At 39.6% G+C, this 53,339-nt stretch overlaps 4 protein-coding genes and 3 long non-coding RNA genes across 9 annotated transcripts; 3 read left to right on the forward strand and 4 right to left on the reverse strand.

Moving 5' to 3' along the window:
- The first annotated feature begins 5,507 nt into the window (after positions 1 to 5,507).
- Positions 5,508 to 6,626, forward strand: LOC104447281 (UPF0481 protein At3g47200). Its single transcript, XM_010061041.2, has one exon. The coding sequence runs from the start codon at positions 5,508 to 5,510 to the stop codon at positions 6,624 to 6,626; it is 1,119 nt and encodes a 372-aa protein (XP_010059343.2).
- A 3,087-nt stretch (positions 6,627 to 9,713) lies between these two features.
- Positions 9,714 to 11,259, forward strand: LOC104447282 (zingipain-2). 2 transcript variants are annotated; one of them, XM_039314092.1, is made up of 3 exons: positions 9,714 to 9,824; positions 9,966 to 10,328; positions 10,493 to 11,259. In XM_039314092.1, the coding sequence occupies exons 1-3, from the start codon at positions 9,812 to 9,814 to the stop codon at positions 11,071 to 11,073; spliced, it is 957 nt and encodes a 318-aa protein (XP_039170026.1). In that variant the 5' UTR covers positions 9,714 to 9,811; the 3' UTR covers positions 11,074 to 11,259. The 2 variants fall into 2 exon arrangements, with proteins under 2 accessions (XP_039170026.1, XP_010059344.1); XM_010061042.3 differs by lacking the exon at positions 9,714 to 9,824 and having other exon boundaries at positions 9,839 to 10,328.
- A 5,681-nt stretch (positions 11,260 to 16,940) lies between these two features.
- On the forward strand, positions 16,941 to 18,290 carry LOC120294121. Its single transcript, XM_039314083.1, has 2 exons — positions 16,941 to 17,682; positions 18,112 to 18,290. Exons 1-2 carry the CDS (start codon positions 17,032 to 17,034, stop codon positions 18,211 to 18,213), a joined length of 753 nt encoding a protein of 250 aa, XP_039170017.1. The 5' UTR covers positions 16,941 to 17,031; the 3' UTR covers positions 18,214 to 18,290.
- A 1,923-nt stretch (positions 18,291 to 20,213) lies between these two features.
- On the reverse strand, positions 20,214 to 21,178 carry LOC120293157. Its single transcript, XR_005550857.1, has 2 exons — positions 20,655 to 21,178; positions 20,214 to 20,576 (listed from the first exon to the last, which is right to left on the reverse strand). It is a non-coding gene; the product is annotated as an uncharacterized LOC120293157 (long non-coding RNA).
- A 42-nt stretch (positions 21,179 to 21,220) lies between these two features.
- On the reverse strand, positions 21,221 to 24,991 carry LOC104453865. Of its 2 annotated transcripts, XR_727183.2 has the most exons (5): positions 24,265 to 24,991; positions 23,009 to 23,130; positions 22,278 to 22,362; positions 21,950 to 22,042; positions 21,221 to 21,497 (listed from the first exon to the last, which is right to left on the reverse strand). It is a non-coding gene; the product is annotated as an uncharacterized LOC104453865 (long non-coding RNA). The 2 variants fall into 2 exon arrangements; XR_727181.2 differs by lacking the exon at positions 23,009 to 23,130.
- Positions 24,992 to 31,458: 6,467 nt separating this feature from the next.
- LOC120293980 lies at positions 31,459 to 43,729 on the reverse strand. Its single transcript, XM_039313816.1, has 4 exons — positions 43,475 to 43,729; positions 43,200 to 43,237; positions 38,693 to 38,948; positions 31,459 to 31,888 (listed from the first exon to the last, which is right to left on the reverse strand). The coding sequence occupies exons 1-4, from the start codon at positions 43,727 to 43,729 to the stop codon at positions 31,757 to 31,759; spliced, it is 681 nt and encodes a 226-aa protein (XP_039169750.1). The 3' UTR covers positions 31,459 to 31,756.
- Positions 43,730 to 45,351: 1,622 nt separating this feature from the next.
- LOC120293176 lies at positions 45,352 to 46,973 on the reverse strand. Its single transcript, XR_005550878.1, has 3 exons — positions 46,922 to 46,973; positions 45,644 to 45,736; positions 45,352 to 45,471 (listed from the first exon to the last, which is right to left on the reverse strand). It is a non-coding gene; the product is annotated as an uncharacterized LOC120293176 (long non-coding RNA).
- Positions 46,974 to 53,339: the final 6,366 nt, after the last annotated feature.

The following is a 53,339-nucleotide window of genomic DNA, read 5'->3' on the forward strand; positions in this document are numbered from 1 at the left end:
TGCTCTCCATATTTTTTGCGGCACAAATGTTCTTCAAAGCTAGATTAAGGATGTGCACCACACAAGGCATTCACATTATGGATGGAAATTCTTGCTCAATGAGTTGTCCCGCGCCCTTACAATTTGAAGCATTATCCGTAATTACTTGGACCACATTCTCATGCTCAATTTCATTGATAACTCATTTCAGCAAGTTAAAAATGAAATGCATATCTTTTGTTTCTCCCGAGCAATCAACCGATTTTATAAACATTGGTTTTCCATCCGATACCACTATGAAATTAATAAGCGGTCTTCTATGTGAGTTGCTCCATCCATCACTCACAATACTTACACCCTTCTCCTTCCACATGATTTTGATATGTGTACACAACCTATCAATATTTACTTTCTCCTTTTGCAACAAAGTGGTCCTCAACAAATTATATTTCGGTGGTACATAACTTACAATATTATGATTAGCAGCATAAGTGAAAGTGGATTGAAAATAATGATTCCTTGCTAGGTTAAACGACAAGCCTGCCGAATAAAACATCCTAGCAATCTCACAATCTAGACGTTCTCGTTGAGTCATATTAAATGCATTTTCAAGTGATTTTCCACTCCCACTTTCACCTTTCCTTTTTTTGGAGTTCAATGATAAATCCATTATGTCACTACCACCACCACTAAGTGAATAACTAGCAGGAGACAAAGGTACATTTCTAGGTGCAATACTCATTAATTTAGTATTGACCTCTTCCTCTAATGTTTCCATCTCCAAAATATCTTTTTTTTTTTCTACTTTTTTGCACTTTCCAATTCCTTTTCCACTTATCATCATTAAATGACACCTCACTCTCGTATATGAACTCTTAAAATCTTTTTCACAAAAGTTGCATCTCCAAGACAAATTTCCCCCCGCATCAGTATGATTAACTAACTTAGTAACATACATAAATAATGGTTGTTTTACAACTTCATTGCTAGAGGTAGCTTGTGTGCTTGAAGTACTACTAGCCATGTTTGAACTTGAAGACATTCTGCAAAAGAAAAAGAAAAAGAAGAAGAAGATAAAATAAACATGTTATTATCAATTGCTATAAGGTTTCAAGTCGAAAGCAAGTGAACCAACATCAACGCCAGTCAAACACCTAAGAAGAAAGAAATCAGAACAGAGCACAATCCATATCGCCTTAAAAATCGAGCTAATATGGTTGAAATCTCAACAGGATAAGACTCATGAACTTGAGACTTGGGAGTTTGACAAGACCTCTAACCCTAAGCTAGACTCTGCGCTTGAGCTCGGTTGGAATCAAGCTCGGCTGGAATCAATATACCCAAGATTGACTCAACCCATATAATTTCTTAACAGGATGAGTTCAAAGCACTTTGAAGCTCGACCAATCATACAAATCAGACAAGGATAAAAACCACTAAACTCATAGTTTCTCACTGTCTACCTCGTGTGGCCCCCTTTTCTAAACCAACATTCAGAACCTAGATCATAGATTGCACTAATTGTATGAATGATAATGCTTTAATATCAATTACAAATTAGTAACTCGCCCAAAAAATAAAAGAACTCTGTAAAGGGGAGAAACACATTCGAGCGCTACAGAAACAAAAGAATGAAATTTGAAACTATCCCCTCATGCGTTAGCAGTAAAAGCAGGCCAATCAACCACATAAGCGCAAAAGACGGGTACCCACCTCGGAATCAATACTTCAAATTCGAAAGGCCACACAGATTTACGGCGATGGTCGCAATGGTAGAGAGAGAGAGAGTTTCCAAGCAACAATTGACAGAAAAGACAATTCACGGAAAATCACACAATCAAGTGAAAAAACAGAACGGATGGAGCACCAAAATCTGAAAAAAAAAAAAAAAAAAAAAAGAAAGAGAACGTGAAGCATTAGTCCGCGAGCAGTCCACCGAACAAAAACAACAACAACCTAGGGAGCAAAATTGGCAAAAGAATGGCACAAGAGCACCGGAGACAGAGACGGAAAGAGGGTCCGAAAAATCCCCCTTTCCCCGAACTAGGGTTTGCCAAAAAATCCCAAATTGCAAGATGCTAACTTGAGGCGCGGGGGCTACGGCTAGTCGGCGACTGGTGGGGTGGGCCACGTGGCCAGCAAAGCAACACTGGCGACACTCATGGTGAAAGAAGAGAACCAAAGTGGTATGCTCATTGCTCGGGCTCGTTCGCTGCGACTAAAGAAGACAAAGAAGACTGAAGAGAAGACTCAAGTGAAGAACCCGTGCGTGCGAGTGTGACTGACGTTTTAACTTTTATTTTTTTTTTTATTTTCATATATTTATATTTAGAGCCTAGAAGTTTTGAAAATTTATAAAAATAATCCCGTGCATGTCGGAGTCACATGTCAGAATTTTCGACTTGCGTGTCGGAGCGTGTTAGAAATAGTTGACCGCGTATCGATTTTCCCGACACGCGTTGATCGCGTGTCGGACACGTGTCGAACTGTCGGACACGACACGAAGGGTCCCGGAGAGTGTTTGTGCTTCATAGCAAATCAGTAGTGCAGGCGATACCTCAATATACGATGTCAATTTTCAAAATCCCATTAGCCATTATTAAAGCCATTGAGAAGAAAATTGCAAACTTCTGGTGGAGAAATAGCAACAAGATAGTTGGCCTACATGGAGAAAATGGGAACTCCTCAAGCTTCGTAAGGAGGAAGGCGGTATTGGCTTTAAGGACCTACTTGCCTTTAACACTGCTATGTTAGGAAAACAAGCTTGGCGGATTTCTCAACATCTGGACACACTTTGGAGTCAAATTATGAAATGACTATATTTCCCAAACTGTGGCTTTTGGTAGGCAAGGAAAAGTTCACATCTATCGTGGGGTTGGCAAAGCTTAATAGCAGAAGAGACGCAATTGCTCCTCAAGTTATGTAAGTAGTGGGTAATGGGAAAAAAATTTCAATTCGAGAGGATAAATGGCTAAAGAATGAACCAATTAGAGGATCCGCGAGATTGAATGAACCACGCAAAGTGGCGGACTTGATAGATTTTGAAGTTACAACATGGGAGGAAAACCTCTTGCGGTCCCTATTTGATGATTCCCTAGTGACGGAAATTAGAGCTATCTCTATCGGCCTCCCAACTACAGAAGACAAATTGGTTTGGGCAAATAACAAATCGAGAATGTATACGGTGAAGAGTGGATACTTTTTTATGAGAAAACCCACAAGGAATCATCGAGAGCCAATGCCAACAACATCCCACTAGTTTAATCTAGACCTATGGAAGCATATCTGAAACTCCGCCGTACAACCTAAAATAAAGTTTTTCCTTTAGAGTGCCTGTCAAAATGCATTGCCTACATTGGATAATCTTTATAGGAGGAAGATAGTACCTGTACCAATGTGCCCAATATGAACTCTTGAACCAGAGACGATCGAGCACACACTGCTGCTTTACTCCTGGACATAACAACTATGGAATGAGCCACCCCTACAAGTCCAAAATAAATCGAGTGGGTCTGACCTGATTTGATGATTGGCTGTGCAAATTTCACACAGGACCAAGGAGCTCACATAGATTTGAACTGGTTGCGACAATCTTATGGTGCAAATAGAAAGATCAAAACCATTTCATCTTCAAGAAAAGTCCCCTTAACCCACATGAAACCCTGTTCAAAGCTGCAATGTTACAAGAAAGCTTCACAATTTGGAATCAAAAGTCACAGGTTGGGAAGCAAGGCCATGTTCTACCTAGCAAGTGGCAACCCCCGACCCCAGGCGTACCCAAAATCAACAATGATGCTTCATTCGACAGTGCTTGTACAGCCAACACATCGCCTAATTTAAGCCAAGAAAATTCGGTGCATAGCAATGAAATACTTTCAGACTCTGACCTGGGTTTACGCTCAACTTGTGAAGATGCACTGGCCATGCAAAGTGCCCCCCCCAACCTCCATTTCAATGTGGAATGCAGACACGGCTGAGAGCGCCTTCGACACACCGCATAACCCAAACACAGCAAGGCTCAGAAGGATAAAATACATAGAGCGGCAACGCCTCGAGCTGAAACGAGAGGTAAAGTCTAGGCCCGATCAGCACGGAACACGGGGTAGGTCTGCTGCTTACCTATTCTAAATAGAGAGGAGAGCCGAGAAATACCCATCTCGAACCAAAGGTGCATTAGCACAGGCCCACCTGAGATGCCCAGTAGATGCCAAGCGCAAGATCATGGAAAGCGTCCCTTATGTAGCGGCACCAATGACGATGACCCTGCAGCACCTATAGACCTTGACCACAACATTAGATTTGCCGATTTTAACTCCCGAGCACAGCATTAGGATTGGAGGTGCATCAACATGGGCTACCTTGCTTTGAATAGCAGATTGGACGAGTCACAGAGGGATCGGACTTACCCGATCAGCAGAGACAACAATGATGGATTTGACTCACCTCCCGGCCCTGATCTCACCGAAAGACAAGTTGAATGCAGCCCCGACTGTGATCCCCTTCCCTTGTACAACATAGAAATGCCCAAATCAAACCAAAGGCGCATCAGCACTGAGTTGCACAGTAGTTGCGCTGCGTGAGATTGCAGCAAGCTCCCCTTGACTAGCGGCACCAATGATGAAGGATCTGCCGTGGCACTAATGACGAAGGATCTGCAGCGGCACCAATGACGAAGGATCTGCAGCACCTACGATCCTAACCACGACATCAAATCTGCCAATTTTAATTCCCAAGCTTAGTAACAGGAAAGGAGACGCAACAACATAGCTCACCCTGTAAGGAAATGCATATCGTAAGAGAGGAATAGGGGTAGGACTTACCCGAACAGCAGTGAGAGCGAGGAGGGATCTAACTCACCTCCTAGCCCTGATCTCACCGAACGACACGCCAAATGCAGCCCCGAACAGGCACTGAGCCTCACTACAACCAAAGGGAAGAACGGAAGTCACTTCGGAGCTCACCAGTGACGACCCCCCTCTTGGTCAGCTGTTGCTTGCATCTGTAGAGACTCCTTTGGCAGGATACAGGATGGGTTTGCTAAAAACATTGAGGTGAGTTCAGTTGAACAAGCGGAGGCCATAGCTTTGGTTGAAACCCTATATTGTATCTCCTCTAAGCTTACCCCAAATATTTTAGAGAAAGAAATAATAGTTCTGTCTAATTGTAGTATGTTGGTGGAGAGTGTTCTCTCTTTAGCTACTATAAGTTGGGCAATGCAGCCCCTAGTGGACCAGGCCAAGCAAAAAATGGAGAATTTTTTTAGACTCACACTAGCTCACTGTAATTGCGCTACTAACAAAGTAGCCGATTGGCTAGCCAAAGCCCAATGTATGGGCTGTCTCTCTAGGAATTCGGTTACTAACCCCCCGTCTGCTCTTTTGGATTTACTTTATACTGATGCTCATGTTGTATTTGCTCAGAACTTAACCGGGTAATGAAATCTCGCTTCTTAGTTAAAAAAAAAAATTGGCGTGGACAAAAGCCGAGGAGGTCATCAAGCAACCACCCAAAAACATGAGATCGAGCTCATGAAGCAGCAGCTATTGCCTTCCATGTCACAAGATATTGAGGCAACGCCGAAATTGTTGACTGAATCAGCTGGCAAAAGCAGATGTAGCGTCTTCAGAGTGCCCCGGGCACTTGCTGGAGGAAACGCCGAGGTGTGCCGGCCTCGCATCGTCTCTATTGGCCCATACCACCATGGGGAAGTGCAGCTGGGAATGCTTCAGGAACACAAGTGGAGATACCTTCAAAGCATGTTGGACCAAACTCAATCGCACGGTGTCGGACTTGAGGATCTCATCGATATATTGGCGCCAAAAGTGGAAATGATTCGGAAGTGCTACTCGGAAAGCACCGACCGTTTCAGTGGACCTGATCTTGTGAAAATGATGGTTCTTGACGGATGCTTCATCATTCGATTCCTCCGTCAAATGGCAGGGGTCATCCAGATTGATCCCTCATTAAAAAATTTGTACGTGTTAGCTTCTGTTATGCAGGACCTTCATCGGCTTGAGAACCAGGTCCCGTACTTTGTTCTCGAGGATTTGTTTGAAACGGCAAATGTTCCAAAAGGAACCTTGTCCTTGGCTGATCTTGCCTTCCATTTCTTCAGCCGCTTTCCAGAAGTATTTGGCAATGTATGGGAAAGACGGAGCAACCTAAAAGGAGTGCATTTACTTGATTCATTTTGTCTGAGTTTAATACCTTGGGATCAACGAGACATTTATCCATTAAATAAGAGGTCGTCTCATCATCTGATCAAATCTGCCTCCGAGCTTCATCGTGTGGGAATTGGATTCAAGCAAAGGGAAGCTAGCACCTTTCTGGAGATCAAGTTTGACCGCGAGCGCAGAATCATTCGAATTCCAAAAGTAACAATAGATGATCTCAATTGGATCCTCCCCAACATGGTTGCTTTTGAACAGTGTAGTGGCCAAGGGGATGGGCACATAACTAGCTATGCCGCGTTCATGGGATACCGATACCTCATTCATACAGCCGATGATGTACAACTTTTACGTGATCGTAAAGTCATCTCGAATCACAGCAGCATGAGCAACGAGGATCTTGCACATTTCTTCAGTGACGTGTGCAAGGATGCTACTTTCTATGTCAAGGGGAGCTATCTAGAGTCACACTTCTGAGTCTCTCAAGTGTGAACGGACGTATCTTTGCTGCGCACAACTCCTAAATGCTTTTTATGACAACCCATGGTCAGTTCTTTCGGCCTAGCTATTGTAGCGACACTTGCAAGCATGATTCAAATAGTCTATGCTTTATTGCAATCATATCATCCCTCGTAAGAGGAAGCATGTAGAAGCTCTATCTTCCATATCGATTTCATCACGCGTATTGACTCTGTTTTGAATGAATATTTCAAGTTATTAGTACTTTCTTTGTGGCCAAATCAATCTTGAATAAGTGACAGAACAGTTATCATCACTAAAGTGATAGTCACTAGGGAAGTGCATGAACCAGGCCCCCACGTTGACCGCCTCTGGTCATCAACCACCCCCGTCAACCACCGCCTAACGGGACCGTCGACCATCAATCTCCACCTCAATCATCAACCGTTTATTATTCATAAATATACAGCATGATTAAAGCAGGCAGGGGCACAAGAAGCAAACTGGTGCAGATGTATGTAATGGTCAAGACTCAGGCCATGGATTCAGCATCATCACCTCGCCAACAACCACCATTGATAACCGTGGGAATATATAACACAAGATAGAGAACAGCGATTCAGCAGTATGTCCAGCAAATGTAAAATACGCATGTAATCATGTCAAATGGTTACCGACTCAGATTGCTCCAGGCGAACAACGCTAACAAGTTTCCAAGTCGAACGATTACAGGGAGTTCTTTATCACCTCTAGAGACAGTTTATCAAATACATCACGTGCGTTCAGCGGAGGAGCCAAGCAAAGTGTATTAAGCTCGAATTTGATGCTAAATTCATAGAAAAGTGATTATGCATGTGCGCAATCAATGAAATTAACTCCTCAGAGCTGATTTGATCTTAACAGAAATCATGCCATTTCAGTCTTTTTCCTTCATCAGAACAGAGCAAGATCTAGTTGAAGTGTTAACATAGTAAGGAAAAATTCTTGATTGCGATAACTGATCAAGCTAGCACAAGGAAGATCTGGGAAGCGTTGACTGTGAAGATGAACAACGGCTATGAAGCTTCAAACACAAATAACCTGCTTCGAGTCCTCGCGGCCAAAGAACAGGGCAAACAGAGCTTCCCGTGGCGGTCGAACTGACAGTGACGAGAAGCGATCCGATGATTGCAACGATTGGCAACGCAGAGGAAGGAGAGGATTCAGTGGAAATCACTGAGAGAATGACTTCTAGACGCTCAAAATTTTCTCAAATCTATGCAACGAATGTTCTCTGCTCTAGCTATAGGTCTCTTTCGGTGGATCTGGGCTGAAATCCAAGCAAAGAAAGTGGGCATTTCGGACTCTCCAACTAAAACTCCTTTTTTTGTCATTTTTTATTCATCTCATTTTTTTTCATTCATTTTTATTTAATCATTTAATTAATTCTCTCCTCCTCTTTTTTTTCCCCCCTCTTTTCTCGCCTTTTATTGCCCGACAGAAGCCATGCTTCCCAAATGTTTGTCTATGAATAGGTCTCCAAGAGGCATTTATTTCGAGAGAAATGCTTTCCCTTCAATTTGCTTCCCTATCCTATGAAACAGCTCTGCTGAAAATTTCTGTTGCCTTTCCGTGATCTATTTCCGAAATTCGCATTTAAATTATATCCTAGGAAAGAAGAAAACTGAGCTTTTATGCGATTAGAAAAAGGGACAGTGAATGACAACTTAAAACTGAGCCTTTATGCGATTAGAAAAAGGGACAGTGAATGACAACTTCCAATTTCTTCTTCTTCTTTTTCGGTCAAAGGAAGTTTTATTGAGTCAAAAGGTTCTCATGGAGGCTCACACCAGGAGTGTTAAGACAAAGTCCCATAATGGCTGAGGGATGTGCTATCCAATTAGGAAGGAAGATGTTAAGTATAAAGTAGTACAAATTTACCCCAAACTGGTACACTTGTGACAAATGGAGCGTAAAATCCCACATATGTATATTAGTCAACTGTCACGTGTTATTTAACTTAATAATTTGACAGAAAATTTAACGAAAACTAACAGAGGTAAATTTGTTAAAAGTGTATCAGTTTGAAGTAAATTTGTCAAAGGTATACCAGTTTGGGGTTTTAGTAGTCAAAAAAATAATTTTAGGTAAATTTGTCACAAGTGTACCAGTTTGAAGTTTTTCAGAGTATAACCCATTTTCAATTAAGAATCTCATAAATAAATTATACTTTCATGTCACATGTGACATGTGACAGTTTTTCGATAAGTGATTTCAAATTGCAAAGTTGATTTAGATTTTTTGCTAAAATTTAAAACTTATCTATCAAAATCTTGTACTATGATGTAAAAAGAAAAGAGGACTCGTAGAAAAAGGACTTGGAAAAGTCTTATTATAATATTAATTAGTGTGTTTTATGTGATGTATGTCCTAGTCTTTCAGCAGTTGTTTGTCCTGGGAGTTGTTTATTCACATTTTTGCATGTGCATGATAACAAGATAAAAAGAATCGGGATGTCGACGAGCCTGAGATGTCGCGAAAATAACTCTTGTCGCTTGCGACCCTAGAGATGGAGTCGGGGTTGTGACAAGATAGTAATAGTCTTTTCTCTTCATCATTATATCTCATTCAATTCTAACATATGAAATTATTTGCAGTCGACATGCATAGAGTTTGTTCAACCGGAAGAAATGTTACATTTAGGCACTTAGGTGAGAAGAAAAATCTCTAGATTCAGTCGACTAGAATTAACAGTAAACATTTGTTTCCAAGATCAAGCAAGTCTAAGTAGATAGTACATAATACATCATAATGGCGCTCATTTTCATGACTTTTGCAAAAGGAGAAATGGAGGATTGGGGTTAAAAAAGAAAAGAAAAAAGAAATGGAGTGCTCAAAACAGCACGACTTGCTAGATATGAATCCCACTGAAGATATCACGGAGGAGATTATGGGGGGGAGAATGACATAGTGTGAGTTGATTGAGGCAATCTGATAAATTCTAGTACAGCACCGGTTATCCAATGTGGTGGCGGTGGATGATGTACAGGAAGCACTCGTGCTCTCCACGGCTGTCCCTAAAGTTTCGCATGTTCGGACAAGAACGGCTTTTTTAGTTGTATCTCCGCAGAGTATGGAACCAAATTTTCCACCTGACAATTAACGTAGACTTTTTGCATGCCTTATGCAGTACGGCTATCACATGCAAGACTCTATATATATTCATGTCCAGCGCAGGTATCTTATCATCCACTTCTTAGTATTACACTGAGAAACACACTCACTCTTACAATTGTGCAATGGCATTTTCTCTCAAGAGTGAATTCATCGTTGCCCTTGCTCTAATTCTTAACGCTTGGGCATGGCATGCCACTTCAGTCCGCACATTGCATGAATCCAACATTGCCGAGCAGCACGAGCAATGGATGGCCCAATATGGTCGGACATACAAGGACCAAGGGGAGAAGGAGAAACGCCGGGCGATTTTCAAGAAACACTTGCAGTTCATTGAGGATTTCAATGCATCCGGGAATCGGACTTTCAAGTTAGGCATCAATCAATTCTCGGATTTGACTGATGACGAATTCATTCAGAGCCACACGGGATACTTGGCGTCCAAGCAAGTGAAGTCCCGCAGAAATGCGTCATTGAGCCAACAATATCCGAGTGGGGATGTTCCTGAGAGCATCGATTGGGTGGAGAAAGGCGCCGCAAATCCAATCAAGGACCAAGGCCAATGTGGTAAGAATCTAAACGTCCTGTATGCATCCAATTGTGATATCAAGTTTGACCTCTATTTAGAAATAAGTTTTGGAGCCTAGCTTTGTCGAGAATTCAGATACCAACGGTAACAAAATGTGAAAAATACTTTGTACTTACCATGTCGACAAATTTTATGAATTCAGGATCCTGTTGGGCATTCTCAGCAGTCGCAGCAGTAGAAGGAATCACGCAGATCAAAAGCGGTAAACTGCCGGTACTGTCCGAGCAACAACTAATCGATTGCGATACCAAAAACAATGGCTGCGAGGGCGGTCTTCCTGACGATGCTTTCCAGTACATCATCCAAAACCAAGGAATCACCTCTGAGGATACATACACGTACCAAGAGATGGAAGGGACTTGTGACTCAACGAAAGAGGCCCAACAGGCCGCGCAGATCACAGATTTTGCAGACGTGCAGCCTGGTGAGGACGAGCTCCTGAAGGCAGTTGCACTACAGCCGGTCTCAGTCGGAATCGCCGCAGGTGGGCAGGAGTTCCGACGCTACAGCGGCGGAGTGTTCAATGGGGATTGTGGCGAGCAGTTGGACCATGCAGTCGTTGTGGTCGGGTATGGGACGAGTGAGGAAGGAAAGTTCTGGAAGATCCGAAACTCCTGGGGCGAGAGTTGGGGTGAAGATGGTTATATGAGGATTCAAAGAGGTGGTGAAAGTTCTTACGGATTATGCGGGATCGCATCGCAAGCTTCTTATCCGATTGCATGAGAATAATTAAAAGATATATACACAAAGTACGACCATCGTGAGCCTACGAGTTGCTCCTTTTCTCCTAATTATATATTCGTGTGTCTGTCTTCATTGTTTAGCTATATAGTGTGGTACTTGTAAGGAGGCAATTATGTAGCCACTAAGTTATGTGAAGGATCACATATTAATTCCCCGTTTTGGAAAGATCTTGATGCCATCAGTACAATTACCCAATATTAAATTATTAACGTCACCTTATCATGAGTTCTAACCCCTCATATAAATTTCTCATACCTATAATCTCATATTAATTAGATTTTGATATTTCATTTTAATCCTTGGAATTAGTTAGATTAGATTCGAAAAAACAAATAATAATACTATTATGTGAAATACTCCTCATTTATGGCCAAAATATTTAATATAATAATGATGATGATGAAGATATTAAGAAGATAATTTAATGGTAAGTGTTGTGACCTAAATTTTCTGTGACATGCGTTGAGGCAAAAAAAAAAAAATCACATCCGAAAAAGGTCTATAGGTATTGCTTAAAAATGGCGAGCCCATAGGCCATCGGTTTAATTACGGGATTTCCTAAGCTCATACTTCGTGAGACATTTGAATTTCTCATTTTAACATTCTTTAACAACCCAAGTATGTGTAGGAGTCATTATTAGCCTGTTGGGGTTAGTTAGAACCCAATTAAGATTCGAGAGCGTTGTCTCAATTCTTATGCAACTAGAGATTCTCAATTCTATGCAACTAGATCTTCTAAGCATAGGGAATTGATTACATTAATGTTACTATTAATATCTTTTCGGTACCTAACTAGCTGGTTGTTTAGTCTAAGTGATCATACACTGTTGGTTATGTTGATTTAAATCCAAAAAGGTCTTTCAAAGCCGCTATATGAGCATGCAAACATCTTTGTTTTCATTAGGATTCTAAACTAACCCTAACCTATTCAAGAAAAGGAAATAACACTCAATTTATTATAAAGTGGTGCGATAAGTAAACATCTAGATATTGAAAGCAGCTAGATTGGTAAACACTCAAGCAAACTGACAACTTTTGAGTAAAGTATGAGAAAATAAAGCCGATGCAACATCGGACAAAGAATACCACACGACCTTGTTATGAGCCTCAGGAATGTTACCCCATGAGCTTAACATTAAAAACTAATTTCAAGAGTTGGGCTAGACTAAGGCGAGCCTAACTCTACTAATTTTAATCCATGATTAGACTAACCTAAGCTAAATAACCATTATTCTAAAAGAGTGATTATTAGTCTTGTTTAAAGTCTAATCTAATTAGGGACTAAAGTTGTGAGTCTAACCATACTGAACTAAGCTAAACTAAGCTAAACTAGGCTACATCTGCCTTGGACCGCCATGGGTTGGCCTTCAATCATCGAGCTATCGGCCATCTCTCGAGATGTCGCTTCTCGTCCATTCATTCATCATCAATTAGAATATGTCATAAATCAAAGTAAGCAATCACCAAAGTTCATTCAATCCCCAATTGCCTCAGGATTGGCTTTGAAGGCAAACATGCGTTTCGATTTTCCCCAATACCACAACTATGAATCCAATAAACATTCATCGCCATTTGCGTTAGCAAAACATTAGGATAAGATAATCAACCCTAACTAAACTCTAATTACCTTCCAAATTGCCCACCGAAAGACACGCATCGAGCTTCTAACGTGTATCTAATCATTCACATACAAAATTAAATTTAAACATGCAATTTAGACGAACCAACCAATCAACATGCAACCAAGCTTGGGGACTAATTACAATAAAAGACAAGAAATTGTATTTTCCTAATATAATTTCTAATTTCTATTTTTTAATAAAAGAAGTCGAAGAAGCCTTCATTTAATTTTTTATTTTATTTAATAACCCTCTCGCCTGTATTTTTTTTTAAATAACTTTTATCTTTTCATATTTTTAATCTAATATAATTTAAATTTAAATTTAAAATGTGTTTGGATGAAAATATCTATGCTTGGTCGGAATATTTTGCTAGCCGAGGAGCTAGTGAGATTAAACTCTTATTTGAAATAGTTAAAATTCATTCAAATTCTTATTTGAGAAAATGAGGACAGTTCATGCCTTTATCTGGAATTTACTCTATGGTAGAGTGTCTTCATCATGTTTGAGTTTTATAAGTTTATTTTGGAGTCAATATGTAGCAGTAGCGATGTGTACATCCATTAACTAGTTCGATCCTATTTTTGGAGTATGCGGGCATCTGTAAAAATAATATTGAAACCACTTGAAGATACATGATTGCTTCATGTCGACATTTTAATTGAAATTTCGAACTTTCTCTTTCCTTGAAATTGAATTATTGATTTCACCAACCTACGTTTTGTCTTTTGTGGCGCTACTTGTCCTTGCCAAGCATGCACTTCCTTTAAAATGTCTTTATCTCAGCAACTCCTTCGACGACTGGGCTATGGAAAGACCGATGTTCAGATTCACTTATTTTATGAAATTCAGATTTTTTTTGTTTTATCTTTCTTTCTGTCCTAAATCATGGACTTCAACTGCTTACATTTTGTCTTTTGTGAGGTCTTTAGGTTTTCGATCCGGTCGCAGTTCCTTTAAAAATGTGCACCTCAGCACCTCCTAAAACTTTGGAATGTTGCTCTACAAGTGCAATTCGTGACTTTTCCGTCTCATCTCTCATTTTTCCATGGTCCAACCGACGCACTTTGTACGACTCCTTTTGCTCAATGGGCATTCGAGAATTTGAGGGAAATAAAGATTTGACATCACCAAATTGATACATGTACTAATTTAAAAAAAAAATTATTATAAAAAAGTTAATTTTGAATAAATTTATCATAAATATATTAATTTAGGATTTTTCAGATATTAATTCTTTAAAATCTCTACATGTGTAATTTTTTATCTAGTCAATGATGGGGCCCACAAGAAGAAAAATAAAAAGAAAAGGAAGATCATCGTGAGATAAAAGGAAAGAAAGGGAGAAAGAGCACTTCGCCTGGTGAATAGGGAGGAGAAGGAGGAGGAGGAGAAGAAGAATATTTTGATCTAATCAAAGGACGGGGCCCACAAGAAGAAAAAGAAAGAGAAGACCATCACGAGATAAAAGGGAAGAAAGGGAGAAAGAGCATTTCGCCCAGTGAATAGAGGGAAGGAGGAGGAGAAGAACGAGAAGCGGAAGGAGAAGAAGAAAAAGATTCCACATACTCGCATTAGACGCCTCACCAAGCCAAATTTACTTTAATTTGCAATGCCCGGGTGAGTGCTTATGCCCTTGATTCTTCCAATCAGAAAAGTTTTTGGAATTAGGAGTTAAATTTGGGATTAAGCAAAATTTGAACTACAAGCACTGGATAGATACAAGCAATGTTTGGGACATGGTTATCGACATTTTATGACACTCGATCTTAACGATACGTATCCGTTGGGTTAAATCGATGAAATACCGAATTGTAAGCAAATAATGGGTAGTCATTTTGGAAACCATCGATTCGATACATCCCTATTCATTTTGTCGATTCACAGTTCATTATATTTCACACATTAAATGATTATTTTTTATCTTAGTTCATTTTTATCATAATTTCACAACAAATAGTTGAGAATCTATAAACTACAGACCTGCCAAACATAATGCATAGACATTCTTTCTTTTCTCTCTGTTTTTCTTTTATAATTCGAATCATTTACTTATCATTGAGATATATTTACCTTTGATCATGGGCACTTGAAATCCAGATACATTTACCCCAGAGCTTTTTGTTTTGCAGTTATTCATGAAATTACGGGGCTACGAGTAGTTAATGCTGTTGCACACCATCAAATTCACTTTGAATATCATCCTCATCATTTCATGTATATCTCAATCGGTAACGTCATATACCTTTTTGCTAAATCGTGTTCGGTAAAAAAAAATTCATACACGATATTTCAATATAGGATGCAAGTTTAAAGTAGGAGATTATTTCTACTTGATAAATCTTTCAACTAATAGCCTTTGGTAATTGTCATATTCCTCAAAATTTGCAAATTATGCAAGCATATAAGCACATGTCATGACTTTTTATTGATTTCAAGCCTTCTCGGAATGCATAAAACGCAGCAACGCACAAACTTAGGTTTTCACTTTATCGATGTAAATTCAAATTGTGTTGTTATAATTACCGTATATCAACATTTTCAAGGCATATACTATAAAATACCATTGACCGCCCACGTTCTAATAGTTTAAACTTTTAGGAAAATATGGTTTGTCTCACAAAGGTTATTTTTACATACAATGACTACTGGAATATGTGAAAAACGGACATTAACTGAAGCAGAAATCAGGAACAAAATAAATGAGAAAGAAAAAGAAAAAAGAATTTTACTCTATCATAAAATGAAGAAAAGATGACCGGCATAGTTGACGATTCCTTCTCCGATAATAATGGAAATGGATAATTTGGTGGCTTATCCCAGATACGAAGAAAGCCCATATTGAGCTGATTTGACTTATTCCTTCTCAGGGTAATTTTTTTTTGCCTCCCCACCAAAAATATCGCTGAGACCGATCGAATTTCACATGGGTCGAGTTCCAATTTCACCACAGTTGTCATCATTTTGTCTAAATCTGATTTTGGCTGGCAGACGACATTCCACGATGAGAAAATGATACCCTGGCAAGAAAATCCAGTCGGGGAGAGCAAGGGTACATCAGAATGGCACGTAATGTGGGTGGTACCCCCACCCATTGGCAAATGTGGTATAGCGATGGAGTCCTCGTACCCCGGTCGAGAGGAACCAAAATCCATTACTTCATTATCCGCATGTAATTTTACATTTCTTTCACTCAAAACAGTGTGGCTTTGGCGAAGGCTTTTCATATTGAGGATGCATTTGACTTGACCTTGAACATATGAAAGTTAATTCTAACAAGTCCTGTGTCGTTCTTTCTAATTTGTGTTTGTGCAACAGAGCAAAGACAATCCACTAGGAGTCGTCAAGGCAGAAAAGCAGTGCGCTCGAGCTCTGCTGAACCAGGTGAGCCTGAACTCCTCGTCGGCCTGTGGTGAGGCGAGGCAGGCAAGGCTCCACCTCGCCCAAGGCTAAATCCAGTAACAGCAAGGCTCGAGAAAAAGTAAAAAAGAAAAACAAAAGAAAAAGGAAAATTTAAAAATAATAAAAATTAGATTTTTAAATATAAAAATTAAAATTCAATTTTTTTATAAAAAATAACAATTAAGATTAAAAATTTAGTCGATTAAAAAAATTAAAATTCATTTTCTTTGGTAGTTTTTTTTCCAAAAAAATCAAATCAAATACTGGACAGTGGAAAATATTTTATACTCAATTTTCAGTCTTAATTGAATACCGAAAAATATAGTTATTTTTTTAAATTAATTAATTGCATAGCATATAAGTTTAAGTGCATTTGCATTGGACCAGCGACGGATAAGTTCGACTTGATGGTTCAGAACTTTAATTTGATGAGTTGGGTTAAACCCACGAAGAGAGCAAAGTCTATCCTCAAGGGATTTTACGGATTTATTTTTGTGAGTTTTCAATCAAAAAATAAATATTGCGTTTGGAATAGCAAATATTGCATTTGAAAAAAATCTTTGTGGATATGAATTTAGAAAATTAAAACCCTAATTCATGGTTTAAACGGGTAGGTTTTTTTTTTTTTTGGGGGAGGGGGACCGGTGAGTGGGGAGAAAATATTGGATAGGTTTTACCCTCCACGTAGGCAGTGGGTAAGACCACTCAGGAGTCGACACGTGGCTCCACGTAGGCAACGACGTCAGAGGTTCAAAATTTGCGCGCGCCGCTCCTGGGGCCCGAGAAAATATTGGGTGGTCCGGGACCACCACGTCAGCGTGGTCCCCGGCCACTCACGAGATGCCATGTGGAGGTTTGGGCCCCACTTGTGTCTTCTGCCTTCTTCCCCTCTCTCTCTCCTCTTCCTAGCCTGCCGATGCCCTCTCTCCTCCTAGCCTGCACGCTCTCTCTCTCTTGTCAGAGCATTTATTGCGGACGTTTTCTCTTTCCTTCGTTTGAGAAAGAAAACGCCGTTCGGACGCACGTCCCTCTCCATTTCTTTCCTTTCGAATTTTTGAATCTGAAATTCTCTCTCCGCGCTCGTTCCCCTGCCATCGCCGAGCATCAAGCGGCCGTTCCCCTGCCGTCGCCGACGAACCACAGTACGGCCGCTGCTACTCCGGTGCTCGCTCGCTTCTCTCTTCGGGCTCGTTGCTGCTCCGTCGTTCGTTCCGCCGTTCCCGGGGTCGCAGATGCAGCACGCGTAGGAGAAGCAGGCCTCTTCGAGCTCCCCTCAACGTCGGCGAGCGTCGCCCGCCGAGCGAGACCCCCACGCACCGGAAGGCTCGGAGGCGAGGTTGCTGGAAAAGCTGGTGCCGTACGCGAAACGCGACGCCGACGGCCCTCCACCTCCGCCGGTTGCCTCCATCGGCGTCGGAGTCCGTCGCCCCCGACTCCGACGCCAACGCCCCTTCGCCTCCCTCTCGCGACCTCCGCTCCGCTCTGTCCCTCTTTCCTCTGCGGAGCGCCCCTACTGGCCAACCCCGCGAGCAACCTCTTTCCGAGTCTCCGTCTCCTTCGCAACCAGGTAGACGTCGTCCATCTCTCTCTCTCTCTCTCTCTCTCTCTCTCTCTCTCTCTCTCTCTCTTTCTGGTGTCACGGATTCTTCTTTCTTATTTCTGTTCCATGGTGATGAGCAAGTGTACTCTAGCTTGATGATGCATTATGGGTAGGTTCGTTTCATGAGATTGAGATTAAGCTACACTGGTGCGGAGGTTGTTCGTAATGGGATGTGCGTCTCTTGTGCCGAATAGAGTGTTGGGTCGTGCCTTAGAAGCTCAAAAGATGAACTTTAGTCGTTTCCTTGTTCTGATTATTCTATTAGTCTGTGATATCACAAGTTCATTCGATGTCGTGATTGAAGTTTCGGTGTCGGGTTATGTTAATATTGGGAAGGTTCATGCTCTGTGTTAGTTTTTGTTCACACAATGGATTCTCTCTGTGGTGGGTTTGCAGCTTCGGTTTGACCAATCGGCTGGGGCGTGCTCGAGGGGCCTTGATCAACTCGATTCTTGCTTTGCTGGCCATCCTCTTAGAAAAAAGGCGGCTCGTGATTAGTTGTGTCTTGGCTTTGTAATGGACCAAGAGTCCCGAGTGGATGAGGACTTCCCCCTCTTCCAGAAATGCTCCAAACAACCTAATGCCGAAGACTTTGTACCCAAGAGATTCGCCAACAATGGAATAGACGCGAAAGGGCATCATTTCGAGCTGCTTCCTTTCGGTTTAGGATGTAGGGGTGCCCCGAATTCTGTTAGGCTCAATACAAGTGAAGCTTGCTCTGGCTCAATTAGTGCATTGCTTCAAGTGAGAACTACTCGAGCATGGTACCGAACAAATTAAAGCTTTCGGCAATAAATTCATACGTGTTCCTGTATTCTAAATTAATTCATCAAATTTTGTATGCACTTAGTTTAAAAACCTCATTGTGTTATTGAGCCAAAAAAATTTGGCGTCCAAACCCAATACCTCAATTATTTCTCCATTTTTTGTCGAACAACCCTTTTCCAACTTTTTTTTTTTTTGTTAAAGCTTTCGGAAATAAACTCGTACGTGTTTCTGTACTCAAAATTAATCCATCAAACTTTGCAGGCACTTACTTTAAAACCTCATTGTGTTATTGAGCAAAAAAAATTTGGCATCCAAACCCGATACCTCAATTTTTTCTCCATTTTTTGCCGAATAACCCTTTTGCAACTCTTTTTTTTTTTGTTAAAGCTTGCGGAAATAAATTCGTACATGTTTCTGTACTCAAAATTAATCTATCAAACTTTGCACGCACTTTGTTTAAAATCTCATTGTGTTATTGAGCAAAAAAAATTTGCTATCCAAACCCGATACCTCAATTTTTTCTCCATTTTTGCCGAACAACTCTTTTCCAACTTTTTTTTTTTCTTGGTTAAAGCTTTCCGAAATAAATTTGTACGTGTTTCCGTACTCAAAATTAATCTATCAAATTTTGCACGCACTTAGTTTAAAATCTCATCGTGTTATTGAGTAAAAAAAAAATTCGGTATCCAAACCCGATACTTCATTTTTTTTTCTATTTCTTGCCTAATAACCCTTTTCCAACTTTTTTTTTTTTTGTTAAAGCTTTCGGAAATAATTTGTACGTGTTTCCGTACTCAAAATTAATCTATCAAATTTTGCACGCACTTAGTTTAAAATCTCATCGTGTTATTGAGTAAAAAAAATTTGGCGTCCAAACCCGACGCCTCATTTTTTTCTCTATTTCTTACCCAACAACCCTTTTCCAACTTTTTTTTTCTTTAAAGCTTTCGAAAATAAATTCGTACGTGCTCCCGTGCTTAAAATTAATCCATCGAATTTTGCACGCACCTAGTTTACAACCTCGTAGTGTTGTTGAGAAAAAAAAAATTGGCGTCCAAACCCGACACTCAATTTTTTTTTCTATTTCTTGCCCAACAACCATTTTTCAACTTTTTTTTTTCTTTAAAGCTTTCGAAAATAAATTCGTACGTGCTCTTGTGCTCAAAATTAATCAATCAAATTTTGCACGTACCTAGTTTACAACCTCATAGTGTTGTTGAGCAAAAAAAAAATAAGCATATGAACCCGACACCATTTTTTTTTTCTATTTCTTGGCCAACAACCAATTTCCAACTTCTTTTTTTCTTTAAAGTTTTCAAAAATAAATTCATACGTGCTCCCGTACTCAAAATTAATCGATCAAACTTTACACGCACCTACTTTACAACCTCATTGTGTTGTTGAGCTAAAAAAATTTGGCATCCAAACCCGACACCCCATTTTTTTCTATTTTCTTGTCCAACCACCCTTTTGGAAATAATATTGGGTTGTGTTGGATGGCATATCATACGACTAGTGAAGATAAAAGGAAATATAGGTCAGTTAATCAAGACGTCCAATACGAGTCTTCATCAATACAAACATTAGACGCGTGGGATGTCTTTGGGAAACATCACAACATTTAAGCACAGAAATTGCACATTCCATGTAAAGAACAATGATCAGGAGATACGCACAATCAAAATTAATCGAACATTATAAAAACGAGAAAAACTAGTTGCATCACAACATCAAACATCCCTCCGACAAATTCTGTAGTCGAAGAACGTTTCTTATTTATCAGAACATCTCTGTAGCATACATGGAACATAAGTAAAAACTAAAGTAAACATAGCCATCAACTAGTATTTCGAGTGCCTGTGACCAAAACCATCCAAAAAATGAACCTCCTCAGAATCAGAGGTAGACGCCAAAGCCGACTTTAACTGCCAGTATAATGTGCCGAAAGATACTTGTACCAAAGCGCTCTGCATCATCGGCTCATGATACTTGAACAAACTTGTCTAAAGCGGATGTATCCAAAGCTGCAAACTCCTTAACAGCCCGAAGCACGGCAAGTCCAAGTTTTACAGCGTCATCGTGAGTTCGTGCCTCTAGCAGGTAAATTTTGAATTGAATTCTTAATCCAATAAAATCATTTTTATGGTAGCTTGTGTAAGAGATTCCTCTACTTCAATGTTAAGAGGAAGAACAGGATCATGAAGCGAGAGCCTCAGAAGGAACCATCCTCCAAACCCAGATACCCGGACCTGTTTAAGCAGCAATCAGACTAGAGATCAGCATCACATGCAAAATGCAAAGCTCACCCAGTGTCTTGCGCTATTCAGGGAGAAAAGAAGAGAGGAATTAACTAGATAGCATGATGGACCTGCATTTTCTTTATAGTAAAATACTCCTCTGAGGTCACTAGTTCAGATATTATTTTGGTAAGCCCACAGCATTTTGCTCAACTCATTGTGGACTATAATTTTGACTCCTCTTGTAGATACAAATCAAGAACCAACATGGACTCCATTGCGACGTTTAACTCTCCTTCTTGCTCCCATCCCCAGGAGCATTCAGAACGTATGTACTTTAATTGAGAATTAGAGCATTAACTTGTCTCCTTAGCATACGAACAAGATAATACACAATATAAATAGCTGCTGAAATGATGAGGTCCAATCTATTAAGAATAACTTCATCGATTCAAAACTTACTATAATTTACTGGAGCTTTCTTTTGGGTCAAATCAAATTTACTCCAAGAGCTTCAACACTGCCTCTCCATAGTCTCGGAAAGATCTGTAACCTCTACACTATCAGGATCTTAGAGAAGGAAAAAGAAAACGACATTGCTAGAAACCAAGAAACCAAGTACCCTCCCTTTAAGTCCGGATGACTCTGGTTGATCTTCAACCTCAATTCTACAGCAACAGCTGCTTCTTCTAGACCCTCTACCAAATCTGTTAAGACTCTGCTGCCGCTACCTGCTCCTGAAGCTCGAGCTGAAGCAAGTTTGTTGAGAACTTTGACCTATAACAAAATGCTTAATAATTATGACTCAAAGCTTTAAGCTCGTGCATTGCAGTTGGGGGCATTTAGAATTCATCTCTGCAACGCTCATCTATTTCAAAAATTTTAATAGCAATTTCCATCTGAAATTGTACTTTATACAATTAAATCACAGAGATCATGCAATTCGAAATAACATTAGAATTAAGGATACCACTTCAAAAATGTTTTAGAACAAAATGCTGCCATAGAAAAGAGTGATCAACTTTCTGGCGACTCAATGATTCTAACAATCATCTCATTCAACTAACCAAATCATTTCGTTCAACTAACCAAAAGAACTATACACAGAAATTTAAATTAGCAAATGGTAGCAACCAAAGAACTAAAAAGTGAGCATCTATTATCAGCAAATTTTACAAACAAAAGAAGACCAGGAATCATCAAAAAGCACAATTGTAAAAGCTTAATACCTTAATTGTCCAATTTGCAGAGCCAGTGCAGAATCATTAATTGCTAGGATCAAATGCGATAGATCTCACCTATCCCAAATGCCCACTTATGACCTTGCACATACAAAAAGGAGAAAACAAAACACATAACAATCCAAGTAAGTTTCACCAAAAAAAAAAAAAAAACAATCCAAGTAAGCGAGCAAATAACTGCAGATACAATAACATGGACAAGACACAGCTGTATGATCAATTCAAATGTATAATTATCAAATGACACCATAACTATTACTGAAACAAAACAAGAACTTTCTTCTAGCTGCCAGAAAAATTAGGCCACAATTCTCACCCTGTAGTTCTTCCATGGAGGATGCCACACAGGACATGGTCACCTGCTTGGAATTCTTTCCATAATGGCTGAGGTAGACAAATTCCTAAAAACAGAGTGAGAGCATGAGGCCAAAGCAGATTAAGTACCTTAGAGCAGAACTTAAGATGACTCAGTGATCCTTGAATGCATGAGTCGAATTATGAGAATCCATGAAACAACTTTTCAGAAACCATTAAGAAATGTTCTGATGTTATGAAAACCAAAACACAACTTCCCTCGAGAAAGAGACGCTTTAATGTGATGAAAACCATATAAAATCTTCCAAGCAATTTTCCCTTGGCGTGAAAGATTTAATCTGATGATCAACATACTGAAACTTCAGGAATTCCTAAGTGGGGTGATAATAGTATCTATGGTCACCACTTAGGAGACATAAGTCACTATGACATTGGATTGGATGAATCTTCAGGTCATCAAACAACAATGCAACGTAGTAACAAGCCAAACTGTAGGAACTTTTTCAACTTTTGGAGGAAAAAATACCTTTTCATATCACCAAAGACGGTTAAATGTGAGAGATGAACCATACTTTTTAAACGTGAACGGCACAGCAGAGAGTCACCCAGGCATTCAAGAATTCATTGAAGGAGCAAAAATGCAGGTGCATCACCTCTCTCTCTCTCTCTCTCTCTCTCTCTGACTAATAAATGAAACGCCGGACTGAACTGAAGACAGGTCAAGAAGGGTACCCAGTTGGGAAAACATTGCCATGGAGTGGAAAGACAACGGATGACCCGACCCGATTGAGAACCAGCGACGACGACGCCGACCCAAAAGTCAAAGGCGCCTTTTGCCTTTGCTCAGATCACCTCTGAAAGAAGAAGAAGAGGAGTAGGAGGACGACGATACACACCAGCTCGACACAATTATCAGCAACGCGACCAAACCCGCTTTCTCTTTCCCCATTCTTCCTGCCTCTCTCTCCCTCTGTCTGTATTACAACTGACAAATAAGCAAGAAGGAAATGTTCTTGGCGAAACTCAAACCCGTCCCTGTTCTTGTCCGATTATTCAGACATAGCAGCAGAAAGACCAGGTCGAGGGCAATTATAGGGCCGGTTTCTTGCATGATGGAGCAAATGATTGGCGAGGATTTATGCTGATGTCTGTAGTAATTGAGGAACCATTTTCTCCAGGAAATCCAGGCTCCTACCTTAACTCGATAATCAATGGTAAACAGCTTTCGTTGGTTGTCAAACTTGGACTCGCAAATGAACAATCAGCCACCAAGCGACATGCCTCTACAACTTTATAAACTCCCAGTACTGAGTTGCATTTTCTGTTTACTGACCAATATCATAACAATGCACGTAAAGCCTCCAAATCGCACTTTCACAATGCATAATTGACCAAAAATTCTATACTGTTCTGATCAAAATTATTGGTCAATGTAGCTTTACCGGTCCTGTTGAGCCAATGATTTCATCTTGTGATAAGCACTTACCAAATAGGGAAAAAAAATAGTCAATTGTATTTATCACTTTGTTTCACTGGATCGACAAAATTGAATGCAAAGTGACAGCATGAGTTCACAGCAAGCGCTCGTTCAGAAACTGAAAAGACAAAACATCCGCACCATTTGAATGTATAGCGATTAACTAATCCAACATTGTCAGAAAAACCAAAAAACTCTCCCATTCAAACATTTAGAAGTGCCTATAACCGCAGTCTTCTGACTTGAACGTCTCGACAATATGGAAAGGAACTCATCAGCGTGAAGATCCATATATAAACATCAAACGCGAGACGTTACTGTAGCGCATCAAACGAACAATGATTACATAATAAGTAAAATACAACTATCAAAAGCAGCATGAGACCAATAATGCACTCCAAGTGTAAACAGATCAGTCTATAGACACAAACAATCACATCTCATAGTAAGAACACATGTCGAAGAGATAAAATGCACATCTCGGATTCGCAATCCACTCTATGAGGCTAACCTTCGTGCCGAAAGGACCGACAGGATAGTTGGCCGCGTTCTTCGGCAGGTCGTCGACGTCCCTCGCGGAGGCGGAGGTGGAGGCGTCCGTGTCGGAGTCGGGGCGACGGAGGCAACCTGTGGAGGCGGAGGCGGAGGCGGAGGGGCGTCGGCGTCGGAGTCGGGGTCGACGGAGGGGCGTCGGAGTCAGGGGCGGCCGTAATGTGGTTTGTCGGCGACGGTAGGGGAACGGCCGCTTGATGCACGGCGGAGCAGCAACGGGGAGAGAGAAATTCTCAGATTCAAATTTTCAGTTTGTCGGCGACGGACTCCGACGCCGACGGAGGCAACCGGCGGAGGGGCGTCGGCCTCGCGTTTCGCGTACGGCACCAGCTTCTCCAGCAACCTCGCCTGCTTCTCCTTCCGCGTGCTGCATCTGCGACCCCGGGAACGGCGGAACGAACGACGGAGCAGCAACGAGCCCGAAGAGAGAAGCGAGCGAGCACCGGAGTAGCAGCGGCCGTACTGTGGTTCGTCGGCGACGGCAGGGGAACGGCCGCTTGATGCTCGACGACGGCAGGGGAACGAGCGCGGAGAGAGAATTTCAGATTCAAAAAATCGAAAGGAAAGAAATGTTCCGAGTCTCCGTCCGAACGGCGTTTTCTTTCTCAAACGAAGGAAAGAGAAAAACGTCCGCAATAAATGCTCTGACAGGAGAGAGAGAGCGTGCAGGCTAGGAGGAGAGAGGGCATCGGCAGGCTAGGAAGAGGAGAGAGAGAGAGGGGAAGAAGGCAGAAGACACAAGTGGGGCCCAGACCTCCACATGGCATCTCGTGAGTGGCCGGGGACCACGCTGACGTGGTGGTCCCGGACCACCCAATATTTTCTCGGGGGAAGGTGGGGGACCGCGTCCCGTTGCCGAATATGCCCTTTGCTTTTTTTTTTTGTTTTGGTTTGGTTTTTTTCTTTTCGCGTATTTTAAGGAAGGTGTCGAGGGGCGCCCCCGTTACTGGCACGGTTTTGGAAAAAGGGGTCTCGGGCGCCTCAAATCCCCTTACGTGGCTTTCAACGTTTTCGGCAAGCATCTTTTCAGGATTAATAAAAAAAATTCTATTTACTTTTTCTTAGGATTGTGCGACTAGACCTATTCTATCCATAAACCACATCAATATGTCTTGAAAATTAATCTGGTTTCAAATTCCTAGTTCCAAATTTTTGGAACCAATAAGAATCGATTCCTAGTAGAGGATGACACCAATCAAAAAGAATTTAGACTAAGGGTGCATAATCACCGGATGGATCGGTTCAATTTGATCTCAATCCTTGAGAAGAAAAGCCGGACGGGTGTTGGGTCTCCTCAAATCAAAATCGTTGATAACTGTTTCGATTTTATTTTATTTATCTGTCATATTCTATTTTTATTTTAACTTTCACTCTCTCACTCTGGACCTAAACTAAATCGTTCCAACTTCAATCTAAGGTGAAAATTTGAACTCCCACCTCCCATTTTCATGTTGAAAGAGTGGCTACCTCCGATTTAATTTGAGGTGAGGACAAAATAACAGGGGTCGATGCTCAAATCTAATAAGAGGGGTCTTAAGAGGGTCGATGCTCAAATCTATCAAGAGGGATCTCCAACCCTCCATTCCAACCGGGATCAAATTGATCAACGGTTTCGATTTGATTTGAGGTGAGGACAAGCACCTCAAATCAAATCGAAACCGTTGATTGATTGTTCCGTCTTCCCTTGTCCTTACCTCAAATCAAATCGAAACCGTTGATCCAGGTTGGATTGGAGGGCTGCACTTTTTGAATTTCTTAAATCCGACACTTGCAAAAGTCAAGTCCCCGTCCAGTGGGAAAACAATAGGGTCACCTCCCTCCCTCTTTCTCCATAAAATGCAATTTATGAAGCAAAGCCCTTTCACTTCGCTTCAAACACTTCCATACACAAAACAAAAGCTCCGAATCAGAATTCTTTCAAGCAAGGTGGGCGACCTCTGGCCGAAGAAGTAATATGCGAATCCTGCTCCATAACATGGCCGATCAAACAGAGATACCCCAAAGGTTTGTGATTCATTCGTGTGAATATGCTCTTAAAAACTCTACTTAAAGCTATGATTAAATAGCCGATTTTCTGTTCTTTCCATCTTTGGAATCCATTTCTCGTTCCATCATTTTCTTTCTTGATTCGCTATAGAACAACGAGCAACCACCACGTCAAAGCAACAACATGAAAGTTTTGACTTCACCAAGAGGTTTCATATTAGCTTAACCTCGTTTCAGCTGCTCACCATCATGCATTTTAATTCGCAGCCTACCAATGTGTTGAGCCATGCAGTTTTGCAGTTGTACGTCATCTGCGAAGTTATCTATTTCATAGCACTAATCCAAGTGACCGGGCCCACGAGTTCGAACATTATATACAAATATTTGTACGTCATTTTTGGGATGTTCGGAGCTGAGTTGCTTCTCTGGACGAGCCTGTCTCTAACTATGTGGCTTATCGTCAATATTTGCTTGCTACTGTTTGCTTTGGCGTCATCTGGTTTGCTTGCGCAAGTTCCCAACTGGCTTCAAGAGATTGTTCAACTGTTCAACGACATACCAATTACCAAAGTTTAGTTTGATTTTGAAGTTCCTATAATCGTATTGTGTTTGTGTACCAAGTTTGTTGGATGTCGTTTGTTTAATAATTTCTTCTGATTTAGGGAAGGGGGAATGTTATCAATACATGTTCTATATTGAACATAGTATATTGTTTGTTGATTTTACATCTTTTGAAGCTCAATTTGTCATGTTGCGTGAACTTGGAAATAAAATATAGTTATTTCATTGGAATTATTTTTTTGGCTTTTGATCCTTCTTTTTCCTGTTATTATAGTTTCATTGGTGTCGTGCTCAATTTTTTTTGACTTTTTGGTCAATAGCTTTTCTATTATATATACATTTATTTTAAGCATGAATAATAATATCTTACAAAAGAAACAATCAAGGTAACATTCTTAAAACAAGTGCAATAGGGATGCAAACACCTTCCCTTAGCGAGATCAATTCCCAAACCCATGCGCTCTAAACAAAGAATTGGTGGCCAATCATACTGGGTAAAAGATTGGTGGCAATTCCCTTTTTTATTATTTGTTTCGTTTAGTCGGTGACATCGGTTTTTAAGCAAAGCGAGTACAATAAAGTTTTCAGAACAAATCATATCATAAAAAAAAAAAAACACTATTTTCTATTCTCTCATCTCTCTCACTTTCCTTAACATTAATTCGCACCGTTACATTATTTGGACTAAAAAGTAAAAAAGTTAACTAGCCAATTTAATAAAAACGTTAATATTGCTAGAACAATAGTCAACATCAATTTGCTTAGCTTCACTAATCAAATGTACCCTGATATGCAATCATACATCTAGGTCACCAATTAATAAGCAAGAGTCATACAGGGTCACATATTTTTTCAAATAGCAATTTATCTACAAATTTAGGTATGCACAAACATGATATAACGAAAAAGTAAACCACACAATTTTTAAGCGTTTAAAGAATTGCTATGTTAAGGTAAGGAGTTCTAACGAAATTTTAATTTTTTTCTATCCTCGAAAAGCCTGTGATGAAATATAACTAAACAACATAGGTGAATGGCGAAGTTTGAATCTTGTGTTTTCCATCACGATAATCCCTTCACTTCTAACACTTTCCAAACTTTTTGTATAAATTAATTTTATATATGTTTCACAAAAGATCAATGTCTTTATCTGCTAAACTAGACCAAATATATTAAAGTGATCTTTTATGTATTTAATTTTCTTTTTATTTTCTTTTTATTTTCTTTCACACGCAAAGCATGTGTGTCTTGGGCGAGCAATGGTATAACATTATATGAGGAACAAAACAAAATGTGGAAGGGAATTAAATCTAATAAAGCGGTTTCTGAAATGCCTTCACCTTTTCAACTCAATAAATAGTCACCGACATTAGGTTCCTTTGAATAACATAGAGTGTCTTGGAAAATTATGTTGGAAGAAAGAATGAATAATCGAGACTACCTTTAGAGAGCAACTCGAACTCGTGGGATCCACTCATCCACCCCCTCGTTATACAAGGGACAAAACAAAATGTGAAAGGGAACTAAGTCTAACACAGCGGTTTCTGAAATGCCTTCACTTTTTCAACTCAACAAATAGTCACCGGCATTAGGTTCCTTTGAATAGCACAGTGCCTTCGAAAATTATGTTGGAAGAAAGAAATAAACAATCGAGACTACCTTAGAGAGCGACTTGAACTTGTGGGATTCACTCATCCACCCCCCGTGTGGGTTCAACTCTGAGGGGATCCCTCGTGAAATCCGTTCGCTTTCTAAGAGGCAGGGCTTCCATGAAACCTCCTCACGCAAAAACTCAAAAACAATCAAAGGATTCCTAGAGCTCTTACTCCTCCTAAACACATTCGTGGGAATATACTCTTGAGAGCCCTACTTAGAGTGCGGATTAAGTAGCTAGTTCTGTTTCCCTTTTGAATATATTTTTTTCTTTCAGTTATTTTCCTTCCGATTCAGCACAAAGACAACGAGCAACTACACCAATGGCAACAACAGTTTTATATCATTTGTGAAGTCGTCTACCTCATAGCACTGATCAAAGTAACTAAACAAGTGAGTTGGAATCTAATACACCGGTATTTGTACGTCGTTTTCAGCACTCTTAGTCCCAAATTGCTTCTTCGGACAAGTGTTTTCCAGCCATGTGGTGGTTATTAATATGTGCTTGCTCATGATCTCAATCGAAATTTAGAGACTATTAAGTTGTTTGATGATGTGCTGCGTTCTGAAAGTTCAGTTGGATTTTTGAAGGTCCTGCAATCAGTATGTATTTGGGCAACAATCATGTTTCATGTAATTTGTATTAGATAATTCTGATTTCAGTACTTTATCTCAATAGACCCAGGATTATTTTTTGGATCAATCGTCACAGATTATATAAACCAGCAAATTTTGTTATTTGTTAATATAAAGATGGAATAAAACACAGATTTAAGGTAATCGTGGAAAAATATCACACAAGAGATTTGTGGCAATACATGGTCATTCAGCATGAACGGACCGCTCGACAGATTGATTACAGCTTAAATCATCCCTGAAACCTTAACTATTCAAATCAAATAGAAGGAATTAATGGACCGCTTCATTTCTTTGGTTGCTGTAATCGAGACAAACGAGCCCGTTCAGCTTTACCTTGGACACGTATATTGGAAGTTGGACCTGTACAATTAGGAAAGGGTAAAGAGCTTCGGACTAGACCTAAGACAACTAAAATGGGTCGAAACAGAATTCAACAACTCCCCAAACCCAACACGCACTCAACTTCCTTCATTCATGTATTTTAGCTGGAGAACTGAGATGCAATCTAGCTGGCGAATTGAACTCCTTATCACGAAGTTTCTTGGCTCTTTCGATTACCTCGCCAAGCACATTCTCCTCTTGCTTCTGCAGCCTTTCAATGACGCTCTCGCTCTTTAAGAACGGATCGAATAGCATCCAACTCTGCAATTGCAAAATGTGCTGGAAAGATGGAGGCTGGCTGAATAGGCAATCCAGCAGAAGTCCCCTTGATGATTCGGAATCATCAGATGGTCGTCTCTGATTCACCTTATTCTGTAGATGCTGAGGCTCTTTTGGTAACCTTGGTTTTATCTTTCTTGTTGTGTTCCTTGTCAACTTCTCATCATTGTACAGAAGTCGATCTACAATGGTAATTTAGAAAGCATTTACCTTGAATATAAAATGTCATGGACTCTTACCGAGTTTAATCAGGGAACAAGAGCTCACAAGAGCTCACTGAAAATCCAAAATCGTACCCACGAGAAAAGTGGCCACAGCAGCCACTTTTCAGTCCCACAGCAGCCACTTTTCGGTCCTTCATACAAATTTACAACCAAAAATCATAAAGATCACTTTGATAGAGCACTTTGACAATTGATGATGATAAGGAACATCACCAAGTTATAAAAGTTTATATTGAATTTGCACGAGAATAGTACAGTCACTGAACTTCTCTTGTGCATCCCTATTTTGAGTAGGACCCAACCCAACAAACACAAGGGAATTCAAAATGATCTAAATAGGGTCAAAGGACGAGTTTGAACAGAAAATTATTACCAAAACAATGAAAGCCTCAGTGAGATAAGAGAAGGCGGCCATTGTATTGACGAAAAGCCTGTGTACTTAGAAGCTTGCAATAACTCTAGTAATATGTCTTTTCAGGAGATATCATAATTTGCCAGGTATATAGATCAATCAAAACTGAACAATGCAAAATATTCTCGTCCTCTCCCTTTCAGCATTTGATTAAGGACCTCTGGTTACCCAACACGCTGCACATTACCATACTAATTTAGATCGCTCCCTGCCAACTAAGCTCTCTCCTCTCTCCCCCTCCCTCCCCCCAACCCAAAAACAAACACCTACCCTCACATCACCCAATTGAAAAGACAAACTTGACAGCAGTAAATTTATCAGCACTATCTAGCCACATATTTCCATCCTTCATGGAGGACGAATAGATAAATATGGGGAACATAAATTCATTGACTGGCCTCTGGCACAAGAAGGTAACATTCTGCAAGCCCAAAGTTTGCTAAACTAGAGCGGATTAGTGTGGAAAAAACAAACACGAGTCCTGTCACTGAATTCTCTTAAATCTCTGGAAAGCAAGGGCCTAGCACTTCAAGACGCATTCTAAATAAGCATTTTTTTGAGCAACAAAAACAGAGTGAAAATTGTTTATGAACAACAAAAACAGAGCGAAAATTGTCTTTGAATCCATTTGAATTTCTTTTCTATCTTATATGAAACGAATGGCCAACTGGTCAGCATCAAAATATTGGAAAAAGAGTATCATGCCCTGATACAAAGTTGGGAATTGATGAGATGACCTAAAAGCAAGAAATAAGTTTCATCATACGTTTTCTCAGAAATACGAGTTCCAATCTACAAGATCAAATTCGAGGCCAGAAACTAATGCCGTTGCCGTAATTCAGTGAAAGATGGACCTTTTCATCAATCCATAAGTCAAATATAGTCCTAATAGGTTTAGAATTCTTCTCCCAAGTCCAAAAAGAAAGATAAAACTTGTTGAAAAATCCCAATTCTGTCATTGGACTTGGGGATATATGCAAATGAGTATTTTCACCAGAACTCCAAAACAACACTAGTATTTTGGCCACAAATGACTCATTTAATCCAAATTGTCTACATCATAAAAACATCACGCTATTCATTTAACTTTTGTCTACACAAGAAGGCCTTGCAGTTACCATGGACAATAATACCAAGATCAATCCAGATCTTAAAGCAACTTTGTTGCATAGTAGCTTACCGAATATCCAGCATTACAACAGCAAAATATACATATTCACAAATTGATAGATGTAACTTTAGTTATACCAATCAGCTGATGTGGGTTTCACCAAACACTTGGTACATAATTTATCAATCTTTTGACTATATGTAGTTTACCTGCTCCACAGTTGCACGGTCAGCTTTCTCGTTACTTTTAGTTTGGCAATAGCCATATTTGATGCACATTCTCGAACTGAACCTGTCAATGTGCTGGACATACCAACATTAAACATTCCCTCCCACTCCTGCAATATTCATTCATACAATTCATTCTTTCAACAAGTTAAATTCTCAACAACACATTAAGAAGCTAGAGAACAGATCAGTGTCCACCAAAACATGTTTAGATACAAGAAGGAAGTGGTAGAAATGGTACTGGTACACTATACATCAACACATGCTTATTCAAGTATCAAAAGTTCAAGTGTTAAAAAAAAAATCTAAAATAGTTTCGTTAATGTGCCAACCAAATTGATGACAGCATGAATTCAACATTCTTATAAAGTTAGAAAATTAAAGTTGTTATTAAGTTCTATCACAATTATGGAGGTTGGTGAAACTTGAAAGTGTAGACAGCTAAAAGATGAAGATAGTGAGAAGGAGATTAATTAGTATCGTTTATTTGACTATTACCAAAAGTAGACCCAGTGCACAGAAGGTATATCTTTGAAGCATTGCCACATGACAAGTATCATCACTCAATACATGGATTGTAGAAAATTCGAGCAAAGCCTATAGATAATCTCTTGTTGCACTAAAGGCAGGATTTAAGAACTTCAATAAGAATTCTTAGCTTCTAAGGTAAATTGATCAAAACTGTGCAATCTAAGAAAGGAACCATTCTGAGCAGCATATTGCTCTAGCCACACCATACCGGTACCAAATCAATCACAAGATTTCCCCGCCCTTTCAAAAGAACAGCCGCTAAGAAGAGAAACCAACCCTTGTATATCTTGAATACTCCTCCTTGTTCATTTTTATCTACACAAAGTTCTTCGAGTAGTCCTTTCAGTGTTTTCCTAAAGAAGAAAGATTAAAAATCCAATCAGTTTCACGGTTCATTTAGGATGCTAACCCTATGATTCAAAATTTAATCTTGTTGTAACGATGCTGCTATAGTTTTCTCCTCCAATTTATTCAAGCAGAAAGTGATGCTCTTACCTACCTACTGTTGGGAAAATATGGCTTCGTATTGGGTAGAACAATGAAGTCGGATCGAGTAATCAAGTCGGACTTTGAGGCGTGGTATCACTTTCTTTAAGGATTTATTTGCCCCACAAAGTTGCTAATGGTCACCGACAAATTTCCTCCAGGATACAACAAAGTCTAAAAATGAGAATACTAGATAGCAATTCTAGTATTTCTCCAGTCTCTCATGGGAAACAATTAGAAACAAAGACGTAGTTTCTCTCGAAAGAAAAATGAAAAGATGGAAGAAGATATGTGTTTGATCTCAAAACAAACGTATTTATCTTTTTCTTTCGAATAGAGGCAACTCTTCAAAAGGTTGCTAAAGAACAAAGACAACATTTCGTGAAAAAGTACGTCTCAAAGGTTACGTTGAAAAGATATAAAAATTCGGAATTAAATAAATAATAAATAATAAATAATTGTAACTTTTCATGAACAGTTGCACTGTTTCAACAAGATTTTGTAGTTAATATTTTATATAAATAAATCCGAATTTTCTCAATAAATAAAATAATGATCGTTGGTTAATGCCAAATCTCGTCCACGTGCGCACTCACATCTTTTCGATGTGAGACAAGGCACCTCTCAATTTGTTTTATAAACAAATTACCAACAATCCCCCACTTTTGTTTATAAAACAAAACAAAAATAAAACGTTAGAAAATATACAGCCAAAATTTCCGTGAGATTAATATACATACATAAATGTCTCTTTCGAGTTAAACATTTACTTAGTGCAAGCATCTCAAAGCTCTATCAAAGTGACAAGTAGCTCGGCTTTAAACTTGTACTTTTATATAATAGAACCGGACATACCGCACATACACTAACCTCTTGTTTCAGCGAGAAGTTCTATATTACTCCGCACTATTATGGCCTTGTGCTTGATCCCCGTTTCATGAGCTCTCTAGAAAGTAACCTAACTTTCGTAAGAAGCGGCACCACTCCTAAGCTCATATAGGTGAAGTATCTACTATGTGTTTCTGTTACTATCAACATATTACAAATTTGTATCATACTTCATTAAGAATTCAATTCAGCCTACAAAACGTAATAGACGATACTGACTTCTCATATCAGGGCTACGTCAGTATCAAACAATCACATTCAATAACTTGTTCTTACCCATTAAACCTTGTAACTAGTGATGTTCTAGAAAAAGGTCGGGTTACCATTATTGGTGATTTCAATTAAAGGGTTTCAGCCCCATTTCTTGTGAGGTCATTATTACCATATGTTTTGGTAAAGCCTTTGTTAAGGGATCCTCTATATTATTACTTGACCTCACATAGACAATTGTTATGGTACCATCTTTAGTCAATTGTCTCACATATTCATGTCTTAGACTAATATGTCTAAACTTACCATTATAGGTTCTACTATAGGCTCTTACCAAAGTAGCCTAACTATCACAATGGATAGAAATAGGAGCCATCGGACTAAGCCATGAATTGATATTCAACTACAAATTCATAGCCCATTTAGCCTCTTTCCCAAATTTTGCTAAAGCAACAATTCAAATTCTAGAGTTGAGTGAATTATGCACATTTGTTTCTTGCTCGCCCAAGAAACAACACATTCACGTAATGTGAAAATTAATCCATTAGTGGATTGTTTATCTCTCACACTTGCAATCCAACTAGCATCGGTATATCTTTCTAATATAGCCGAATTATTATAGAACAATAAGATAACTCTCTAATGTTCTATATTGGATTACTAGTAATTACTCAACTTGCATATACAAAAGTAATATCAGGTCTAGATAATGTATCGCATACATCAAAAACCAATATCACTCACATTAAAAACTCTCCACCATGAATCAAATGGAGTACTCATATATTTGAAAACAAGATGTTTAAATCTATGCAACATCTTCTCCGTGTAATCACTTTAGCTCAAAGAATAACCCCCACTATTTTTTTTTTAATTTTAATACTTAAGATAGTATCTGCTTCTCCTAAATATTTCATTTTGAAAATGAAAGCTAGATACTTCTTAGTCTCAATGACTTCAAGTCCCCTTCGGATACCCCCACCACAAGAATATTTCATGAGGCATCCAATCAAAACTATGCATTTTCACATTTCATGCTCAATGAAATACATACATCAAAATAGAAAACCAATGCAATTCTACTCTCTTGGCTCATTTATGCTATTCCTTAGAATCAAATCTATGAGGGCAAGGACAGCAAATAGAACACATTAGAACCAAACAAGGGACACCCAAAAACCCATTAAGTATCTCCAGATTGCCTCCATAAATAGAGCACTACATATCATCCCATGCATGTAATAACATTCTCTAAAAATTCAGTAAATGCGAGCGAATTGAGTATCGAGGTATCAAAAGTGCATAAACTGGAATTGAGAGAGGCGAAAAGAAGATACCAGCAATTCTAGGAATGGAATCAACAACATCGAATAATCAGAATCTTCTAAAAGGTATAATTAGAGCCATACCTCATTTCTTCATCAAATTGCACGCAAGGGCAAAACCATAAATTTAACATTATTATGCTTGAAACCATTAGATAATATGATTGAATCAAATTTTCATGCCACTGCTTATGTGCTCGCATAAGCCCATAATAACATAAACATTCGTGCACATATTAATCTAGGACATCAAGCAATCGAGCTGATTCCAATTAATCTTGTGCTTGAATGCATGGCTCAAAAATACTAAAGCATGAAATGAATCAAGGCCAAAAGTCTAGCTCAATCACATGATACCAAAATGCTATTAAAGTTCTGATCTTCTCTTTCCTGATGAAGGTTAGAAACTATTATATGCAGAAATAAAAATCCCATGGTGCAAATGATAGATCAACCCTTCAATTTACTCTGACCAATTGATTCATCCCTTGTACATACATAAATTTCATCCACAACAAAGATCCTGCTATAGAGACGCAAGAACATAAATATGTGTAGACAAATGTCTCAATAAAAGAAACATACCCAGGATGTCACCATTGGCTAATCATGCATGAAACACTCATGAACTTCAATTTGATTAGAAACAATAACCTGCATTGGAGGAAGCTTTGATGGCCATTTTCTTGCTTGCCCCACAGCCAATCCGAATTTATTTAATAGGCCACATCAAACTCAATGATATCGATGAGATTAGCAACATTCAACAACAATGAGCAACTCAGTCCAACTCAACTTGTCAAAGGTCCAACTCAAGACCAATGAAATAATAAATGGAATGAAGTAAATAATCGAGAATATTATCACAGTTGATATAATCATTTTCTTCCCAAATTTCAAACAATGAAGTTACATACCTTGCTGAGGGTGTACGCAAGATCGCTATTGGCAACTTTGATGCTGATGATGATTACATTGGTAGCGTTGAAGCCATTCTCCAGCGAGCAATTGCCATTCACAATATCACACGGTGACTCGTCATGCATAGTGACGTAATCTTCATGCTCCCTTGGAACCTTTGCTCTCACGTCACCATTCCTCCTATACAGGACATAGAGAGGACGAGGCCCACAGAGATGCGAGGAAAGTCCCCATAATGTACTGATAGATCACCACCATCTCCATTTCCTTCTCTCTCCCTGTCTCAGGCAATGCCGATGTCACGCAGCACAAGAGCGAATTGCAGTTCCAAAATCACCCTTCGTGGCCAGAAATTCATGACGCAGGAGTGACGTTTCATATGGGACACTTAAAGATGGATCACGTAAATTTACGAAATTGGGGGACAGCAAAATGGCAAGGTCTCCATCCCTCCTTGGTGAACCAACGTGTCAACGCCATATGTCAAATTCACCAGAAACCACTGCAACACTTCGCTGAATCCGTCCACGGACCTGCAAAACAATGAAAGCTCGCTGGTGCAAACCCAAAACAGGGAGTGGCATGGGGTGAGACCTAGCAGCGATGGCGTGGGTGCGGTGAAGCGTCGTGTCTGTTCGCTGAGGAGCAGTTGTGGGTGTGATCTGATGCCAGAGTCACGGCTGCAGTTTAGGCATAGGGCGTCTCCAAATAATTCCTCGGACAACTTTAAGATGGAGACACATATCCATTACTTTGAAACTGTTCTCAGTGATAATCACATTGAACAAACCAGCCATGAAGGTAGACAATCCTCCAGTTGCTGGTTTTTGGGGATTCGAATTCTTTTATGGCATTTGAATGCCAAGGAGGTAGTCACGTATCCGAGAGTCTGTCAGCAAACTGCTTCTCCTCGCCCTTGAAATTGGTGACAATCACGGGCTTGTGGCCGGGACTAATAACGACCTTGAACGACCAATGCCTCCTTGTCAAGCTTTTCTCGTACATCTTCAAGTTTTTCATCAAACGGTGGAACTGCGAACAGGGAACATCGGGGAGGCTTCTCTCTCTCTCTTTTTTTTTTTTCTTCGCTTTTCGTCTTTTCTCCAGCGCGTTATTCACTGAGTAAAGCCCATAAGGATAAAAACAAATTCGCTGTGATAGGACGCCTCCCTTGACCCGTTTGCTTGTTTATGGTGCCTGCATCGCTCAATGGGCAAACTTGGCTTCTTGTGCTTCGAAATGTTGTAATCGACGTTGGCAAGGGACTTGATTATGTCGTCTACATCATCCTCGCTATTGTTGTCGTAGATGAACCAGCGCTACACTCCAATTCAGGCATGATAAATGACCCATTCCCCGATGAACCATCGTTTCCCCATCAAAGAAGATATCCTGCACTAATGCACAAAATAACCAAGAGACGCAATCCGAAGAAACATTGCAGTGTTCCCATTCAGTGCTAAGAATATTGATACCATCAAATAATATAATATTGGGATCTATAAAAGCGCGGCAACAATGAGAGCGAAGGAGGCAGCGAAAAAAGGATCCATATTTCCCTGGCAATGAAGTCCCACGTCCTGGTCAGCGCACTCTACGTTGTAAATGGCTTCCCAGCAACTTCACCTCTCTTGCTCGTGCGATCTTGTTTCACCACTTTGATCGACTCTGACTCCATTGTTGCAAAAAATAAATCCTTAAAATTGTTGGGAAAATATGGCTTCGTATTGGGTAGAACAATGAAGTCGGATCGAGTAATCAAGTCGGACTTTGAGGCGTGGTATCACTTTCTTTAAGGATTTATTTGCCCCACAAAGTTGCTAATGGTCACCGACAAATTTCCTCCAGGATACAACAAAGTCTAAAAAATGAGAATACTTAGATAGCAATTCTAGTATTTCTCGTGGTCTCTCATGGAAACAATTAGAAACAAATGGCAGTAGTTTCTCTCGAAAGAAAAATGAAAAGATGGAAGAAGATATGTGTTTGATCTCAAAACAAACGTATTTATCTTTTTCTTTCGAATAGAGGCAACTCTTCAAAAGGTTGCTAAAGAACAAAGACAACATTTCGTGAAAAAGACGCCTCAAAAGCTTACGTTGAAAAGATATAAAAATTCGGAATTAAATAAATAATAAATAATAAATAATTGAACTTTTCGCGAACAAATAGACTTGTTTCAACAAGATTTTGTAGTTAATATTTTATATAAATAAATCCGAATTTTCTCAATAAATAAAATAATGATCGTTGGTTAATGCCAAATCTCGTCCACGTGCGCACTCACATCTTTTCGATGTGAGACAAGGCACCTCTCAATTTGTTTTATAAACAAATTACCAACACCTACCCATTACCTTCAATTTGAACCAGAAAAGACAAGACACATCAAATTTCCCTTCTCAGGCAAGCTGTGCATTGATCCAAGGGACTTGGCAACTTAGAAAAATCAAGCCTTCCTCTAAATTACAAACGACATACAGGCATTGTGAATTAATCACGTGAAGCAATTAACAAGAATAGTCAAGCAACAAGAGAAAGGAACTTCAGGACCTCCGAAGGCGTATAGCGCGGACGTGACTGGAGTGTTTCTGGCTCCGATTGGACAGCCGTTGAAGCGGGGACTACCGGGCACGAGCGTGAAGCCACACTCCGAGAGCATTCGGACGCCGTGAATTGGGCGCACGCGAAGGCTCCGTCCACCGCCGCTTCCACGCCGTCTTTCAAGCCCAACCGTTCCAACGTCTTCTCGACTTCTGAATCCGACCACCCCGCCTCCGCCTCCACCTCCTCCTCTTCTCCTCCTCTCCTTCTTTAATTCCTTCGTTCCTTATATCTAATCTTGCTTCCATTGATTCTTCTTCCACCATGGTTTTGCCTGTTACAGGCAAACATCAAGTAGCGCTACCTGAATAGTGACGCGAAGGAGGATGATCAATGTCAATGGAGCTTTGCAGCGGAAGCGACGAGCTCAACTGAACTCATGCGACGGAGCTCGGCGGCAGAGCGAGTCGACGGGCGGAGATTGGGCGGAGGAAAGGAGAGCGGCGACCGTCCGTTGGCCGGGTGAACTGCATGAAGGCTTGCAGGTGCACGTAATAGCAACTTAGCAGGAGCCGTCGACCGGACGGACCGGTTCAATTCGGTTCTCAATGCCGAAAAGAAGAGCCGGCTTTAAAACCGGTTCTTCTTCTTTTTAAGTGAACTCTTGTTCTTTTTTCCCCGTTCCAAAACCATCCTTTAGTCCATTTTATTCGGACCTTCATCGAAAATTCTAAAGGAAATTTCAACCCTAATTACTCTAACAAGACAATCTACAAAAGCTAAGCATATAGTAAAGCAAGAGATGTTGGCACGAAACCCATATCATTCTTGGGTCAGTTTATTGAATAAAAATTTACAAAATATTATATAAGTAAAGTACAGTTAAGCTACATATTATGAGAATAAATCGAAATAAACTGCCGATTTTAAAAGTATATTCACAAAACTAAGTATATAGTAACAACATTCAAATAAACAAGATATGACCGTATAATACAAATCACTGAATAATACTTATTTTTGTTGTCTGACTAACAAATATAGATTATTTGTAAAATATGAAGCACCCATAATAATTTTCTCAGCGATGGATTATATTAGAGTATTTAAATAATAAATCACTCTTTTATCTAATAGCTTGAATTTTTAGAATAATCGGCAATAGTCTTACAAATTTCACATGGTATCAAAGTTAAGAGATCTTGAGTTCGAATATTCCATGCCCATATTTGCCTCCCCAATCACATATTTCCAAGCTTTAGGTTAAGGCCAAAGTCTAGCTTACGCTATTAGAATATTTAAATAATAAATCACACCTTAAAATAGTCAGCAATAACCTCACCAAATCTCATAGATTAAGTCAAGTTGAAATAATAATATAGTGAAGAGACCAATTTAGCTTGCAGTGGGGTTCATTTTAACTTCAAAATTTCGGATGATTAAATGAAAGTAATTATAGTTTGCTTCCTATATCCATCAAGCACAAAAATTCTGAAAATTAATTCAACTCATGCTATATGCCGAGTACAGAAGATTTAACCTTGGGATAAAGGTGCAAAGCAAGACGAAGTAGGCCAATGAAGAAATAACGAGAATTCTAATGATCTTTAAAACAGTTAAATATCTACAGGTACCATATTGTCTCGAGATGATCCAAGCAGCATATTACACTTCCCTCCTACTATAATAAAATTATCCAAAAAGTCCTAAGCCTATTGTACGGTAGCTTCCCAAACCTTTCAATTTTGTCAATTTAGTCATAAATCTTTTGACAACTTTCCAATTTAATCCTAGATCTTTTAAATAGACCCCGTCTTTCAATAATTTGCCAAACTAGTGCTAAATCTTTTAACGAATTCCCAATTTAGTTCTTTAGACTAATTATAGTCAGATATCTGTGACATGGCGATTTAGTTAGTGCTGGCTGTCCTGCATGGTGCAACCAGTGTTGACATGGCTATCCAGTCGGAGCATCCCATGAGTTATTCTTGGTAGGGATCAGATTTGTTGAACTTTCGTATGCTCACTAAGTTTACGAATAGTCATATGCCAATTACTGTTTACATGCTTTTAGAATCAAGAGAGAAATAGCCTCTCCACAGCAAGGAATGCTTGCAAGCGGAGTAATCCTGCCTTTGGCCCTTTCTAACCAACAAAAAGAAGAAGGCGCTTGCAACTTGCAAGTTTAGAGTGTCAAGGAAGTTGGGACGCTCACGTTGTTCCTTAATTCTGAATTTGCAATGATTCTGGTACACGGTTTCCAGGAGTAGCCGTGCACATCCAATGGAAATGGAACTTTGGCGCTCCGTACCGACACTTTTTTTGTTGTCAAAGCTCCGTACCGATATTTAAGGTTGATTGTTGAATATATGACACGGCCGAAGTATCTCAGAAACTTCTCATCAAAAAAGATATAAACTATACCGTTGGATCCCCTCGAGAGTTAGATCGACTGTTGAAGACACGAGGCCCATTCCTGTCACAACTCACTGTTTTCCAACCAAGAATGGCAAAGTCATGAGTTTCCATTCTTGGAAGGCCCATGGCACTTTCCATTCTTGGAACTTGGGAGGTCCATGGCAAAGTCATGCCTTGCCATTCTTGGAATGTCCGTCGGACAGTGATTCGGGATAGGGATGGGCTCCCGTCTTCAGCCGTTGGTTTAGCCCTCGAGGGAATCTAACGCTCAAAGGGATGAACATTTGCAAAAGTCAAGTCGCCCCGTCAACTAGACAAACAAATATATAAATGCAAAGCAGATGAACCTCCCTTACTCCTTCACAGAACTCAATAATAAACACAGAGTTCAAAGAGCTTCAATTTCTCTCGAACATAATGGCTGATCATGCTGGGACACTCGAAAGGTACTCAATTCATTCATATGACTATGCTTTTAAAAACCCTGCTTGGAGCACGAATTAAGTAGCTGGTTTTTCTTTTGAATTTATTTGTCTTTCAATCAAATTATTTTTGATTCGGTATAGGGATGAATGGCAACTGCAACAGCAGCAATCACAAGAAAGTTTTGATTCGACTAAGAGATTTCATATTGTGTTCACCACGTTCAAGCTACTTGTCATCGAGCATTTTAATTCACAACATATCAAGCCACTGAGTGACGCGATTTTACAATTTTACATCATTTGCGAAGTCATCTATCTCATAGCACTTATCAAAGTAACCGGACCTGCAAGCTTGAACCTGATATATCGCTGCTTGTACATAGTCTTTGGAACTCTTGGTGCCAACTTACTTCTCTGGACAAGCCTATCTCCATCTATGTGGCTAGTTGTCAATATATGTTTGCTAGTGTTTGCTTTGGCTTGTTTGCTCGCTGGAGATTCTGACCGTTTTCGAAAGATTGTTCAGCTATTCGACGATGTGTCGTTTTCCGAAGTTCAGTTGGATCCTTAAAGCTCTTGCAATCATATTATCAATCTTGTCACATGTGATTTGTAATAGATACTTCTAATTTTAATAATTTATCTTTGTAGACCCATAAATATTTTTGGGTCAATTGTCATATGTTATTTAGATAATTATGAAGTTTTGACTCAACCAAGAGATTTCACATTATATTCACCTCGTTTAAATTGCTCATCATCACGCATTTCAATTTGCAACATACCGAGGCATTGAGCCATTCGATTCTACTGTTTTACATCATTTGTGAATTCATCTATATTGTAGCATTAATCAAAGTGATGGGACCCTCAAGTTCGAGCTTCATATTTCGATTCTTGTACATCATATTCAGGGCTCTTGCTTCTGAGTTGCTTCTCTGGATGAGCTTGTCTCTGACCATGTGGCTGGTCGTTAACATGTGCTTGCTAGTTCTTGCTTTAGCTTGTCTGCTTGTGCGAGATGCCGACCGTTTTCAAGAGATTGTTCAACTGATCAATGACGTTCCAACTGATATTTGAAATTCTGGCAATATTATGTATTTGGGTATCGATTTTGTTGCATGTTGTCCTATTTGTAATATATCTTGTGATTTTCATAATCTATTTTTGTAGATGCATGATTATTTTTGAGTCAAGAAGTCACCTCAGTCCCTTGAAGGCTCCAACCGTTAAAAGGTTACTAGCAGAAATTCAGAATTCACAGCCAATGATCCTGCCTTAACAGTCGTTGGGGTTGGGTAACACCAAAAACGAACAAATGTGATTATTATCAGAGACCCGAAACAATGCTTAATCAACTCCTGGTTTGTCAAATTTGACAATTTGCCTAGTGATTGGAAAGCCAGTGTCTTAGGCCTTAAATCTCAAGACAGTGATTCCAAACCAAGCCAGCCGAGCATTCTCAATCCAACGGATCAAAACTATCCATTTTCTCACCCCAGAAAGTAAGTGAAAAAATCAAACTAAAATCACATAGCATCTAACTATCAATAGCAGATTGGAACCGGGATTCGATTAGGTCATAGCCAACTCCTATCAAAGCCTCCTTCCCTATAATAACTAGCAAAAGAAGGGGGCAAAAATAGAAAAGAAGATGCTGCTGTACAATTTACCTTGGAACAATATACCGACACCATCTAATAACGATACCCTGACATAATGCAAGACCAAAATAAACTTATCTTATCCCTCTCGCTTTACTCTAAGTTAAAATTGGGCTACTACTGAAAAGTGCGAAGCCATCTCCACATCCAGTAAATTAAATTTATACAACACGGGACTCACTCTCTCCATCGAGAAATGCCGAACAACGTGTATATTAGTACTACAGCCATAAACGACTGCCTAGTCTTATGGGCTTTGGCCAACTTCTCCCTTCTTTTTTCACAGCCTTGAGAGCTTTGTTTTTCCTTGCTTCCCGCTTTTGCTCTCTGGTCTTCTTTTTGTTCTCCATCCTAGAAGCCTTCCTGCCAACGGGAGCCTGCACCTCGATTTCGGAAGCTGACTCATTTCCTTCCGAATCTTCATCTACATCTGCATCTGACTTGGACTCGCTGCCGCAGGCTTTAGTATTATCGCCAGGATCAGTTGCCTTTTCTACAGCATTGACGTCCCCCTCCGTGAGAGCCTCAGATAACCCCATGATTGTCTTGTAGACGAGTCTTCAATGTCCTTCCTAGTTATCATCCGAATCACATCCTCTCCCACATTTTTCATCAAATCTAGTGTCTTCAGTATATATGACTGAAAGAGAAAGCATAAACAAACAGTTATTAACCATGACAATAGTAACTGACAGCACATGTAAATGTCACCTCATCCAAAGAAGAACACAAATTTAGATAGCTACTCTCTGTAGACCGCATTATAACATCTCTCCATAAAACAAACACAAATGCGTAATCCATGCATTGGGTTTTCGTAAGAAAAATTCTCCTAAGAGGGATGCAACAAGAAGCAGATGCACCATGAACATCCGGTGGGCACAAGTAGCTTCCGCTTTGATCTAGTAATTCCTACGGTGCCTTGCAAAGTTGGTCCCAGGGCTGTACAATATTTTGAATGGCAACAAAACATCACAGTCCAAAGCACACCCCATAGCCTGTTGGAAATTGATACACTCCATACAGTTAGATCCTGCATCAAAAGCTTTGCAAGATTCTATATTGATAATTGTTTAGTACCTAAAATTCATGGAGTAACACAGACAGAAGCAAGGTGCTTGTTAAACGGACTATTTTTTGAATGCCAAAACAAAGGTTAAAGGCAAAGGAGACAGAAAATTTCTTAATACGTACAGTTACAGTTTTAGTCTCACTGTGGACTATTCTCGATGTTAATGCTGGTCCAGGTTCAGATGAGTATGATTGTTCCATATGTATGGAGTTCGTGTGAATATAGCATCAGACACCTACTGCTATCTATATAGACCTTAGAAGCTAAGAGTTAATAGTTCATGGTGGAAACCAGTTCGAATGGAATATCAAAAGGAGTAAATGCGTGGTGCTAATCAATCAAGACAATAGTGAGTCGCACGACATGAGTTGAGTCAAAGGAACAAATCCGGATGAGTGGTCAGTTGAGAACTTCCAGGAGGTAAGATGCAGAGTTCAGTGCAAGTCAATTGTCACAGTTTTCTTCCGATGGTTTATGTTTGTTGGAGTAAGCTACAGTACGGTTTGGCATCCAAATATAGGTAGGCATATAGCCGGAATGCTCCAAGGCTTAGAAGTCAGGTCACCATCCGTAGTTTTTCATGACATCGACTTCAGAGTCATCTAATATTAAGACCATTTGGTAGCAGAAGAACAACTCAACTTCAATAACTCTATGACTTAGGCTTTGCTCCAGAAGAATTAAAGGTTCTCACTGCTGAGGTAAAAAGCATCAAGAGAGCCCATTACATTTGGCCCGGGGTTTTGTGGGGGGAGGGGGTAAGAAACAAACAGAAATCGAACGGGCAGATATCATTGGCCTGAGGTCTCCTACGTAACTCTTTTACATTGATGAGGCTGTTTCCATGGCCTCATCCATGGATGAAATAAAAAATCATACAATAACAAATAGAGGGAAAAGAAAATGAAACCTACCATAAACTAAATCCACGAAATGCCAATACAAAATCAATAATGTAGAATTGAAGAAAAATCACATTGCAAATTAAGAGTAGCTTCTTTCGGCCAAATAATAAAGAAAAAGAACTAACAGTAGCTCCTAATAAAAGTGAAAAAAAGGTATCAGATGAAACAAGCCAACATTCAAACGCCCACGCAGGGGCCTTGCAAAAAACTAAAAACCATCAGACTTAAACACCAGCACCGAAGTCTTGTAGGCCTTGATTGCCAATTCTTGCCCGTCAGATTTTGTTGCATGAGAGACGCTTGCCTATAAAGTCAAGTGACAACAGGGTCAAGAGACTATGCAGCAGTAGCAAAAATATGAACAAATCACAAGTAAAATCGCGAAATCATAACAATGACGTGATGAAGTTCCGCCTACAATCAATTGGTAGAAAAAAGAAAGTAGCAAGTACTGCTCTATGTAGATGATAACATACTTCTTTGCCAGTGGAAATGCAACCATTTATATCATTAAATACATGACGGTTGAGCAACTTGAATAGAACCATCCAAGTCCTCTGGTCAATGGCCTGCACAACCGTGTAAATGATTCCTTGAGAACTTCTCAGAGATGCTACCATAGCTTCATTAACTTTTAGGAGTGGGGGTGGGGCACTGTAACTTCAATAACTCTTAGAAGTGGTCTTACTTCTGAAAAATTATTACAAGCAGGGACACGAACCAATGCATACACCCATCAAACAGCTTACTCGGCAAAAAAGTATCAAGATCTAAAATAGCTTTGTTATTGTGCCAACCAAATTGATGACAGCATGAACTGAACATTCCTTTTTTGGTGAAAAGTGGCAAAATTTTGAAAATTGAGTTCTTAAGAAGTTCCATCACAAATATGGATGTCGGTGAAACTCGAAAGTGTAGACAGCTGAAATGGGGAGACAATGAAGAGGAGATTCACCAGCGTTGTTGATTGTACTGTTACCACAAGTACAGCTTTTGCAGACAAGGTGTCTGTTTCAAGCATTGCCACTCCATAAGCATCAGTACTCAGTACAGCAACTGTAGAAAATGCTAGTGAAGCCCATCATTAATCTTTCGTCACACTAAAGGCAAGATTTAAGGACTTCAATAAGATGTCTTAGATTCTCAGGTAATTGAACAAAACTGTGTTATCTAGGAAAGCGACCATCCTGCACAGCATATCGCTCTAGTCACACTACATCAGTATAAAACTAATCACTAAATTATCCAATCCTTTCAAAAGGAAAGCCACCAAGAACAAAAACCAATCCTTGTATATTTTTAAATAACTCCTCCCTGTTTAGTTTTATCAATAAGAAGTTCTTCGAGCAGTCCTTTCACTGTTTTCCCATAGAAGACAGATTGAAAATCCAATCCATTTCCACAGCTCATTTAGGATGCAAACCATATGCCTCAAAGTTCAAGCATAAAGTGATGTTCAGACCTCCCTTCCTGTTACCTTCGATTCAAACCGGAAAAGAAAAAGGACCATGATTTTAGGCTTTTCAAGTAAGCCAAACAAGTTGTAGTCATCAAAGAAAATCTCTAATCCCCAACGGGAGAAAGGAGACATCAAAATTCATTCTCAGGCAAGCCATGCATTGATCCAAGGGACTTAGCAACATACAAGAATCAAGCATTCCTCTGAATTACAGACTACATACAGGCATTGTGAATTAGTTAAGTGAAATACATAAAAAGGATAGTCAAGCAACAAGAGAGAAGAAGTTTAGGACCTCCAAAGGAGAAGCGCGAATATGAGCGGAGAGTTTCTTGCTCTGATTGGACAGGGGTTGAAGTGTGGACGACCAGGCACGTGTGTGAAGCCCTATGTGAGCATTCGGACGTCGCACAATCTAGCAAAGCAACCATTCTAAGCAGCATATTGCTCTAGTCATGCTATATCAGTATAGGATTACTCATTAGATTTTCCATCCCTTTCGAAGGAACTGCCACTAAACACAGAAAACAATCCCTGTACGTTCTAAAAGCTCCTTGTTCACTTTTAGCTATTAGTTCTTCGAGCAGTACTTCCCGTACTTTCCCAAAGAAGATAGATTAAGAATCCAATCCATTTTAAACAGCTAATTTAGGATGCTAACCATACGCTTCAACGTTTAACCTTGTTGCAACCGTGTTGCCACATATTTCTCCTACAATCTATTCAAGCATGAAGTCATTTCTAACCTCCCTTCCTATTGCATTCAAACCAAACTGGAACAGAAAGAGAACGTGACTTTAGGCTTTTCAGGCGAGCCAAACACATTGTAATCATCAGAAAAATAAAAATAAAAAATCTCTAATACCCAAGGGTAGAAAGCAGAAATCAAATTTCATTTTCAGGCACGGTGTAGATCGTCCAAGGGACTTAGCAACATATAAAAATTAAGCACGCCTCTGAACTACAAACTACAAACCGGCACTGCGAATTAGTTAAATAAAATAGATATAAAGTGTCACACCCCAAAACCATAAAGAAGGAATGACACGGCCATCCTTCTTTACACAGGACGCAGCCTCAAATACAACCAACAAACTGATATTAACTTATATAGATCTCAAACCATATATATATATCAGATGAACCAACAAATTGGTTGCAACATCAGAGTTTCTATAATCCACCAAAAAGAGAAAAAAAAAAAAATATATACGTTTAAAACTCAGACGATCTAACTACTAGTAAGTATTATTTGCACCACTTCCTTAAACCATACCAAAAACAAAATAGAACTCCCCAAAAGTTCCCACCGACTACGCACTCGCTCTATTCGCCGCTAGCTAAGGAACCTGAAAAGATTAAAGGAGGAATGGGATGAGCAACCACAGCTCAGTGAGTAGTACATATCTTCTAAGCAGATCGAACAACCCCTATGCATGTATACAAAGCAATATCAAATTTCATAACATCAACTCAATATCTAAAATACATATCGAACCATATAAAAGTTATTTCTTATCATCAAAAATTTATACTAATATGGAAAACTCATTCGAATCGCCATCAAAAGTCAAGTATCAATGGTCGAATCCATTGAATAATCTCCATCAAAAACACATATCAATGGTCTATCCATTGATCAATCTTTGCTCAATAACTAACCATGGTCACGACACAACGCCCTGTGACAAGGCGACCAAGATTCCCCCATTGGCAAGGTCTCCACCTACAAAGCCGGTGGCTAGGCCCAGAAGGATATCCTAAACCTGGTATGCATACCCCAAAAACCCCTCATTGGGTTCACAGTCACATTGAGCATAAATAACCATTCTCCAATACCAGAAACCCAATCCATAAATCAATGTCTTAAACCAAACAAATAACATTTTGCAACATAGCCCATCATCCATTTCATATCCGTTTCTCAAATCATCATAAACCTTTTTATAAATCAGTCGCAAAGCAATTTCATATATGTTTCTCCACAAACCTTGTATAATGTGCTTTTCAAAGATTCACAATCAAACAAAGGGTAGCAATTGCTCGATCTGACTTTTATGCAATAAAAATGCTCTTCTTGATTCAATATATATACATACATACTTCAAGACATGATTTTATAAAACCAAAGAAGATATAGTACCCCTCACCTTGTCGTCTATGACCAAACGACGAACAATACTCGTATCGTCGAACTCAAAGCCCTATCAAATAACCGAAAAATAATATTAAAATCTATTCTATCCCGACTACAAAATGACTAAGTTACGCCTTAACTCTAACAAAAGGACTTCTGCGCGCTAACAAATCGCATAACCGAAGCGATTGTTCAAGCCATTTGCAACATGAAGTTTAAACGCAAAACTTGATCAAGCCTTAACTTTTCTTCCGAACCCGATCCGAACGTACTTATATTCAATAGAGAGCCCTTGAAACATATCACAAGAATCCCGACTTGGCCATCCCAAAATCAAGCCGAAAAATAACAAAATACAGGCCCAAAGCTGCTGGACGCGTACTGTTCACTGCGCACGGGAAATTTTGAAATTCTGTTTTGGACAAACCATAAACTCAAATCACGATCCGTAAAATCCCACGGCTCCACAACACCCTAAATTACCATTCTTGCAAAAATACGCGGCTCAACGACTCCAAAATTAGACTTCGCGCTCAGTTTTCCAAAAATTTCAATTTAAGTCCTAAATCCAAAAATTACTTCAATCGGACAAACAATGGGCTTGATCTCTTACCGAGTGCTGTGTTATGGAGTCGAGTCGGCTTGGCGAGGCATCCGAGACGTGCACGTGCCAAAATTCCTTTCCTTTTTTCCCTTTTCTCTTCTCCTTCCTCGTCTTCGTCTTTTCTTTCTTTTTTTTTTTGGTCGAGGGAACTCTCAGCTTCTATTTAGCCGAGCCCTCTCCCCTCTCCTTTTTGTTTTACTGACTTTTCAGTTTCTTTTTCAGTTTCTTCTTTTGGGGCCCACTAACATAATATTACATTATTGCATAATATTACATTCTACCATCCTTAAAAAAAAATTCGTCCTCGAAATTTACATGCACTTTAATCATGAAATAAGTGAGGGTATTTGTGTTTTGCCTCCTCCTCGAGTTCCCAAGTAGCCTCCCTCTCGGTATGGTTTTGCCATTGTATTTTTACATAAGGAATGGTTCGTCGCCGCAATACCTGATCCTTCCTATCGACAATGCTAATAGGATGCTCCTCATACGTCAAGTTCTCCCGTAATCTCAATGGTGTAAAGTCTAGCACATGTTCAGGATTTGGAACATATTTCCGCAACAAAGAGACATGGAACACATTATGGACACCTGATAGTGCCGGTGGCAAAGCCAATTTATAAGCGACTTCACCAATTTTCTCTAAGATCGAGAATGGTCCCACGTACCTTGGACTTAACTTCCCACGTGTGTCAAATCTCATTACACCCTTCGTAGGAGAAACTTTTAAGAATACGTGATCCCCACATTAAATTCTAGCTTGCGTCTTTTTCAGATCCGCATAACTTTTCTGACGACTTTGAGCCGTTCTAAGACGTTCCCGAACCAACCTAACTTTCTCTTCTGAATGTTGAATGAACTCAGGGCCAGTTAGTCTTTTCTCACCAACGTCGTCCCAACAAATAGGACTTCTGCATTTTCGGCCATATAAAGCTTCAAAGGGTGCCATCTTAATGCTGGAGTGATAACTGTTATAAGAAAATTCTGCCAAATGTAGATGTTCATCCCAAGAACCGCCGAAGTCAATGATGCATGATCTCAACATATCCTCTAATGTCTGGATCGTTCTCTCTGACTGTCCATCTGTTTGTGGATGGAACGCTGTACTCAAGTTGAGTTTAGTGCCCAATGCTCCTTGAAAACTCTTCCAAAAGTTAGACACAAACCTAGGATCCCTATCAGAAATAATGCTTACTGGAACTCCATGAAGCTTCACTATCTCATTAACATATCGCTTTGCCATATCTTCCATTGAAAGACCAAATCGATATGACAAAAAGTGAGCAGACTTAGTTAATCGATCAACAATCACCCATATAGCATTCTTACCACTTGGTGTCCTCGGTAGACCGACTACAAAGTCCATGGCAATATGCTCCCACTTCCATTTAGGTATCTCTAAAGGTTGCAACTGCCCACCTGGTTTTACGATGCTCAATTTTCACTTGCTGGCAAACTAAGCATTGATCGACAAATTTTATAATATCATTTTTCATGTTGATCCACCAAAAGTTTTCTCTCAAGTCCTATACATTTTAGTGCTTCCCGGATGAATTGAAAATCTAGTACTGTGAGCTTCTTGCAGGATCTCCTTTTTCAGATTTGAGTCCTCAGGAACACATAGTCGACCGCGAAACCTTAAGGATCCATCTACGTGTAAACCAAAATCCGCTTGTCTTCCAGCTTCTACACCTTCTCTAATTTTTTGTAATTGTGGATCTTCATTCTGTTTAGCCTTAATTCTGTCAATCAACATAGGTTGCACTTGAAGATTAGCTAATTGAGCACCAAGCTGTTGTACCAACACCTCCAAGTCTAACTTCCTCATATCTTCAAGAATAGATTTCTGAGAAGTGAGCAAAGCTGCCATATTTCCAAATGATTTACGACTCAAAGCATCCGCTACCACATTAGCTTTACCCGGATGGTAATTAATGGACAAGTCATAATCCTTCAAAAGTTCTAGCCATCTTCTTTGCCTCATGTTTAGCCAAAAGAAGAAACTGAAAAAGAAACTGCAAAGTCAGTAAAACAAAAAGGAGAGGGGAGAGGGTTCGGCTAAATAGAAGCTGAGAGTTCCCTCGACCAAAAAGAAAAGAAAGAAAAGACGAAGACGAGGAAGGAGAAGAGAAAAAGGGAAAAAGGAAAGGAATTTTGGCACGTGCACGTCTCGGATGCCTCGCCAAGCCGACTCGACTCCATAACACAGCACTCGGTAAGAGATCAAGCCCATTGTTTGTCCGATTGAAGTAATTTTTGGATTTAGGACTTAAATTCGAAATTTTTGGAAAACTGAGCGGCGAAGTCTAATTTTGGAGTCGTTGAGCCGCGTATTTTTGCAAGAATGGTAATTTAGGGTGTTGTGGAGCCGTGGGATTTTACGGATCGTGATTTGAGTTTATGGTTTGTCCAAAACAGAATTTCAAAATTTCCCGCGCGCAGTGAACAGTACGCGTCCAGCAGCTTTGGGCCTGTATTTTGTTATTTTTCGGCTTGATTTTGGGATGGCCAAGTCGGGATTCTTGTGATATGTTTCAAGGGCTCTCTATTGAATATAAGTACGTTCGGATCGGGGTTCGGAAGAAAAAGTTAAGGCTTGATCAAGTTTTGCGTTTAAACTTCATGTTGCAAATGGCTTGAACAATCGCTTCGGTTATGCGATTTGTTAGCACGCAGAAGTCCTTTTGTTAGAGTTAAGGCGTAACTTAGTCATTTTGTAGTCGGGATAGAATAGATTTTAATATTATTTTTCGGTTATTTGATAGGGCTTTGAGTTCGACGATACGAGTATTGTTCGTCGTTTGGTCATAGACGACAAGGTGAGTGGTACTATATCTTCTTTGGTTTTATAAAATCATGTCTTGAAGTATGTATGTATATATATTGAATCAAGAAGAGCATTTTTATTGCATAAAAGTCAGATCGAGCAATTGCTACCCTTTGGTTGATTGTGAATCTTTGAAAAGCACATTATACAAGGTTTGTGGAGAAACATATATGAAATTGCTTTGCGACTGATTTATAAAAAGGTTTATGATGATTTGAGAAACGGATATGAAATGGATGATGGGCTATGTTGCAAAATGTTATTTGTTTGGTTTAAGACATTGATTTATGGATTGGGTTTCGGTATTGGAGAATGGTTATTTATGCTCAATGTGACTGTGAACCCAGTGAGGGGGTTTTTGGGGGTATGCATACCAAGTTTAGGATATCTTTCTAGGCCTAGCCACCGGCTTTGTAGGTGGAGACCTTACCAAGGGGGAATCTTGGTCGCCTTGTCACAGGGTGTTGTGTCGTGACCATGATTAGTTATTGAGCAAAAGATTGATCAATTGATAGACCATTGATATGTGTTTTTGATGGAGATTATTCAATGGATTCGACCATTGATACTTGACTTTTGATGGCGATTCGAATGAGTTTTCCATATTAGTATAAATTTTTGATGATAAGAAATAACTTTTATATGGTTCGATATGTATTTTAGATATTGAGTTGATGTTATGAAATTTGGTATTGCTTTGTATACATGCATAGTGGTTGTTCGATCTGCTTAGAAGATATGTACTACTCACTGAGCTGTGGTTGCTCATCCCATTCCTCCTTTAATCTTTTCAGGTTCCTTAGCTAGCGGCGAATAGAGCGGAAAGCGTGTCGGTGGGAACTTTTGGGGAGTTCTATTTTGTTTTTGGTATGGTTTAAGGAAGTGGTGCAAATAATACTTACTAGTAGTTGGATCGTCTGAGTTTTAAACGTATATATTTTTTTTTCTCTTTTGGTGGATTATAGAAACTCTGATGTTGCAACCAATTTGTTGGTTCATCTGATATATATATATGGTTTGAGATCTATATAAGTTAATATCAGTTTGTTGGTTGTATTTGAGGCTGCGTCCTGTGTAAAGAAGGATGGCCGTGTCATTCCCATTCTTTATGGTTTTGGGGTGTGACATTTTTGGTATCAGAGCCTAAG

This window comes from Eucalyptus grandis, chromosome 5 (genome assembly GCF_016545825.1).
Source record: "Eucalyptus grandis isolate ANBG69807.140 chromosome 5, ASM1654582v1, whole genome shotgun sequence".
Taxonomy (NCBI): Eukaryota; Viridiplantae; Streptophyta; class Magnoliopsida; order Myrtales; family Myrtaceae; genus Eucalyptus; species Eucalyptus grandis.

Bases quoted from the DNA above. Each gene is read 5' to 3' on its own strand.
- LOC120294121 (XM_039314083.1), top strand. From the start codon at position 17,032: ATGCCCTCTCTCCTCCTAGCCTGCACGCTCTCTCTCTCTTGTCAGAGC. The intron at 17,683-18,111 runs GTAGACGTCGTC...GTGGGTTTGCAG, and splicing joins TCCGTCTCCTTCGCAACCAG to CTTCGGTTTGACCAATCGGC.
- LOC120293980 (XM_039313816.1), bottom strand. From the start codon at position 43,729: ATGGGGTTATCTGAGGCTCTCACGGAGGGGGACGTCAATGCTGTAGAA. The intron at 43,238-43,474 runs GTGAAAAAAGAA...GCATTATGTCAG, and splicing joins AAAACAAAGCTCTCAAGGCT to GGTATCGTTATTAGATGGTG. The intron at 38,949-43,199 runs GTAAATTGTACA...GAATTAAAGAAG, and splicing joins TGTCGGTATATTGTTCCAAG to GAGAGGAGGAGAAGAGGAGG.
- LOC104447281 (XM_010061041.2), top strand. From the start codon at position 5,508: ATGAAGCAGCAGCTATTGCCTTCCATGTCACAAGATATTGAGGCAACG.
- LOC104447282 (XM_010061042.3), top strand. From the start codon at position 9,887: ATGGCATTTTCTCTCAAGAGTGAATTCATCGTTGCCCTTGCTCTAATT. The intron at 10,329-10,492 runs GTAAGAATCTAA...TTATGAATTCAG, and splicing joins CAAGGACCAAGGCCAATGTG to GATCCTGTTGGGCATTCTCA.